The sequence below is a fragment of the Ostrinia nubilalis genome, chromosome 16 (assembly GCF_963855985.1).
Source record: "Ostrinia nubilalis chromosome 16, ilOstNubi1.1, whole genome shotgun sequence".
Lineage (NCBI taxonomy): Eukaryota > Metazoa > Arthropoda > Insecta > Lepidoptera > Crambidae > Ostrinia > Ostrinia nubilalis.
The window spans coordinates 3,978,138-4,028,658 of NC_087103.1; the positions used below are offsets into that span (position 1 = coordinate 3,978,138).

At 38.2% G+C, this 50,521-nt stretch overlaps 4 protein-coding genes across 5 annotated transcripts; 2 read left to right on the forward strand and 2 right to left on the reverse strand.

Annotated features, from left to right (window-relative positions):
- Positions 1-18,889: 18,889 nt before the first annotated feature.
- On the reverse strand, positions 18,890-20,304 carry LOC135079249 (beta-ureidopropionase-like). Its single transcript, XM_063973844.1, has one exon. The coding sequence runs from the start codon at positions 20,243-20,245 to the stop codon at positions 19,064-19,066; it is 1,182 nt and encodes a 393-aa protein (XP_063829914.1). The 5' UTR covers positions 20,246-20,304; the 3' UTR covers positions 18,890-19,063.
- Positions 20,305-22,302: 1,998 nt separating this feature from the next.
- On the forward strand, positions 22,303-23,579 carry LOC135079251 (beta-ureidopropionase-like). The gene has a single exon (XM_063973845.1). It carries the CDS (start codon positions 22,390-22,392, stop codon positions 23,533-23,535), a length of 1,146 nt encoding a protein of 381 aa, XP_063829915.1. The 5' UTR covers positions 22,303-22,389; the 3' UTR covers positions 23,536-23,579.
- Positions 23,580-24,670: 1,091 nt separating this feature from the next.
- On the forward strand, positions 24,671-27,000 carry LOC135079102 (proteasome subunit beta type-3). The gene is made up of 5 exons (XM_063973699.1): positions 24,671-24,786; positions 25,050-25,255; positions 25,526-25,694; positions 26,123-26,251; positions 26,825-27,000. The coding sequence occupies exons 1-5, from the start codon at positions 24,784-24,786 to the stop codon at positions 26,933-26,935; spliced, it is 618 nt and encodes a 205-aa protein (XP_063829769.1). The 5' UTR covers positions 24,671-24,783; the 3' UTR covers positions 26,936-27,000.
- Positions 27,001-28,443: 1,443 nt separating this feature from the next.
- On the reverse strand, positions 28,444-50,126 carry LOC135079267 (phosphatidylinositol 5-phosphate 4-kinase type-2 alpha). 2 transcript variants are annotated; one of them, XM_063973881.1, is made up of 10 exons: positions 49,773-50,124; positions 48,684-48,781; positions 43,770-43,880; positions 41,215-41,353; positions 39,087-39,217; positions 38,269-38,437; positions 37,370-37,521; positions 34,282-34,394; positions 33,370-33,440; positions 28,444-33,150 (listed from the first exon to the last, which is right to left on the reverse strand). In XM_063973881.1, exons 1-10 carry the CDS (start codon positions 49,899-49,901, stop codon positions 33,028-33,030), a joined length of 1,236 nt encoding a protein of 411 aa, XP_063829951.1. In that variant the 5' UTR covers positions 49,902-50,124; the 3' UTR covers positions 28,444-33,027. The 2 variants fall into 2 exon arrangements, with proteins under 2 accessions (XP_063829951.1, XP_063829950.1); XM_063973880.1 differs by lacking the exons at positions 28,444-33,150; positions 33,370-33,440; positions 34,282-34,394 and adding an exon at positions 43,423-43,602 and having other exon boundaries at positions 37,326-37,521; positions 49,773-50,126.
- Positions 50,127-50,521: the final 395 nt, after the last annotated feature.

Sequence of the window (50,521 nt, forward strand, 5' to 3'; positions counted from 1 at the left end):
TCCTAATTGAGGCAGGTAGTGGTAATTAAAGGAGTAATGAGGTCCCTGGGGAAGCCGAAGATACGCAGATGGCGGGTGAGGAATAGCCCATGAGATAACGACGGTAACCGTCGAGTTTCTAATCATTTGACGGTGTTTATGCGATTGTGTTGCCAGGAATAACCTTTTGGGACGATTGCGAGTATTGTTAATGTTACATTGCTATTTAAATTAACTTCAGGAGCTTTATAATAAATAAATTACTAGAAAATAAATGCATCTTACGTCATATCTTCAATGAAGCAAGTTGTAATCTCATAACGTACCTAGGTAATAAAAATGTAACATGCTATGCACATCCATTGCATATCAAATAAAGCGCACAAAATAAAGCATAAACTAAGTCATAACAACAACCACATGCATGAAAAAAGGGGACATAATAAAAAGACAGAGCCAATAGAATCCATCAAGTCCAAATCCCAGTCAAGTTAACCTTCATAATCTACAAATAATTCACCAAAAAAAAAACTAATAAACAGTTGATAAAATTACTAAGATGGTCTTTCGCATGAAATGGGGATGTAGAGGCGAACCGTCTTTCCACAACATCCACATCACATTGATAAACATTACACTTGAATCTGGTAACCGACGATAATCAGGCAAGACGCAAACAAATTACGAACCCGCAGCGCAAACATCTCATGTTCCAGCCATTCAATTCATAGAGATCCCGATGTCAACTAACCAAATAACGATGGAATTTTAGGTATCACTCCACCAGCAACACTTGAACTCTCACACCTCTCAAACTCCCGCATTTTAGTCGTATCTTCAACTAAAATGCGGGGAGGGGAAGGTCAAGGTATGCTGGCCGTTGGAAATACACGTTAGGGGCCTTAAACAAATTAATCACGGAGTCCAATTTCGCGGAAAACAATGGGGGTGAGCGGAATGGTCGGATTCCAAGCAACCACGGCAAGGGATGTGGTGACAAATTAACTTTGTGTTTCGCAATGAAAAATACAAGTTTGTGAGTAGTTGTGCCATGGTTAGTTAGATTGACAGAGATAAATTTAATGGTGATAGAAATAAATAAACGCTCAAATTGTATTAACCATTATGAAACTGAAAACTTAGGTCATTGTATGTCATTATCAAAGTAGCATCCTGGATGTGCCATCCTGAAAAAGATTTAAGCAGCTTAGGCTGGCTTCTTAAACATACCAGAAACCAAATTCCAAAGAACGTCCAAAATGTCTCATATTTTAAGTGTTTTTCCTTGGAAAAGGAAAAGGCACATCAGTCATTTGTTAGTAACATAAACATCACACACAATACTTAAGCGCAGGACACACTATCAGATCCAAGGAGGCGCGATGGTCAAACGGCGCATCCGGCGTTTACTGGGAACAATGTTTGGACACGTCCTTTAATTTGTGTTTCCTGTGTACGAAGCTGTTGCCTACAATAAGATAAGTGACCGGCAAGATGCGAGTCTATTTTAGTTAAATGACGCACGCAAAAGTGTAATTTACTAGAATATACTTGGAAATAATATGACGAATCTTAGTCTCTATTTAAAAAATTTAAACCAACGGTCAATATTATTAAGACCTTTGATCAATGATCCTATTTGTCGAATAGAGTCGTAGTAGATAGGTATTTAGGATTAGTATCATTACAAAATTGATTTTCCCAACTGAAATGCATAATATCTATCATGTTTGCAACAAAAATCAATTCATTAAGAAATTCCCACCCTCCTTCTGTCATTATTTTATCATCAAAGATTATAATGTAGTGTTGTTGAGTTTGATGAAGTCTTACTCTCGTATTACATTTCTCTTGTGCTTTTCATTTTTTTTTTTCACAAATAAAACAATGATACAATCATAGAAGTCCACCCTTCAACCAATAGCGCACCTGGCCAAACACCCGCGCCACGCAATTAAAAAAATATAACAACCGGATGCAGCAGCGCCCTACTTCCGCGGCGCCATTGGTCGGCTCACCTTTGACCCCACCTGTGTGGACACCCCCTTACATAAAGATACGTATGTACTAACTTTTGCGAGGGCGGTGAGTGGACACTTTTGTATGTAATATGAGTAACAAATGAAACATGATTCTCAGACAGAATTAGAAAGAAAGAATTGCGTTTATTTCGTCCAAATATCACAATAAAGCATACATCAAAAATATCTTTACACAGGCTTTAAAAAGCATAATCTCTAAGGCTGAGTTGCACCATCTTACTTTAACCGTAACTATATTAGAACTAGTTACAATAACCGGTATTTTCTTTTGACATTTGTTAAAGTTAAAGTAAGATGGTACATCCCATCAAAAGTTACATAAAATCATACAAATCCTTGCCATATATGTATAAAACTTAAAGCAGCATTCCAAAGCTCTTAATATTTGTTAGTTTTAAAACATCTCAAATTTTTATGCGTTTCCATAAAACTGAACTTAATCCCAAAATAGCCGAGTGCAGCAGAAACTGCATCGTAATGATAACACAAATATGCTGATAAGACTTCAAAGATGCCAACAATCGGCTAAGAGGCAATAAATCAAGGATCGAAGCTTTGGAATAGATAACGAAAAAAGCAGAGAAAGAGCTCTAGATACATTTAATCCGTCAAAAAAATTATCAAGCCGAATAACATATTGCGTGTACCTACTCTAAAAAAGTGTATTGGTTGATCACGACAAATAAGCGACAAATGTATTGGTTTGTCGTCTAAATTCTAAGATAGTAAATCTTATCTTATCTCTTAACTGTCATCATAGCGTTCTTTTTTTTAAAGCATATAACAAGGCAGGTATTTGACCACAATCACACCTGATGTTAAGTGGGATGCAGTCTAGGATGGTACATATTTGCCCTGTAAGTGCTTAATCTTAGTCTTAAGTTCTTTACAATCCCTACACCCTAGTCAAAATAGGTGGATGGGCCATTTCAGTAAGAATGACAGAGCTCCTATAGATGGACTTATGAACTGAAAGTTACTACTAGGTGTAAATATTGTGCCAATAGGTAACGAAACTGTATCGGGCTAGTAAAGTCCATACATTCTTCTTTCGTCGTCGTTTATATTGGTTCGCTGGCTCATTTGAAAATCTTTATTTGATTTTAACTAAAATATTATTCTATGCTATTTCTGTGCTCTCACTGAATGCGGTGATAAACAAATTAGTTATGATAATAATAACTAAGCATGAGCAAAGTATGGTACTTCATATGACTGATACATTATCTCGGGAAATAAATCATCGTTTTTTGTTCCAGTTCTCAAGCACAAGCACGAGACTTAAAACCAAAATTAGGAACAAAAATAAACATTTTACTTTATGGATTAATAAATATTGCATAACTGTACTGAGATTATGTTTTGCCGGGCGATTTTAATGGAGATTATAAGTTATTCCTTCTTATGTTAGGTTTTTTTCAAGGCTTAGTAATAATTTAAATAATTTGGCATTAGTCATTAATTGGCCTCTACTTTTGGTATAAAAATCACATTGGTATTTGAAGCTTGGCACAGGTTATGAACAACTATCGTACCTATTCCTAAATTCTCTTTGCCAGCTCATGCTTGGATTTTGAAAGCAGAGCTTACTATAAGCTTTAGCTGCAGTCAGTGAACCTCATAAAACTATTCCTTCCAATCTCCGTGCATATTTCAAACAATTAGTGGCCCAGTCGCGGCCAATTTGAGCGCCGGTACTGTCATGTGGCGGTACAATAACGAAATTAGACATTTAAATGATTCCTACATTTAGAATGATATTGTATGTTTTCACCGGAGTGCCTAACTTTAATAGTCGAAGTGAGATAAGCAACACAATAAGCAATCTCACTTTTTTTTTATCCACAACGAGGAAGCTCTTGGCCTATATCTCACCTGATGGTAAGTGATGATCAGGCCGAAGGTGGAAGCGAGCTTCACTCGGAATCCTCAACCACGGAGGAACTGGCATCTTACCTCTAACTGCAGGAACACAACAATGCTGTTAACATTGTTGTTATGGCGACAGACTTAGGTAAGATGGTGGTTTGGTGGTAGCTAGCCAGGCGAACTTAGATCAATTCCTACCACCAACCAAATCTTACTAATCACTAATCTTTTATTTCATCAGACAATAATCAGTGCCATCCCAAAAGACAAGATTGCAATTAACTTACTAAGTTTTCTGTCGTTTTGTTCTTATTTGCAGATCTACCTTAATCCCCAGTAAAGTCCTAAGTAAAGTATGTGAATATTCTTGTAAGCGACACACGTAACTGACTGGACTGTGCCCCGATTCCACTAATTTTTAACGTCTCCAATTCATTGGCGCTTCTTCACCAGTTGCGCTCCGTTTTTCATTCCAGCTAAGGTGCAAATTCGGTATCGCGGTAAAGTTCACACTTCACGCGCAAACAAAGACGAAACAACGGATTTAATCACTTTGGAATAAAAGTCCGAACACCTTATTAAAAAATGTTCATGAAGGCGATTGACTTGATTTTGAGAAAAGTAGCTTTCTTTCAGCTTTTACACAAAGAAGCAGTTGCGTTTTGTTTTCGTTAGAAGTAGCTGTCAAACAGACACCGCGATACGAATTTGTAATTTTCGTTCGTCGTCTAGTCGCGTTGTAGTTGAAAATATTTAGCGCAATCAGGGCTCTGTTTTAATTTTTATCCTTATTCAAAGTTTAATGGTTCCTTGAATTTCACCATAAACCGAAATTCCCAGTCCACCCGCGACTAGGTCTGTGCCAATAGTGCGGACTAGTGCGGTCATAACTCAGCGCACAATAGAGCTGCCCTGCCCCGGCCGGACTGTAATGAAATTCCCGGGATTCGAGAGGGATGCCCGGATCGATTCTGGACTCTAGTGTCCAGGTATCGAGATACAAGTAAATGAACGGGAATAAGGACTTGAATTCAGAAGTTGATGCTCTGATAACTCTACCAGAGGTTGTAGGTTGTGCCCTCACAAAAGTACAGTTACTTTTGTGAGCATGAACGTACCTATTATGTATAATTTTTTTCTTTTATAAGTATTTACCACCCAGATAATATGAATTTCATGGAATAAACCACGTTGAAAACTATGATATACTTCAATATAAATAAAAAAACGAAATGAGACGGAATAATAATATTCCGTCTCATTTCGTAAAACCCTTAACAAATAGTAACAGCAAATTTTTAGTCGAAGGAATACATGCAAGTTCTTTCATAAGGCAAACTCACTTTATCTCGCCAAGTTCAGTCGGCATGGCGCCTAGTTCTAGGGTTCGAATCTCGCTCGGAGCAATTAATTGAAATTGAAATTGAAAAAAAAATATTGTGAGACCGGGGTCCATAATCATGTACTCAATATCTAGTCTAAAAAGTTTGCGGCTAGATAATTGGTGCCAAGAAAATAATGTCTCAAAATATGGCCACCTTGGTGCTAAGAAAACATCTTCCACGAATGACGTACCTGCCTCGAATACTCAACAGCATTGAAATACAAATACTATAATTTCTGTTACCTCATAAATTTTGAAGACCAATTGTCGCGTCTGACTGTCGCTAATCTTCGCAGCATCTGTCCCTGTCGTGCTTGAGCTAATTTGGGTGGAGTGACAAGGACGGAGATGATTGCAATTTTGTCTGGATCGTTCACGGGAGATTTATGCGCTCATTTGTAAATAATGAAGGCGCCACTCATTGTGATGAGAGTCCTATTGAAGGCGACCTAACCGCACCCCAGACTATAGGGCTGGCGAGGAAAACTTAACAGAACTAAAAACATTACTTTTACAGAAAATAAAGATATCCATGCTCTAATAAGTAGGCCTTTTTCTAACTGAAACAACTTTCCGGAAACCTATCTTTCTGAAAACCTAACTTCCGAGAACGTAAATCTTCAAAAACCTAACTCTACCAAACATAACTGACAAAACCTAACTCACAAAAATTAAATTACAAAACCTAACTCACAAAACCTAACTCACAAAACCTAACTCACAAAACCTAACTCACAAAACCTAACCCACAAAACCTAGCTCACAGAACTTAACTCACAAAACCTAACTCGCCGAAAACCTAATCTGTCAAAACCTAAATTTATTTTCAAAGCTTACAAGACTCTTTCCTTCTCAGGTCCTAGACCAGTAGAAACAGTTCACACAGACCAACGATGTATTACATAAGATCGAGTGTACGACGCGACCTTTCTCAGTTTGCGGCAGCCCTACTATAAGGCCAATTACTTAATGCGGGTATGCAGATGGCGCTCGCGTCTCCACCTGCCATTGTCCGAGCGTGGCGCCCTCTGCGGCGACTTGTGGTACTATTCACTGAGTGAGCACTTCTCTCTATTAGCAAGCAATTTGGCCTGAAAGCAAATATTGTGAAAGAGTACTCAAACATAAGCTGCCTCACAATTTTGCATAAACATAGGCAGCACAATACATTTGTGTGCAAAATTTGTAATTTTCATCATGTAGTACCAGCATTTAGTAGAATATTCTTATGGCCACTAGATGGCGCTGAGCGCATTTGAATCGCGGTTTAATTTGATTTAAACTTTTGCTGAGATAATTAAAATTAGCATGGGCATGACCGTATCGGATAAACGTAGCTCTGAGATAAAATATTATCGTTATGACATGATTTTAGAGTAGGTACAAAAGCTACACGCAACTACAAGCGCCTGTAATAAAAGTTGTGAAAGATATTATTCTTCAATTATAATCAGTCAAATCAAATTGAAACTTAACACTCAACGGGCACTCAAAATGCCAGATCGCGCCAACTCCCCGAAGTGTCATCAAAACAAAACGTCACTGTTACAACAAAAAAAAATCTACAAAAATCACCACAAACTTAGCAAGTCAACAACGTCTTAAAACGATTACCGAGGTGCGAGGGGAGGCGACACGTAAACCGCATTAGGCATGTTAAATCCGGCCCTCGGAGGGCTGAGGAGGTTTTTGGCGGTATTTTTATGCGTATCGCTTACTTTCGTGATTATTGTTCGGGCGCCATTTGCATTGCTCGCGGGGAGCTAGTGGGAGTGAGGTGAGTTGAGACTTGATGGCCAAAATATGCTTTACAATCGAGTTAGTACAAAATTATATTCGTCAGCACAATTTTGTCGATTTATGGTCGACTTGAGCGACGTGAGCTTACTACAGCTGAAAATTAAAAATAGTCCGTTTCGCGCTTATCTAGGTTTATTATTAAGGACTATGATGAAAGCATGTAAGTATTAGGGCGTTTCTTCTCAATATCAACGTGATAATTGTCTCAAAGCGCGAGTAAAAAAGCTAAGTTGGCCTTTTATGGTCAACACTTTATTTTCTGGTGAATCACAGAGTAGAACTGGTAAATACAATAGTCCCCTTAAAGAAATAAATATTTGAACTAGATTCATAAAAATAAAATTTTCAAGTATCAAAACAATTTAGTCGCAGTATACAGGTGACATTTCGTTGGTTTTTTTCACGGGAGGGAAAGTGTTCCACGACGCGAGTCACCGAATCGGAGTGTCAGAGTGACTTAGTTTATTCCGCTGCTACTTATACAATCCGTGTCACTCTTCATTGCCGCCTCTTTTACTTTTGCCAATTTACTTTGCGGTGTTCTTTCTTTCTGCGCTTCTTGAAGTTGAAGTTGGGAAGATTATGATGTGTTTAGTAGAACGAACACCTTTTTTCTGTTCTGTTTGTTTTCCTTCTACAAATTATAATAATTTCTATACCTATAACGTAATAGTCGGCCGTTTGATGTGGTGGTTCAGAACGGACTACTATGCCGAGAGGTCCCGGGTTCGATTCTCGGCCGGGCAGAAATTGAAATGATGAATTTTAATTTCTGTGACGGTTCTGGGTGATTTCTATGTATAATATTTATGTATTTACAAAAAAAAAGTATTTAAGTATGTTTATATCCGTTGTCTGGTACCCATAGTACAAGCTTTGCTTAGTTTGGGACTAGCGGCGCAGTGTAAAATGTCCAAGGATATTTATTTATTTAATCATTTCTTAAATAGAATTTTTATTAATAGGGAATAATTTACCGGTCTTCTGATACGGTGGTTTTGGTTTAGATTCTAAAAAGGAAGAAATCTTAAAAATAATATTTTGAAGTTATCGTATGATTTCCTGTGCACATTTTTTACCTCACACAGCAGGCTTTTAGACCTATCCAGATGTGTGCTTTACGAACAATACCGTGCAACATGAACAGCCTTTCTTATCTGAAAGTTATTCCGTTTCTGAAGCACCCCGCTGTTCACAGTCGGCTTGAACATTCTAACCCTTTATAGGATAAGAATATGAATCCATAAGATGTACTGTCGCGATGAGTCGCATTGTGACTTGTGCCTCTAGTTTGATTCCCGGGCTAGTTATTAACGACAGAATATCTTATCGTATCTGAAAGAAAGAAAGAAAGAAAGAAAAAATATTTATTTGGTACTAAGGGCTGATTTTTCAATCGTCAGATATCTTTTAACTATAGAATAAACTTGTCATTTTGACATAATTCCCATACTAAAACTGTCAATGTGCCAAAGTTATTCTTCAGTTTAAAGTTATCCGACGATTGAAAAATCGGCCCTAAATGATACACATTGACATTTGTGTTTTTTTTTGTTCTGAAATAAAATAATCGACCCATAGTTTGATAGGCTTCTAATTTGCTTCATACAGTAAGTACCTACTATAATGTGCGTGCTCTCATACCTGTATGAACAGAATCAGTATGAACTGATTAACATTCCGATTAAACTATCGGCCGCCAAAAGGCCAGGTATCTTGTGGTCGGCGATCCATCGAACGTAATGGCACATGATTTCATTGCGATCATGATGTTCACCTATACAGTCCTACTCGTTTAATTTCAATAAATTAAGACCTCAATTCTTCATCGCCCTACGCTGTTTTAACGGTTTTAATCTGCAACCCGGAGGGTGGAGGGCATCCCCACTTAATTAATTAACCAGAGACAAGAGAAAGCTTGTTTGCTTAGATTGTTAAAGTTAACGCGAGTTTTGCCAATGACAATTCGGTTTGGAAATGAAATTAATGAGTTTTGATGCAATCCGTTACAAATCTTGTGAATTCGTTAACTTAAAACTAACTTCGACCTATGGTAAGGTTTTTATGTTAAGTTTATTTAATACATGCTGAGTTATGAATGCCGAGGCCTGCGGATTGGAATAAGTACAGTACTGTTTTAGTTCGTTGTACAAAATTCCAAATAAGTGTGAAAAAATCTTGAAATACATACTTGAACTCCTGCAGGTAAGATGTAACTAACCCAAGAGCTCAGCTTTCTCAATGTAGGTACTTTTTTAAATGTTGAATTGAAAATAATTGACTCTTACATTAATAACGATATCTTTGTAAGTTAGATAATACTTTCCTCATTTGCATCCCGCGACATAAGTAGGCAATCAAATATCTTAAGTGCCCTCAAAATGGCGGTCGTGATGGCGAATTTATCCTTCTTACAAGAAATTAGTCTTCGACGTCGCGCGTTGACTCCGCGCAGGTGCGAATTATGGCCGGAGAAGGGTTAGGGCGGCTCAAAAAGATTTTAAAGCGGCCATTATTGTAAGTACAGTCGACAGCATGACCTTACTAAATGACAAGCTTCCTCAATTGATTTGGATTTTTTTTTTATGCATAACAAGGCAGGTATTTGAGCACGCATTGGTATCGCGATGTAATGCGACATATTATTATTACTAACGACAACTGTACACTGTAGTACTGAGGTACTAAAAATTAATAGCTACGAGCATTTGACGAGCTCAGATAAGTTTTAATTTTTCATCTGGCCTTGAACTTGTGAAACTTACTCGTAGCGTTCGTAGTCACTACGACTACGACAGACTACGACTGACTACTGCTACAACACGCTACGGCTAAGACAGACTACGGCTACGACAGACTACGGCTACGACAGACTACGACTACGAGGCGTACCTTTCTTACATAATATTCAGTTTCTCGACAGACAATCAAAAACGCCATTGACTCTACTTAATTTCTATTTCAAGTTACAAATATTATCAGATTAAAATTTTTATTAAATTTAATTAAATTGATAATTAGGTACGATGTCACAATCCTTTCAGTATATTCAAGTAAAGAAGCAATACGATTGTGTTTGAAATGTCTATAATAATGTGCTACTGTGTAATCCGTGAAACCAAGTTAATTACTCAAAAGTACGGTGCAATTTAACGAGCGAGTTTATTTGACGATCCGAGTACAGTGGATAACAGACAAACGCGTGTTTTATTGTCCTTAACTCACTCCTTTACTGACTAAATGAAGTACAGACTCAACGAAAACTTCAATTGATTTGATTTTCATTGATATGAAATACTTCTAAGTAGTAAATACCACTATTATAGAGAATCTGACAAGAAAAGCTGTTTCATAGCGCGAGCGTGCACCGATTACCAATTCCAATTATTTATTCCAATCATGTAAACAAAATGCGCACGTAATTAATTACCTAAGTACCTACACACAATATGCGTGTTAAGTAGGTATATTTGCTTTGTCTTAGTTGGCGTCTGGAAGTGTCTTCTACTCCTCTGAGTCGATGCGTTGAGAATTTCTAATAGCAATCACATCCTTCAGTGAGATTTTTAGTTGAGGAGAGCTAGCGTTCTAATGGTAGGTAGGTAAGTAAAATACATTCAGAAGTCTAGGCCCAATCCCTTAGACATACTGAAAATAGAGTCCATCACGAATGTTACTTTGTTCCTAGAGGACTCGGTACTTCTTCATCCAGGTATGTGGTCCTTGCTTGAACACACCATTCCCAACCTATTATGCGACAATATTGTCTAAAAACTATACCAATCAAGTATAGCCATACTCTTCAAGTAATTAGCGAAAATGTCACAGTGACAACCACACGTTTTTATAGAGGGCGCAACCTTTGCTTCGAAAGGGCACGACCCGCCAAATGTCGCGACCTTTCAGCTGATGGGTCGTGTCTGGGGAATACTGAAGCACTAGGCACTGAAAAAGTCGCTAAATACTAATGCAATTGAGTTGTGATTTACGAGTAGGTACTATACTTGGTGATATTAGGGAGTTAAGGTGCTACAGTTGATCAAGCGGGGTTTACCTGTTTAAAATACCTTTAAGAACTAAAATCCTGAAGTTGTCAAGAGAAGGTTTAGAGTGAAAAGAGCTCGAAGTTAGGAGAAAGAGTTTTGATGAAAGAGTTTCTTTATTTTCTGACCTATTAAGTGGTCAGGTTCGGCTTCGGTGACAAAATTGCAAGTCTTATCTATTTTGTACAATAGCAATAAGTTGTTAGTGTTGTTACCCACTCCCAAACAGTATACCTTCTCGAAGTTTGAGTCCCTTATTCTTTCCAATTTGGAAAATGGATCGTGCGGTGGGTAATTCCAAATTTTAAACTGTCTGCTTTGCCCCCGTCCGATGACGTATGGGACCCCAGAGGGTGATCAACACCACTACTGGGGCAGAGACAAAATGAAACTTTTTTGCAACGGAATAGAACGCAAAGGAATGAAGCTGCGTACGGCTTTGTGTGCTCCTGGACATGACGAATAATAATTAGTGTTGTCAAGATACTGCAATTATTCATGTTGCGTAAGCCATAACCAATAATAATTGAGTGTGTTGTTGTAGTTTGTTGGGTCTTACAATCAATAAATAGTCTTCGAGAGGACTCTACAATTTGGTAAAATTAAAAATACCTAAGCGGCGGCAACAACGTATACACTTGAAAATTTCGATTGGTTCATCCAGTGTCAAAGAAGCTCAGGTGAAAGAGCATTCGCCCGGAAAGCGAAAGGTCGTGGGTTCGATTCCCGCCTTAGGCAGTTTGATTTTTTCAAGTTATTTATAACCTAACCTAAGCATCAATTTTAAAATTTAAATAAAAATTCATTGAAATCATGATTGAAAGCTAGATTTTTATGTTAGATACTCTACTAACTAGGTACTAGACCTGTCATGTAGGCGTAAAGCTACAAGAACTAGTATGGTACTAAACAACCATATTTTGACCTCACCTATCCCACCATAACTAGATGTTGACGCATCGCCCACGCGCGGGAAAGTGCAATAATTGTAATTAGTACAGCAATAATTGTTGGGGACGAGGGGCATAATTCAATAACCCATGATAGATGGCGCCCGCACCGCAGGTCGCTGACTGCATGATGTGGTTTACACTCTAATATTTATGGCAAGAGCACATTGGACTGTACAGTTTTGTTGTGAAACAGTACCTATTAACACCGCATAAGATGTCCCAGTGTTTAGCTTTATATGCTTTCGTCTCTGCAATTGAATAACGCGTTGTACGTATTTGTTAATAATTATAAGACGCAATGATATAAAGCGACCTCTGAAACATGGAATGATTCTTGATTTTCAAAGCATTATATTTGCATAGTACATACAATAGAGCATAATTATCATAAAAGCACATTATGACTCTATATTTTTATAGCAATATCGCTTACACTATTACAGTGTGCGTAGCTTCGTGCTTAGTTTAGAGCCCTAACTCCCACCAACCTTAGGTATACGGAAAGCAATCATAACGTTTTTACTCCCACCGATCTTAGGTATTAACGAAGACATTCATAACGTTTTTCCAGACTTATAATCCTCCAGCTGACTGCATATTTCCTGACCTCTACTAGATGCGAAATAACAAACCTAACTTCTACAAAATTCTTGAAAGTAGGTTTACTTTATACGAGTCCATAGATCCATTCAATTATTTATGCATAGTATACATAGGTACATCATTTACTAGGATTGTTGACTGAATTATGCAACTATTAACATAGGCTAGTCACTGAGCTATGTACTCGCTAATGAATGCCTAAACAACTATGAAATACTGGTTTATCTAGATTCTAAATTTAGTCTAGACATGTAGGTAGATGTAACGTTCCTAAGAGGTGAAATATGCTGGTGATTTGTCAGAACTTTATTACCAATTAATTATTTATGTCCATACCTATTACCAATTAATTATGTACCTATGTGTATACCTCGTTTGAGAATAAAATAAAGTACTAGATACTCGTACTTACCTAATTTAGGGCCGATTTTTCAATCGTCAGATATCTTTTAACTGAAGAATAACCTTGTCATTTTGACACATTTCCCATACTAAAACTGTCAATGTGCCAAACTTATTCTTCAGTTAAAAAATATCCGACGAATGAAAAATCAGCCCTTATTTGTACAGACTGTTTTTGTTTGTTAATACTTACCTACATACGAGTACATACCTCGTCTGACAATGAAATAAATTAAGATTAAATTTTTACTACACAGGCATAAATAAAATAAATAAAGCTTTAAGTACCTAGTTGAAATTTACGAAGAAGGTTTATGTACAGTCAGTGTCTAATAGTTCGTGACACCCAATGTGGCCAAAAAGTTCATAACAAAACCTTATTCAAAACATGTTAGTCCAGTCAATGAATGCTTTAACGACGGTGTAGAGAGAGTTCCTGGTGGGAACATGTAAGACAAAAATAAAATTTCCAATATTACAGACCTTCTAGAGCAGATGCCGCGAAAACTATACACGATATAGAAAAACTTGACTATCTCACCTGTAGCAAATTGAATAAACTTGTTTTGGTTCTTAGTAGTCATGTCACTAGGACGCATAGTTTCCGAGAATTAAGCGAAAAACCGAAAATTAGTACCTTTAAACCCCCCTCTCTCCGCCGGCTCAAGGGCTAAGGGCGGGGACTTTTGCTATGTTCACCACCTAACTAGTCTAAATAAAGTCCCGAAGTCAGAAATTGTGTTCCACGGATTTCCATCTATAATGCTTTATTGACTGGACCATGTTGCGAACTTTTCAGTTACTTTGGGTGTCACTAACTATTTGACGCTGACTGTACGTAAGGTACAGATCCCATGCATACAGTGGACTCTCATTGAATATCTATTTTTGGCACACAGGTTGCTAAAAAGTTAAAAACATTCGAATGAACTCCCGTGGATCATTTTTACTAACTTCTGTAGTAACTGTCAACTTTGATCGGAACCGCGATACGCGCGTACACCGCCATTGTACGCCAACATGTCGCACTAAAGGGTTTTTTGGAGTGTGGCTTTTCAATTTGCCGCCGATATGGGAACATGGAGGGATGGAGTCGACAAATAGTTGAAATATTTCTTTAAAGTCTGATTAATGGAAAATTAAGTATAAGATGGACTGGCCTAAATAATTAGCGACTTCACTCAAGTAGGAAAAGAACCCATGACCGCTTTTATGACAAAGTTTTACACTGTGCCCCATAGTCTATTATTGTAAAAAAATTAAGTTAAACGAAACTAAAGTCAGGATAATCACGAAGAGCCTACTCTCCGATTTCTGAGCTGATGTTTTTAAAATCTGTACTAAAACAGTGTCGTGTTCAATACTGGATGTAAAAGACTTTAGCCATTTTGACTTTTAAACTCTCTTCTCTCCTCTCCAATTATTTTAAACTCTCAATAAAAGTCCCGCACCCTCGGCTCTACAGATTACCTTGTTCTCGCCCAAATCAAGTTCGTGTAATAGTTAAACTTTTTTTCACTGGTCCGTTGAAAAACCCACGCGGACAGGGTGCAGGAAATGAAACGGAGCACGTGTGCAGATGGAATCGCGCGAACTATTGTCGGAAACCCTACGCGAAACGGAACGTTACGACACTTGTCAAACGTGGCGGGAATTTAGAGAAATGGCGGCGATTGGAACGACGCACCTGCGTAGCTCAAAATTAAATTTCGAATAGGGCATAGAACGTAAACTTTGTTTTGTAATCGCAAAGTTTTTTTACTGTATTTTTGTGGTTATTTCCTTCGAACCTTCGAACCACAGTTTTTAATTTTAAAAAATTATTAACTGTGTTTTATTCCCACACTGCTATGCTAAAAGACACTGTATAATTTTACAAATAAGTAGGCTATATTTTTGGTCTTCTTATCTTAAAGTCGACACCATCATCCCTTGAATATGTTACGTAAGCAGCGCTTTTTCTACCGCCTATTGTTTTTCATGACGCTTCACAGCGTTATTGAATCCTTTACGTAGAAGGTAACAGGAAAATCCTTTTACCAATTTCGGTTTTGCATCTTACGTGACCGTTTTAAGCAAGCACATACACCCTCACTTGGAATATCTTACTTATTTTCCAGACATAGGTACAATATTTATTTTTTATGATAAGTTATAGCAGTTGTCAAGTTAAATAATAACTTTTTACAGCGAAGCAATAAATAAACGAGCGCACATAAATAAAAAAGCAAACATAAATTACACTGTTAATTGCTCGCGACATTGTTTTGCTAATTTACATTAAAAAATAGTCCCCAGGCCAAAACGTGCAGCTAAGTTTAATGAGAAATTAGAGGAAAAATTGAAACCGCTCGCCCGTAAATGAAAAATTAAAAACTCCCGGAAACGGAACCGCGGCCATGTTTCTTGAGGAACCGTAATGATATCTTAATTACCAACCGTAAAAACAAATGCAACGAATATTTATGAGTTATAATTCGATTATGTAGAGTAAATTGGAAAATATAGTTAATAGCATATTTTCTATGCAGAGTTATTTTTTGTTAGCGTTTGGATTTCTGAATTATGCAGCCTCATATATTAATACAAACGATACCATAACATCATAAGATATAAATCGCGGTGCATGGAGATGGAGCGAGTGCTCCCGTGACTTCCGGCGCATCGCAGTGACACTACACGCAACCCAGTTACGTCCCAGGGCTGTCGTTAATTAACAACTTTTCTTTTTTTTTTAATTTTGCGGTTTTTCACTTAAGGTGATGCCTTGCGAATATTGGGCGTTTTAAAGAAGCGCATAATTAGTTTTAATCGTACTTTTCTTATTACTTAAGTTCTTATTTTAAAATATGTCATAGTTGACTAATAAATCTAGTATCTGGTCGAAGCCGAAACATGAATGGAAACAATTTTCTCGATAGAAAAAAAATCCAAAGATGACCCTTCTATTACTCGGTTTTTCGTTTTATAAGCAGATAGGTTAATATTTCAATATCAAATTTTGTATATTGGTAAGGTAATAACATATTCTAAGTACTGGTCGAGTTATTTTCTTTAAATAGTGTTTGGTTTTTCAATAAATACATGATTTCCGATTTTTGTCGCTTACGTTATTTTATTCCGCGCCGCGCGCGCTATTGCTGTCCCTTTCCTCGCACTGAGAAATCATATTTCTATCCCTCTGTGTGCGAGGCATTCAGTCGGCCGAAAACTTTTACGAGGTAGCGCCTTAACCACAAGCAGTGAATAAAAAGTTTGGTAAACGGTTCACTTTACCGATTTGAAGGTTAGAGGTTTAATTGCAGTATACACCATGCCTTGACGTTGTTTATTAACTAACATTGATTTAATTAAATATTTATGTACTAATTTAAATATTAAAAGAAGTGAAGAAGGCGTGAAGCAGAGGAATAAAAATTATAAGTCGTGGGTTAAAGTAGTTTATAAAGTAGTAGGACATGGTGATAAAAGCCTATTTAAAAAAAAATATAACACATGACTTTTTTACTTTTGTTGCATCAAAATAATATCTAGCGAAAGAAAAATTATAAATATTCGTAAACATTTGTACTGATGATTTTGCATTATACTTGTTTTGTCACCCCTGCTCAAAGACATCATTATTGTAATGGATGTCACGGGCTGCAACTCTACAAGTGCTTTCAAAAGTGGAATGGCAGCAACTCTTTGCTTACAAGGACACGCAAAATTGCACCTTATGGCACGTATATTGTAAGTCCTTTTGAACTACACCAATAAGTTTGCAGTTTTGGATGCTAGATGGAACTGTAGTCGACCAACACATTAGGGACATCTCTTGACGAGAGTGAGAAAATTGCACAGAAATTATGACATTTTGAGTGTCGCGACTCGCGCTTTTAAAAAGGTTTCAATTCTTGACACCAACAAATAAACCAGCGTTCATTGAATTTAAATAAATAATGAATAATAGTTGGGAGAGATGTGTTTCTTGATCTTGACAGAAAAAGAGGGCCCTTACACATTTAATCACGAGAGGGATCGGCGAAGTTAGAACCGCCAAATAGTCAATTAATGTGTGACATGAGAAATTGCAGTAAACGGTGAAGTTAACGAAGTTTTCATACGAAATTCCTAACTTTTTTGAAAATATTCTATCGTCTAGGTATATTTATAATGGGATTCTAAATCGAAAATCTAAAAATCTTTTAAATCGTTCCAATTATTTCGCAACCAATTCCGTGTAAACAAACAATCAAATCTTTCCTCTTTATAATATTAGTGCAGACAATACAATTAAATACTTTAATTTACTAACTTAAATTAAAGATTAGGCATTAAAAACCAACCTCACATTTTAATTGCACTTAAAAGTTCAGTCTTCTAATAATTAAAACCGATAACCCAGTACCCAATTATCTCTAAAAACATTGCTTAAGCGTTCATTTATCTTGTTTTTGTTTATATTTCAAAATAATACCTAAGGTTTTTATGATAACAATTAACAACGATGTTCCGCCGCCCGATGATACAGTGCAGTGACAAGTGAAAAGTCTAAGATTCGATTTCCAATCTCTTGATTTACTAAAGACTCCAAAATTAGCTTAACAATAACAGGTATAAGAAAACAATCGGTCAAAATATTTAATCGCCCCGAGGGATAAGACTGAAGAATTTTCCGTTAATTAAATATTATATTCTAGAATCTAGAGCGATACCTACTCATGCTTTAGTAACAGAGGTAAATAATATAGTATAGGTTATTTACCAGGCAAATATCTGTTGTTTTAAATAAGTAGGTAGGTACTACGTTTGTTTAGGTATCTGTTAATTATTATAAATCAGTCTTTAAACTTGCTGATAGAAGATATCCATTAGATATTTATGAGGACTGGAAGTCATTAATTATTTATGTATCTAGGTACCTAGCTAGTATGTAATAAGTATCTACACTCGGCATCAAATAAATCGATCCTCCCGCGACAAGCACTTATCAAACGTATGCATCCCCACTTCCCACCAACGTTGGTACCATTTGAAAGCCTAGTTCTAAACTTCATTTCATTAAAGGAAAGCTTTTATTTTTACCCCAAAAATGTGTCTTTACAAGGATCCAGAGTCACTTCTTCAAAAAATAGGTAGTTACGCTATAGCCATTTTTTATGACTATAAAACTGTTAAGTTGGGATTAATCGCTATCCATCTGTTAAAGAGGACACGTGAGATCTTTATTTGGTTTTATAACCATAAAAATTGGTCTAATTGATCCCACAGGTGAGCCCAAAGTGAGGCCTATTTTCAAGTCACATTTATGGTATACTAGCTTTCCGCCCGCGGCTTCGCCCGCGTGGAATTTTGTCTGTCACAGAAAAACTTTATCGCGCGCGTCCCTGTTTCAAAAACCGGGATAAAAACTATCCTATGTTCTTTCCCGGGACTCAAACTATCTCTATGCCAAATTTCATCAAAATCGGTTGCGAGGTTTAAGCGGGAAAGCGTAACAGACAGACAGACAGACAGAGTTACTTTCGCATTTATAATATTAGTTGGGATGTTAATCATTTAGATAAGAAATGAAATGTATTTTTCTTTAAGGATATTTATTGGGCTTTCAAATAACACCAATATTGTTGGGGTACCATGATTGTGTCAGAAGAAAATCTTTAAAGTTCGCGTCGCGGAAGGTGCGGTTTATTTGATGTTGAGTGTATTTGTGTCATAATTATTTTATCTTAACTAATTCTATACATGTACTCCTACTTACCTGATTCAAGGGTGTTTTTATTGCTTGCATCTTATGGCGTCTATTGCGAAGTTTTAAATTAACTGAATTCATTTTAAATTTTAAAAATGTTTATTTTTCATAAATTGTTAGAAGTGAAATTAACAAAATAAGGCACCACTAACAAAATTATTGTGAGTTTTTCTTAATTTTACAGTCTTTAAACTAACTTAAGATTTAAAGCGTACAAATCAATGTTTTCCATCAGTCGTATTTAATGTTAATCTTTAAAATTTATCTTTCTTGTCGGTTTCGTGGACCACCTGAGGCTTGAAGTCCAGATCCAGGACCTTCTTGAGGCTGTCTACATACATGTCCAAGCGCTGCGTCATGTAGTAGCAGCGGCGGTCCTTAATCTGCCTATTGGCGTTCAAATCCAGCACTCCGATGAGTAGACCATCTCTTGTCCTCGAGAGACCAGGGCACCTCACGCCATCAGGACCGGTGAAGTAGCTCGAGCCATAAAACAGACCCAGGTCCTTATGCGCCGGCTTTCCGTCAGCAGAAGTAAATTCATTCGGGAACTCCTCGTACCCCACCCGGTTGATCGCAGCAGTGAAGTAGCAGTTAGTGATAGCAGCATTCCTAGCCTCAATATTCCACATATACTCACTGCCAGCCTCAGCAGCGATAGTCGCCGACGGATTGAACACGATCTCAGCTCCGTTCTGGCCAAACATCATCCAGTTCAAGACGTGGTGACGCCCGAAGCAAATATTTACAGCAATCTTTCCGTAACGAGTTGCAAAGACTGGGTGACCAGTGTTCCCCTCCATGTAGTAGTTAGATTCATTGAAATCTCCCACCCTAGGGATGTGGTTCTTGCGGTGCTTGCCAATCACGTTGCCAGTGTCGCTAATTACCACCGCTGTGTTCCACAGAATCTCAGCGTGATTCTCGTCCCTTTCCAAAATTGAAGATACGATTACCATGGCGTACTTCACCGCTAATTCTTTCAGGAATCTGGTCGTGGGGCCTTCTTCTGCTGATTCAGCGAATTCGCACCACGGCTGCTTCTCCCTGGTGCAGAAGGCGAACGGCATGTTCCATAGCTCTTGGAAGCAGATGATGTTGACGCCTTCCTGGCCGGCGACATCGATGATCTTCTTCACTTTCTCGAAGATAGCTTTCTTCTGTTCATTGATTGGGCGGTCGGTGGGCACGGCGATGGAGTGCTGAATAATTCCTACTTTGACAATCCTAGGTGGCCTGGTTTGCTCCTTCTTGGCGGGGAAAGCGTAAGCAGCGATTTCGAAGTCTCCATCCTTAGCAGCGGCAATGGAGGAGTCCTTGAATTTAATTTCGTAGTTGTCCTTTCTGCCGTAGTAGATTCTGTTGAACTCTTCGAGGTCCCGGCCGCTTAGGTTGTTGTTGATGATGGCTTCGAGGCTCTGCGTTTCGTTGTCCATGGTGGAGGCGTGTGTCCGTGGGGTGTGCCGGCGACGACTGATCACTCTCGAACGGTGGCCGCTATAAATAGGTGCTTTAAAGAAAGAAAGAAAGAAAGAAAGAAACATTTATTGCTATGGACATCACAAAAGACAAAAGAGGTAAAATGAAAAAAAAAGCAAATAAGACAGAGGTGACATAAAACATACAATAAATGAATGAATAAACTAAGCAGTGCCACCCTGTCGCACAGCGATGCCCATCGCAATGGGACCCCACTCAGCATATGCCGTGGCCCCCGGTGAGGGAAGCCACGACGCTGGTTTTCAGTGTGCCCCATGCCGAGTGAGAGTCACGGACACTAACCTATACTGCATAAAATATACATACATAAATAATAATAATAGTGCGCGTATAAATTTTAAATGTATATACAGACGTAGTAGAAAATAATAATATACGATATAGACGAAGTAGAAAAGATGTGATAAGATATTTATAAATAAAAAGATAATATTTAAAAAACAAAACTGTGTGTGTGTACATAATAATAATAATAAATTGTAATGTATTAAAGTGCGTTTGTGTATACTGTGATTGTGTGTGTCTCGACGTCCGCAAAACAGTCTCGATCGATCGAATCATTCTGCGTGGTTGTGGCTATTCATAGCATCAGTTAAATCAGTTTGGCCCATAATCTTGAGCGCTTTAGTCGCATACCCACAATACAAAAATAATAAATAAACAAAATAAAATACATCAGTGTCAGATCAAATTAATTATATAAAATTCATTTACGCATATTTAAAAATATAATCATGTCAGATAGTTGTTATTACGATGTCAATTAATTGTATACAATCATAGTGGTGCTTAAATGCTATGTCGAGAGGAGAGAGTCAGTTCTATGAGAAGTCAAATCAAGTCAAGCTACTACAGTCCTAAATACGATGATCGGTGACCTACCTACCCCCGTGATCGTTTGTCTGGAAACTTGAGGTATGGATACAAGTTACCTACGTTAATAATTGTGTACTAAAAACGTGTTCTCTGTACTTTTTTTTAAAAGTGCTTATTGTTATTGCTTTAATGGAATTCGTTGAGCTCGGAGCTTGTTTACTTATCTGTGTGGTCCGATCCTGATGGCCTTCGACCTGGTGCGATAAGTTAGAGACAATATCCGAATGAAAAATATTTAACTTAAGTATACTTATCAGCTTGACTACGTGACCTGAGAGATGCGTGTAAGGCCTGGTGCACAATAGCGGTCGGTAGGAAATAAAACCTGTAAACAACCGGCTATCAATTTGTGGTAAATGAAGTAATTATTGTTTGATAACCATTTCCCAGTTACTAAGAGGCTTAGAGCACTTAAAACATTTTCTAATTATACTTTATGTCGCGAAACAAATAAGCGATAGGTATTACGAGTACCTATAAAAATTTAATGCCTAGCCTGTAGCATGTGCCACTTTTTTAGATTGGTAATGGCGATACTTTACCAAAAAATATTTGATAAGTAAATATGACCTTTTAAAAACATACGGGTCGAATTGAGAACCTCCTCCTTTTTTTGAAGTCGGTTGAAAATACTTTTATTCTTGTGTAACGCCCTTTAGTACTTTCTATTACTAAAACAATTAAGTAGGTAACATTCGATAAATCACTGGTAATAAAATCACTAATAAGTAGACCACCTACAAATCAAAACGCGTGTAGATAATTAGTATGATTAGTTAAGTAAATGTTTATATTATCGTTAAAGGAAGATGAATGATGATGAGTATTGATACTATTTTTTTTAACTTCCTACCTATTATTTAATTAGCCAACCATGGTGATCGACTAATCAATAGCATATAAAGTTCCAATTAATTTAACTATCTTGTGTCTAAACCTCTCCTATAAGAGGATTATACATATACGAGCAGTATTCCGTTTCTTCTTGGAAGTGCAACTAAACTGCAGGCGAACGAAGCTTCGGGAAAAAATAATATCTAAGAAGGAATAAGTAAATTAATCAAAACTGAACAGAGCGTAAACACCACCACGCGCTCTCAATCGCATTTATAAACATGAAGTTAGTATCTATATGTGAGTTGCCAAGCTATGTGCTCAGTAAACAATCTTACGTAACGTCGCCTCCACGACTGATTAAATATTAATGGACATATCAAACCAGTTGAACAGAATGGATACACAAACGAAAATAACACTTGACGACATCATCAAGAAAAAACTGAGCCCTCAACAACTGAGAGAGTACAACAGGATTCACTATGGCCAAGAAACCCTGAACGAACTCTACATTGATGAAGATATAACCTTAAAGTGCAAAGAAAAGGGTATTGACATCGCGGGATACAATTTCCCAGCCGCAAAAGAAGAATCAAGGCCGCCAAGAAGAGTAAAAGTCGGTTTAATTCAACATTCCATTGTTTTACCCACTGATAAACTTGTAAATGAACAGAGGAAAGCTATATTCAGCAAGGTCAGTGAACTAATAGATATCGCGGCCTCGGCAGGAGTGCAAATACTTTGTTTACAAGAAGCATGGTCAATGCCATTCTTTCTTTGCACGGGAGAAAGGAAAAGATGGTCAGACTTTGCGGAATCAGCAACTGACGGCCCTAGTACAAAATTCCTGCAAAAAATAGCACAGAAGAATAAGATGGTGATCATATCGCCCATTTTAGAAAACGATCATGGAGTATGGTGGAACACAGCAGTGGTAATTGACGAGAATGGCAAGTATATGGGGAAACATCGGAAGAACCATCTGCCTAGTGTAGGGAGCTTCAGCGAGATTGGTTATTACGAACCAGGTAACATGGGACACGCTGTATTTGACACTACGTATGGAAAAATTGCCGTCAACATCTGCTATGGACGCCATCACGCACTCAACTGGTTGATGTTTGGACTCAATGGAGCCGAGATTGTGTTCAACCCAGCGGCAACCATCTCAGAGTTTGGCGAATCATTCTGGGGCATAGAAGCTCGGAACGCAGCAATCGCAAACAACTATTTCACTTGCAGCATCAACAGAGTTGGCACCGAAGTTTTTAACGTAAAGAAGGATGAAATAAGAGAACATAATACTATGACTGTTTCAAGAACTTATTATGGGTCGAGCTACATAACAGCTCCTAACGGATGCCGAACCCCATCTTTGTCCAGGGTGAAAGACGGTTTATTACTAGGAGAACTCGATTTAAACTTGTGCAGACAGGTGAAAGACCGGTGGGGATTTAATATGACTTCTCGCCTGGACTTGTACGCAAAAGAATTAGCTCATATTGTTCAATGAATTTTAAATATCATTGTTTAAGTAATAAAATGGAATAACCTTAAGCATTTTTTCAAATAATATCCCTATTAAGTAAAAGTAAATGAATGTAAAGTTTAATATCTACCTGTAGCTTGATTGCTGGATGAGAATGAAACACTTGAGAAATGTTTGAAATAAAACGTTATAGTCCAGTAGAATTAGCTTTTAAATCGGAAATAATTCCTACAAAAGATTTTATTGTTTTAATGGCTTCATTGGTTGCCCATTAAGACTCTCCTAAGTTTTCGACTTCGACGGAGTTGTGCTTAAGTGGTGGGGGCCCCCGAAAGGGGCATTTTTTCGGTTTTCCGGTTATACCGCGTAAAGGACTTACCCTATCAAAAAGTGGTCTTCATGACGGTTGAAGGGCACTAAATCCCGATTTTGTGGCGTCGAACCTTGGACCAGGCATATGGCTAAGCAATGAAATCGTACAGGAGGGTACAAGGAAGAGGGGCAGCCACATTAGGTAACACAGAGTCGTTCAGGAGAGTGCCAGGAAGAGGTGCAGCAACCGCAGTTAAGGAACGGCTGGGACGAACAAGGATAAGCGAATCAAACTCGTGAGCCTTGTTAGGGTTACACTGGTTAAGGCGACCCTTTAGAAGGCTTGGAAGCATGTGGGTAACAAGCCATTGGACGTGGAGAGGGTCATTAATTATACGTATATTTTCTACTTTGCCGAACTTTAGCGCGAGAACGGTTTGTCCAAAACATATGAATTTGGTCTTATTCAATGCAGGATTAAGTGCCCTTTAACCGTCATGAAGACCACTTTTCGATAGGGTAAGTCCTTTACGCGGTATAACCGGAAAACCGAAAAACCACTTAAGCACAACTCCGTCGAAGTCGAAAACTTAGGAGAGTCTTAATGGGCAACCAATGAAGCCATTAAAGCAAAAAAATCTTTTGTAGGAATTATTTCCGATTTAATCAATTTTTGTGTTTAATTCTACTGGCCTATTATGAGTTTTTGAACTTGGTGTTTTTTTCCAAAAATGAAATCTTGATATTAAATGTATTGAATGATTTTAATCGATCAATTGGTTAATCAATAGTGTACAACACTATTCAGATGTCATCTGTGGTTGCCCAAGTGCTTTTTTTTTCTTTATAATCTGTGGCAGATATTGTCGCCGAATGATATGTCATTTTTGAGTCGGTTTTGATAAATTCATTCAGCAAATAAATTACATTAAAACAAGGAATTAACAACAATATTCGAAAATGGTAAGTTCCTATTAAACTATTTATAATGTCCACTAGTATTTAAGATAGTTTTTAATGTAGATAGGTTATGTTAGCGTCTGAACCATTACAATGCATTTTTCCGAGTTTGTATTAGAAATAATTTATTGTTTTCAAGATATAACTAGTTCAATAGCGCTTCACGGCTTCACATGCTTACTTATTAAGTAATATTTTACTCAATAATAAGTTTATGAAACGTATGTTGAATAATTTAAAACAGTAAAGACCAACTATGATTTCAGTCGATCTTAGCGTACAATGGTGGTGCTGTGGTTGCCATGAAAGGGCAGGACTGCGTGGCAATCGCTACAGACAAGCGTTACGGTATCCAGGCCCAGACTGTGTCGACAAACTTCCCTAAAGTCTACAAGATGGGCCCCACACTGTATGTAGGTCTACCAGGTCTTGCAACTGATACACAGACTGTGTTCCAGAGACTGAAGTTCAGGTAAAGAAATTTTCATGTTCTTAAAATTATTTCAACCAGCATTTATGAGTACTGTGAAAAAATACTTGTAGGTAGGTAGTCATTTTAGCTCCATTCATACCCATCACTGAGAAAACATATTTTAAATGTGATGATGCAGTTAATAAAATGTTATAAGCTGCAGAGCAAGTAGAGCAAAAGTTAGTCAATATTCCTTTAAAATTTAAAGTTTTCTTTGTACAAAACATTTTGAACTCGATAATCATCTTTCTTTCATTTATATTTTTCCAGAATGAACCTTTATGAGCTTAAAGAGAACAGAATAATGAGGCCCAAGACATTCTCAGCGATGCTCTCAAACCTTCTCTACGAGAGGCGCTTTGGGCCTTACTTCATTGAGCCCGTGATCGCCGGGCTGGACCCCTACGATAACCAGCCTTATGTGTGCAATATGGATCTGGTAAGTTTGAAATCAAATCATTTTTATTTACGAACATGGGTTTACAAACTTTAGTACCAAGATGGTAATGTAATTCACAAAGCGGTGAGAGTGGAAATCATGAGAAACTTGTTTTATGATTGAATTTCACTATTTTTGATTCATTAACTTCTAGGAATGTAATTTTATTTTTAGTTACTGCCAGGCTTCTGTTAAATTTTGTTGTATAAGTCACCCATGAAATAAAGTACAATCATCATTCAGCCCAGCAGCTGCAATCAGATTGGACATTGTGCTTTTAGACTTTTGGAGAGTGCACATTACTTCTGTTCTTTCTTGCTTTTTAAAATTAGTAATCAATAATAAACTCTGGATGGATTTATGACACTAGTAAACTGCATTGCTCTTGCAGTATGAAAATCAATAAGAAACATACAATTCAATTTCAGATTGGCTGCCCCAATGAGCCAGAAGACTTTGTGGTGTCGGGTACATGCTCAGAGCAACTGTACGGAATGTGTGAAGCGCTCTGGGAACCCAACCTCAAGCCGGATGAGCTCTTTGAAACTATCTCTCAGGTACATTTTTCTTAAGTACATAAGTAAATAACCCTCCTTCTAGCACAGTCGGGTAATAATGATGACAAACTTTATCATAGGATCTAATTGGTCACATTAGCATTTGACAAATATTTATTTGACTTACATTACCTGCATACAGTTTTCATAACTCTTGAAAACGAGTGCTTACAAGTTCTCCATACTACTTTATTGACAGACTTATACAATCTACATTCTCAAGTTTACGATTTAAATCTCCTAGTGACAGTAGTAATGACAAAAGCTTCTAGTGTGACGCGTAGGTATTTAAACATTTTTAAGACCCAATGAAAACGGCTTGTGTTGTACAACCTGAATAAGTTAACTGCGCACCTGGCAGCCGTGACGTCACACGCGAGCGACGCGAACACGCGGAGATGCGAGGGAGAAGTCGCATAACAGCGTGGTGCGCAGTTAACTCTATCGGGTTTTGTTTAGCGTGCGTCTGTATTGAAGTTCCAATAGACTAAGAATTTGTACAGTAGGTGTTCCAAGTTTTTTAGTATCTCCATCTTCCACGCATGCAAAATTATAAATTATTTTATTTTACAGGCACTCGTGAACGCGGCCGATCGTGACGCAATCTCCGGTTGGGGCGCTGTCGTGTACATCATCGAGAAAGACAAGATCACCGAGAAACACGTCAAGACGAGGATGGACTAGTGTGTTTGTGTATGGGATGCTGGTATTATCTTAACGTTTTATTAATAAAGCTATCTAAAATCCGATTGCGGTGTTTTTTATTTGTGTACAAGACCGTCTTTTTAACGTTTAGATTCATTCAAATTCAAATATTTTATTAAATCAGACTACAATTTGGCCCATGTGTAACAAATATGAAATATAACTTAGACTAGATTAGATAGCTCTACTACCATAATAATTATGGCTAATGCCTAATAATACACACACAAATTATACGGGAATCGAAACCGTGAGCTCAGTAGTCAGTAACTAACCTCTACTAGCACGAAAAACTTTCGTCTTCGAATCGTTTGCGTATTTGACAAAAATCGATACCCAGCCATTGAATTCAACGATAACGTGAACGTGACGATGATTGTCAAAATTCTCGTATAGTTCCAAAATACTGAACTGTCCTATGCATGACATTGACAGTGGGGCGCCACCGTCAATACCGGAACGCTGATTCCGATTTTTGCCACCTCTGTACAATTTTGCAGTTTGACGGAATTTACTGAAAATAAAATATTACCTAAAAGGGCTTATGTACATGTTACGGTAAATGTACAAGTAAAGCGCTTCCGCAATGATACCAAACACGGCATATTTATCTTAACTTTATTTTTTTACTCTGTATGGTTTGTCCGCTAGAGGGCGCCACATTAGATTTTGTGAAACCCCATAATGAAATGAAGGCCTATAACCAGCGGACAATTAAGACGCTTCTAATGATATGTCATTTGTCGAATTCTGATAAGTAGTTAAGAAGTTACGAGGGAACAGATCATAGTGGAATGAATCTTCAATAGTTCAGCCGATCTATTCCTCTATGGAACAGATGAACATACATACATACATAGCCTGTCAAAATCATAACCCTCCTTTTGCTTTGCCGTAGTCGGGTAAAAATAAATTAATTTTTGTTTTTCTTTCACGCAAAGTTATATAGGTATAAGCCCTTTTAGGTAATATTTTATTTTCAGTAAATTCCGTCAACTGCAAATTTGCACAGAGGTTAGGGTTGCATATAAACATAATTTATTGCAAAACAATCCAAAATTTTACAAATTTTACATTTAGTTATGGTAGTAGTGTCGATGGGAATGAAAATATATGTTACCCACGACACTACTGGCTTGGTAGTGTAGAAGGGAAAAAATATTCCCCACGACACTACTGGTAGTGTGGTTTGGTAGTGCGGTGGGTCATAAGGGTAGTTGAACGATGGTAGCGCCCCCCTGTCATTGAGTTTGGTGGGACAGTTCAGCGTGGGTCATCTATACTAAATTCACTTTAAGTCACGTTCACACAGGGTCGCTATTTAAGTTTTCATACTAAATATTGATGGCGATTCGAATACTCAAACGATTTTTCGTGCTAGAGGTACTGGTATAGTGAACTTCGTGTCACACTGTAAAGGTACTGACGGAAATACCTTTCCTAGTTTATTTCTGGAAATAGGAAATGAGAAATAAAACACTCAAAAGTTATATTGCAGAAACTTTATAAACCGAATATGTATTTAAAAAATTAAGTTTAAATTTTTCATACACATTTTTGTCTTTACAAGAGTAGGAGACTAGAGAATTAACATTTCAATCGTGTTGCTTACATGCCGAATACCTTATGTTCGTAGCGAAGCTATCGTATTTATAATAAATATCGTACGCCTTACATTGAGGCATGTGGCTTCTACCGTCACCGTATAACAAGAAAATAAAACCTATAGTAACACAACTAAAATAAAATAATATTACCGACCTAAACAATGGCAACACATTATGACATATTTTAATCATTACCATGACTAACACATTGTTCAGGAATCTACGTTGTTACGTTGGTGTGAGGGGGAAAGATAACGGACTTATCATTGAGACCGAACCTGTAGACAATGTAAGAGCGCTTTCACATTTAGGCGACTTTAGCAGCGCGACGCCGATAATTTCATACTATGTGACAGCGGATGCATGCCTTCTCATTATAAAAACGCCGCTGCCGCGCTGCTGTCGCGCTTCTAACGCCCTAATGTGAAAGCGCTCTAATTCAACTTTCTCTACAATCAACCAAGTCATGTTATGGAGAATTAAGGCTCGTATTTTGACATTTCACTGTCCGAATAATCAGCTTTAGAGCGATTTCACATTAAGGCGACTTTAGCAGATAATTTCATACAATATGACAGCGGATGCCTGCCTTCACATTATAAAAACGCTGCTGTCAGACTTCTCACGCCCTAATGTGAAAGCGGCCTTATATTGTCTGTCAGGCCCCTAAACGACGCGTCTTACAAAACTGACCACTCTGTGATTATTTTAGAGATTTGTATTAAAACGAGTTTACAATTGGATTTATTATTTTACATTAACACCTACAACTCATTGATTGATTAGATCAGAGTGACCAACTTTATATCTAAAATAAAAGTAAAATTATATTCTAAAAGTAAACAATATCTATCACAAAATCTATCCTTTCATAACACATTTTAATCCAATTTCAAGTTTAGGAGTGGGATCTGAAATACTGTTCAATTACTTTGTTTAAAAAGAGGTAAATTTAATACCTCAACATTTTTTTAAAGAATTTAATATTTAAATCGAGACTGGCGATGACTATTAAAGTATAAAATTCCCTTCTCAAGCCATGAGGCTTAACATCTATAGAATAAATCACAAAGACTCCAATAACAATCCAAGTCTTAATCCGAAATAGAATAATAAATAACAAAATCTTACTTCATACTATTTTCTACACTAGACAGAAACTAAGCGACACTAGGTAAAGGTATATTGGCAATATGACGTATGGATTAATAGGGTAAAACGTGGGTTTTACCTTTAACTCATTGAAGTTCTGCATGGTGTATTCAATTTTTATACAATTTTTATCAACAAAAATGCTTTAACATCACTACATAATAAGATAAATAATGTCTAATGTCAATAACTTTAGAATTATACGTATTGTTCACAAATTCATTCGTTTCTTTCTCGCGCGTATGATTATTTTGTGTGCGAGCAAGACAGCTATTTTGCCGAAAAATTCCATTCAAACTTTTCACGCATACCTATATTTAACTCGTCAAAATTTTAAGGCAGTTAAGTTAATAAGTTTTTTAATAATACCCCAACGAGGGAATTTGTCAAATTAAAAACCAAGCAGAACTTCTTCTATACATTGACCGTCATTAACGCGAACTCAGCCAACATAAAGGTATTTGAATGAGACAAAGGGACAATATTATGGTCGTAAGCAGCATTATGCAAGTGAACATAATAATATCTTAAATTGACGAGTCCATCCCGAGGACTGTCGCGTTTATGACGGTCAACTTATAATTACACTTCCATAAACTTTACATTCTGTATTGCAATGTACTATCATTTGTATGGACTCCAGTCACATATCAGTCAAACAACGCGTCATACTCGACTACACAGGTTAAGATAACCCACAAACAGGGTAGTATACAACAGCCGTAAACCTATACTGTTTACTAATTTGAGAATAACATTATTTATTACTTGTCCAATTTTAACACGCGAACATCTTAAATTTAATGATATCCAACATTTTTAATTTGTTCATCACTAAAACTACGCGATAGCGGAACATTATAAAAGCTAATAACAGTTATGAATTATTGCGAAATGTGCTCAAAGTTCAGTTCAAACGTGAATGCTTCATGTAGCGGCGCCGGCGCAGCCAGTGCTTTCAACTTGCCAAATGACACTAGACGTCAAGTTTAGTACAGTCGACATTTTTGTTGCAAAATAGCCCGTATTACAACGAGTTAAGACGCCACTGTGATTATCTTGATGTGTTGTCATTTGTATAGTTCTTGCAACTCACGAAGGCGAGTGAGCTTTACTTGTGTGTGTACTACATGCACATAACGATAATGTAATGTCTATCAAAACTTTTGAAAAACGACATTAGTGAACCACCACACATTAAAGCTCACTCGCCATCGTGAATTGCAACAACTATTAAACAATATACATACCTACATTTCTGTTAATTACACCCGATTAAGATGTATAGATGTTTTCTACCAAGAAAAAAGGTACTGACGCGTACATTTCAAGCCTTGCCCTTTGCCATCGTGTTTTGTCAACAAACGATAAACCGCATTTTTCCATGATAAACACGTCTACCATGTTAATGTGGTTACCACTCACATCGATTAATATTTAAAATCGATGCATACCTACTACTTTCTTGACGATGATCATGCTAGATTCCATTACATTTACTATGTTTTGAAATCGGGATACATCTAGCTAAAAGAGTTGTACGTTGAACATTTAATTGACTTTTTATAATTAAAAATAAGCTTTGCAGATAAAATTTCCATTCAGATTTCATATAGGCCTATTACAACCGCACGCCACACTATGGTATTGTCTTTAAACGCACAAATATTATTTTTAACCTTTTGGCAATTGAAAGCACACTGACAGCTACAATCACGAGTGTTACAATTCGCACGCGAAGCGAATAAATACGAGAAAAATTTGAAAACGACAAACATCCGACATCTGTTTATATCTTTAGCATTATAAATATCAAACTTTAAGAAACCTCCACAGAACGTTTCAACTCGAATCGTATTAAGTTGAAATCGACGTTACACTTAGTGCTGCGTTCGTCGCGCGATACATGCGGTGCCTCCTCTAGCAAGCGACATGAGCTACAGAAACTACTATAAAACTACAACACCCTGTAAATTCCATTTTGACTACGAATCACTAGTCACTGGCGAACAATCAACGCATATTCACCCGCAGTACCATCACAATAAGGCTGAATATTACAGTGTTGTATCACCAGTGATTCAGTGCGGTCAAGTCTAACGGAGTATCAATTTTGAAACTGAACATGTCTAGTGAGACTAGCGGAAACTAAAAATGACTTCGATATCTGGTACAGTCTTGAACAGACGCCATCTTTTTTGATATTGCCACAGATAAAATAGATTTAGGGTAGCCAACATTATTTTCGAGTTTTAATTTTACCTAAAAACATGAAAATTCTAATAATTGACCAGATCATAAATAACACTGTAATCTGGTTATTTGAGTCCCATTTTTATTGCTACGGCTCCCAAAGTCCATTTTAAACTGTTGACATGATTTTAAATTCCATTGAATAATCTGTAAACGCATTTCACTTTCATTTGTTGACATTTATTTCTTACGCAATCGGTTCTTTGTGTACCATATCCTGATATAGAAATTAAACATCTATTGCGTAAGAAATAAATACGAAAATCACTTCACCCACCAGTGTTCTTTAGTCGTTGCTAGTCGAAGCACTGCTTAGCGATTTTTCACTTGTACAAGTATGATTCAGTGAACAGAGGCCAAAAAACGCCCGGTAGTTGCATTTTTATGTTATTTGCAAATTTTCTTTAAGATGGCGGAGATAATGAAAACTTGCAGACTATTTCGTTTTTAAATGACCTGTAAAACAATATAAAATCAGAACTACCATTTCTTTTTAGGGTAAGTGTACTCTATTCACTGAATCAAGGACTTTTTGTGACTCGGTAAAGACAAAAAAGTCCAAAACCTACCACTGAGGTAGGGTATTTGAATACAGCCGAATGTCGAATAAATAATATTAAAAAAAAATCACATTGCAAAATGAAAATAAACTTTGAACCATCCTTAAAGTTAACCTATGCTTCACATAGAGTTGTATGCAAAAATATCTGAGTCTTTAATAAAGATATCACTGTGAATAGGTACCACAATAAACGTTTTTGTCATTGTTCTCTCATTTTCGGATATATCCTGAGTAATTCATAAAAAGACAACGGTTTCATTGTTATGTCTGACAAGACGCTTTAATTTACAATTTAAAACGGATCTCACTTTATTTTGCTTTAAAATTTCCGCGAATTCGAATTCTACCGATAGAAAGTGTCAATATCAACGATTACCTAAGAACGATTAGAACTGCATATTCGTGATTCACGCGAAAATAATTCGTATACGATTTAAAAGTGAAGAAATAATTGCTGGCATGTATTCGACATTCGGTGGTATTCCGAAGGTGATGGCCTAGTTGCCCTCTATGGCTTTAGCTACAAACTCTATAAACCGCCTTCCATATTGCTCCGGGTCGCAAGTAGAAATGCCGTCTACATTGCTACCATACTTTACAGTCTTCGCTGCTTTCGCCGCCTGAAAGAAGAAAAAAGTTTAAATTAACTGTTCTCGAGTAGTTACAACCCGGTCAAGTGAACTGCACACCTGGCTGCCGTGACGTCACATCAACAAAAGGGGGCAAACGCGGAGAGGTGTGCGGGTGAGTGCGAGAGAGACGCATTCTAGTCAGGTGCGCAGTTAAATTGTCCAGTATGTACCGCACTAAAGTGGATAGACATCGTATGTTTGTCTCACCTGTTTCTTAACTCCATAGTGCGTTAGCACATCAATCAAAGCGACGAAGTATATTTCCTTCTTAGGTGCACCTGTAATATAAAAGAATCCACTTATGATATAGGTTTTTTAGAGATAATGGCTAATTCAGGTAGATCTTCATATTATATCTAATATTTTTTTATGAATTAAATTCAATAAGTATTTACTTCTTACTTAGGAGGACCATGGAGAAGGAAATAAGAAAACCAATGTAACCGATATAGCCCATATAAATGTGAAATTTAAACGAAATGAAGTGTGAAGTAGGCGGGGCGCATAAAAATACAGGGCGTTCCAAAAATAGTGTCAAGTCGAAGCCCAGAGGTAGAGCATCACTAGAGCTACCCGAATCACCATGATTTTGATTTGTGATAGTTTTAGATATTTTTATCGCGCCATGTTATCGATTTTACACAATAAGCCCATACATTTGTCGTTTAAATTCCTATCCTAGCCCGGGTGTATTGATCAGGGATGTTATGGATATCCATAACCGTAACCGAAACTTTCGGATATCCGAAATAAGAAATATCCGTAACCGTAACCGAAAACGGTATAATATTATTCCTATATTTTATTCGTCGGTCGTTTGGTGTAGTGGTTCGAAACGGACTACTATTCCGGAGGTAGCGGGTTCGATTCCCGCACAGTACAAACATTTGTGTGCATGAACATATTTGTTTGTATTGGACTGGATGTTTTCTATGTATAATAAGTATGTATTTACAAAAAAAAGTATCAAGTATCCGTTGTCTAGTACCCATAGTACAAGCTTAGTTTGGGACTAGAAGCGCAGTGCAAAATGTCCAAGGATATTTATTATTATATCCGTAACTGTATACATAACCGAAACTACATATCCAAAACATCCCTATTGATGTGTTTTCTTACCGTCCTGACTGGGGATGGCGTAGATGTCGAGCTCGGGAATGATGCCCTGGTAGCGCAGCGACGACTGCCGCGCGAACCCGCGCGGGCTGTCCGGCGGCGTGTTGTAGCCCCACCTACAATAATACCATCATCATGGTCATTTATGGTTGCTAAAGTCCGGTCGCCCAACAGATACAATTTCGCCCAATGACCCCAAGCTAACCATCCTTATCATCATCATCATCATCATCATTTCAGCCATAGGACGTCTGCTGCTGACGCACTGCTGAACATAGGCCTCCCCTAATGCTTTCCACGATGATCGATTGGTAGCAGCCTGCATCCAGCGCTTCCCTGCTACCTTTACGATGTCGTCAGTCCACCTTGTAGGTGGACGTCCCACGCTGCGTTTTCCATCCTTATCGCTCGCGCGTAATTATATTGTTGTCGCGCTCACTGCGGCCGCGACGAGCGGGTGGGTGGGTAGCTTGGGGTCATTGGACGAAATACTATCTGTTCAGCGGCCGAACTTTACATATGCGGACCGTTCGAATCAGTCAAATTAAGAAAATAATTAAGAAGGCTCAAGGAGAGCGATGGAGCGTGCTATGCTCGGATTTTCAGAAATCAGAAATGAGATCTGCAGAAGAACCAAAGTGAACGACATAGCCCGCGGAATTGTTAAAGTCAAGTGGCAGTGGGCGGGGCATATAGCTCGCAGAACTGATGGCCGCTGGGGCAGAAAACTTCTCCAATGGCGACCACGGGCCAAAAGACGCAGTGTAGGCAGGCTAGACTAGACCAGCGGTTCCCAAATGGTGGTCCGCGGAACCCTGGGGTTCCGTGGAAAGGCCGCAAGGGTTCCGTAAAAAATATTAATCCACGTTTCGTGACCGACGTTGTTCGCGCGCACCGACTTGTTTACGCACAAGGGAGGGGCAGGGCGTGCGGGCGGAGTAGTACGGGGGTTCCGCTAGGAGAAGTATAATCAATTAGGGTTCCTTGCCAAAGAAAAATTGGGAAACTCAGTGGAAGTTCAGTGGTATTTTTTTTTTGATATGGTAAATGTCACGCGCATGTAAAGGCGGCGGTTCGCGTCACACCAGAAACTCGCTTTTCGCCATGTTGCCGGTAGTCGATGTTGGCCTCGTCGCTCGCTTGTAAAGGATTGATGTACTCACGGTGCATCAAACGAGGAAAATTTATAAGTGACTTCGCGATCTGCTTTGCAAAAACTCTCTCTCTCTCTCTCTCTCTGTCTACAGCTGTAATAAACTCACTTGTCGCCGTGGTGCCGGTTGTCGGTGTCGGTGTCGTTGTCGCTGTCGTTGTCGGCCTCGCGCGCGCGCGCCGCCTCCGCCACTAGTGTACACCTCACTACAGACACTCACTTGTCGCCGTGGTGCCGGTTGTCGGTGTCCGTGTCGTTGTCGCTGTCGTTGTCAGCCTCGCGCGCGCCGCCTCCGCTTCGCATGTCCGTGGTCGCTAAAACTGTATGTAGATCCTGGATTTACAGGAGTTGCAGTGGTGGAAAAGTGTCATCAGTCAATCAGCCACTCACTTGTCGCCGTGGTGCCGGTTGTCGGTGTCCGTGTCGGTGTCGGTGTCGTTGTCGCTGTCGTTGTCGGCCTCCCGCGCTTGTAACACAGCACAGCCACTCACTTGTTGCAGTGGTGCCTGTAGTGTACCTAAATGTGCACACTGGCTCACCGTCACACCAAGCGTCTCACTACAGCACGTCCGTACTTTATTGATGTAGGTACTCACGTAGTATCAGCGACTTCGCGATAATAATATGCTTTGCAAAAATACTTACTCTCTCTCTACAGCTATAAAGACACTCACTTGTCGCCGTGGTGCCGGTTGTCGGTGTCCGTGTCGGTGTCGGTGTCGTTGTCGCTGTCGTTGTCGGCCTCGCGCGCTTGTAACACAGAACAGACACTCACTTGTCGCCGTGGTGCCGGTTGTCGGTGTCCGTGTCGGTGTCGTTGTCGTTGTCGCTGTCGTTGTCGGCCTCGCGCGCTTGTAACACAGAACAGACACTCACTTGTCGCCGTGGTGCCGGTTGTCGGTGTCCGTGTCGGTGTCGTTGTCGTTGTCGCTGTCGTTGTCAGCCTCGCGCGCGCCGCCTCCGCCTCGCATGTCCGTGGTGGCTAAAGCTGTATGTAGATCCTGGATTTACAGGAGTTGCAGTGGTGGAAAAGTGTCATCAGTCAATCAGACACTCACTTGTCGCCGTGGTGCCGGTTGTCGGTGTCCGTGTCGGTGTCGGTGTCGTTGTCGCTGTCGTTGTCGGCCTCGCGCGCGCCGCCTCCGCCACTAGTGTACACCTCACTACAGCCACACACTTGTCGCCGTGGTGCCGGTTGTCGGTGTCCGTGTCGGTGTCGGCGTCGTTGTCGCTGTCGTTGTCGGCCTCGCGCGTGCGCCGCCTCCGCCACTAGTGTACACCTCACTACAGCCACTCACTTGTCGCCGTGGTGCCGGCTGTCGGTGTCGGTGTCGTTGCTACAATAATTCATTCCTATGTCCGTTTGCACTGTTCTTTGTCATGAGCAGGGTGGAGTCCAGTGACTCAGTTGCCCTCAGTGATCATGGTTTCTCAACTGTCCTGGCATCTACTAAAGAGACCGCTGTCACTAGCTTGATGATTTTGGATGATTTGAAAGTCTATCCTTGTAGCGGAGTGTGTGGCTTTTTATTTCCTCTCTGGCTGTGGCGATCTGCTTTGCAAAAAACTTTTCTCTCTCTCTACAGCTATAAAGACACTCACTTGTCGCCGTGGTGCCGGTTGTCGGTGTCCGTGTCGGTGTCGGTGTCGTTGTCGCTGTCGTTGTCGGCCTCGCGCGCGCGCGCCGCCTCCGCCTCGCATGGCCGTGGTGGCTAAAACTGTATGTAGATCCTGGATTTACAGGAGTTGCAGTGGTGGAAAAGTGTCATCAGTCAATCAGCCACTCACTTGTCGCCGTGGTGCCGGTTGTCGGTGTCTATGTCGGTGTCTGTGTCGGTGTCGGTGTCGTTGTCGCTGTCGTTGTCGGCCTCGCGCGCGCGCGCCGCCACCGCCTCTAGTGTACACCTCACTACAGCCACTCACTTGTCGCCGTGGTGCCGGTTGTCGGTGTCCGTGTCGGTGTCGGTGTCGTTGTCGCTGTCGTTGTCGGCCTCGCGCGCGCGCGCCGCCTCGGCCTCGGCCTCGCCGCGCCCGCATTCGTGCACGCCCAGTAGTAACGAGTAGTCCATTAGGTGGAGCTTAGTTAGAAACTGGAACAACACAGTGCTATTAGAACTTGTTCAAACACGCGCGGTATAGTTGAACGATTTTGAAACGTCAAATGGAAAAAATCGGAACTATTAATCCAGTACTGCTGATAGCAGCGCCCTCCTGTCAATGTCATAGCTGGGACGGTTCAGTATAATGACACATCTACAGTGTGTTTGGGATAGGGCTAGCGATAAATTAAGGCGATGTTGTGATGTCAATTTTATCGACAAAAATGCCCCCATATGTGGGCCACCCCCCTCCTCTTGGAATGGGGGAGGTTAATTTTTTAAATTTATTTTTTATGTGACTACATAAAAATTGTTTTTATTTCTTATGTGCCCGTCTGGATTCCGCCGTGTCTGAACTAGGCCTAGGACTGATATAATATTTGTAATTTTATGGAAGCAATTGATCGTGGCGTCACATAATGAGCGTGTAGCCCATATAAACACAGTATGGAACGTATCATTTTAATTTTACGTGACATGTAACAAGACAAAAAATATTTTATTAGTAAACAATATGGCATAATGGAAATATTGAGGCTACGAAACTAAAAATTTGTATAGTCTTTGATCAAAAATACCAACTTGATATCGGGTCAGCGCAAAAATTACGACTCGGGAAATAAGAACGCACAAGAAGTATTCAATTTATTGAATACTTGTGGTTTCTCATTATTTTTTATTAGGATGGCAATCTCTGATTCCACAATTTATTTTGAAACATGGAATTTTTATTCGTACCTCGACATCAGCCGTCAGCGTCTCGAGCAGTTTGTCCTTGGCGGCGTCGCCGATGTCAATGCGGACGCCCTGCTTGATGAAGTCGTTGTCTTTTAACGTGGGTAGTTCCTTTTCCAACTCTTTTTCCGACGCCTCCCGGTCTACCGTCGACCCTTTCAGATCATACTTCCTGGAAAGAAATATTTATTGCATACATAATTACATACACATTTGCGCTCTGGGGACGTAGTGTAAGTTTACATCAAACGCATTCGATATCTATAAAATTATAGCAACCTCACAATAAGTATGAGGTTAGTAGCTACAGCTCTAACCTGGAGCACTCAGATATGCGATTTCCCACTGCGGATTTTATCTGGTCAGTTCAACGTATAACAATATTAAAGCACACTCACTTGTGAATGTTGAGGTGGTTTATTGATTGAAACGATGTTCTCTCGCAGTATAGTTGTTGCAATTCACGAAGGCGAGAGTGAGCTTTACATATTATTATGCGGTGGCTCGCTACTTTTCGTTTTTCAAAAGTTTTGAGAAACATTACACTATCGTTATGTACACACGACAGCACATCAGGCTACCCATTTTTGTTGCAAACTCGCCCCTATTACAACTGCACAAGAACCCAGTGTTTACCTTGACGTGCCGTCGTCTGTACATGTACACGTATACACACAAGTAAAGCTCATTCGCCTTAGGCTTCGTGGGTTGCAAGAACTATACCTTACAATACTAAAGTTTGCGCACTCGCTATCACTAGTGTATGTTGAAGTAGTTTTCAAATGACGTCATCAGTCCCAATATAAAGTTTGCGCACTCACTTGTGAATGTTGAGGTGGTTTGAGAAGACGTTCCTGGTGGCCACGAGGTAGTGCTCGATGCCGTCCACCGTCAGCCGGTACATGCCGAGGTACTGCGGCAGCAGCGTCTTGCCGTGCCGCTCCACTATGTACTGTGGACAACAGATTGCTTGTTGCAGAGGGGTGTTCAGAAAGTAATGAGAATAGGATATTTCTAGCCATCACAAAAATCTGAAAAAAAAAATTTCTTCACTAGAAACTGGTAAAAAATTCATTTAAGTTCACCATTGCTCAAAAACCCATCATATTCTCTAGATCTGTCTTTCAGTTACGTTAACAGCTCTTTTTCCGATTTATAAAGTAGTCAGGGACCTGATATTTGAGGAATTGTCGAGGCAGTGTCCTTTTTAGGCCTTTTTGGAGTCAAGAAACTTATCCGACTGGTCGTGGTCAGGTGAACTTAAACGAATTTTTTATTAGTTTCTAGTGAAGAAGTAATCACTAACTAATATAAAAATACAAAATACCTGTCCAATTTTTTTCAGATTTTTGTGATGGCTAGAAATATCCCATCTCATTACTTTCTGAACACCCCTCGTATAAAAGCGAAATGTCACTGACTCACTCACTCATCACGAAATCTCAGAAACTACAATGTTAGGAGTCTCAAATTTTACATGGCGGTTCCTTTTAGACCGTAAGGTGCTCACTTAGACGGGATTTTGGAAAAATTCAACCCCTAAGCTGCTAAAATGGGATTATGGGATCCACGCGTACGAAGTCGGGGGCGGCCGCTAGTACTTGTAGATAGATAGTAAATTGTTACGAGGTTGTTAGAATATATATATCTACATACCATGATTTATATTAATATTCCATGGTAAATATGTATTGGTACACTATTTAACTTGTTAAACACTACACACACAAAACATTGCACAGCCGCCATATTAACTGACAGATTGAAATTCAGATTTATATAATTCGTAAATTAGAATTTACGAATTATATAAATCTGAATTTCAATCTGTCAGTTAATATTAAATAGTGTACCAATTATACATATTTACCATGGAATATTAATATAAATCATGGTATGTAGATATATATATTCTAACAAGGTCATATGCGACTTTTTGGGGATACCTAGATAGGTTAAGCGACAATAACCCAACAGCGTCAATAACGGATTCAAGGATCGGTAGTTTGAACCCCGTCGTCCGCTGGATTATTGTGGTGAAATCACTCCTAACGCAAGCATATTGTTTTATACAGGGTGGAATTTTGTAATGCCACCTAGAGGGGAAGTACTTTTGATACTGTAGATAAAATATTTTACTAAAACATTCCCCTTATTTTTTAAAAGAAATAGAATCTTTGAATGTATCTACATAATACAGATTCTGTGCAATTGTTTATCTACATATATGAAAAGATAAGCCTTTCACCTTTACTAAGAACAAAATGATAGAATACAATTTCTCCTTACTAGAGATTAGATAGTAAATTATCAAAAGCTTGGCTTTATCATGACATTTTATATCTACAAGATATTATTTTGATTCTCAAATACAATTATCTATCGCTACATGAGTTAATAAAAGCATGATTCGTGAAATAGGCGTAATTATGAATCACCTTTTTAACAAGATTAATTACTTCTTTGTGTGGGAGTATGAAGGAACTAGCGTGTTTTATAATAGACATAATAATATGACGGATTGTGCTACTATAATAATAGCCTTCCTAAGATTGGAGACTGTCATTGGCTACATGTATCTTACATGTGTTCCTATAATTAATTTGCCTTGCCAATAATTCCAAAGACCGGAACTTATAATAACGATTATAATAAGTTCCGTAGAAAAGATAGATAAATAAGCTAGATTTACAAACTCAATTTTGAATTTGTAAAAGATTGTTAGTAGCTTCGAAATAGATAAGTTTTGTGAAATAGGCATGTATTGTCATACAATACCTCAACAGTTTTTGTTCGTCCTTTGCTTTCTAGCACCGCCAAATGCTTTTTTTCTGTTTAGCCTGAAGGTAAACTGGCAGAGAATGCCTTCATGGCATTAAGTTCGCCTTATGTACCAATTATATGGCATTAAAGCTTAAATAAAATGCTTTTTGAAAACTAGATCCTCACCGGGTGATAATGCTTGAGGAAGGAGTGCATCCGTTCCACCTCCTCAGAAGTCAGAGTCTTCAAGATGAACAGCCGATCGTAGCTCTGGTAGAACTTGGCGCCCGACTTGCCCGACGAGTCGTCCGGGGTTGGCTGCGATCTGGGACAAGCAACCATATTTATATTGCCCTAAAGTCTAAAATAGTGTAAGGATTCCACTCCCCAGTATGTGTCGCAAGTGCTGTGCCGAACTTGCTTGGAACCATCCAGCTTATAGTAACCCTGTAAGGCATCCAAACATACAGATAGTGACGTAACAATACCGTATACAAATTGACGTAACAAACTTGCTTTTTACATGAATAAAACAAACACAAATCCTTTGCTTTATGATATTGATGTTTAGAACCGTATCACGAAATTATAGTACTCAAAACTCAATCTTAATCCTATGATTGATTAAAGTTCAATATTTACTTCAGAATGGGGACCTAAAGTCATCGAAATCTGCTTTTGTACAATCATATTTTATGCGTTTGTTTATGTAGTACCTAAATTGATTTTAGAAACATAGAAAACCAGAAACCATCATACCTATATCAAGTTTACAAAATACATTTACAATAAAACAATAGCGAGCGAATGTCGGTCGTATAACATTCTATTTTCACACACATCAAAGCCACATTTCCTGTAGCAAAAATAAAAACAAACATACGTATGCCAACCAGTATGACGACATTGGACGGACACTTACTGACGAAACATTAAGTACGTTTTAAGTTCATCCTCCTAACGAATCAATATCATGTTATCGCATTTACCTAGAAGCTGTATTAGTTGTTATCGATATTAAATTTTATCGTACATAATTTTTAACGTTAACCGAAAACTAAAGCCTATATTAAATTCGCAACTTTTTGTATGAATCTCTCCTTTTTCAGTTCCGTCTGATTATCTACCTTCAGCTTTGCTTTGCACTCGGTAGTAGCAACCTTCAAACTTTATTTAAATATCTTTTCCTAAGCTATTAATTTGTCCTGTAGTGTGACCGGCGTTTGTCCTATAGATCCAGGCACCACAGGAATTTCAGTGAAGAGCATGCTCCCAAAGGCTGTGATCCAAATAATTGACGATCCGGGCTAGGATGCGCCCCACGATAAAATCTTAACGATGTTTTTAGACGACAAATGTATGGGCTTATCGTCTAATGCTTCGGCAAGATTTTATCGTGGCATGCATCATAGCCTTACAGGCTATTATTGTGCTTAATTTGACAAAACGAATAGTTAAATACTTACCATTGCCAACGCATCTGTGCATGTGGAAATATGCACTATTTACGTGTGTAATTTGCGCGTGTAAATTTTATTGCGTGTATCGATGTGATTTTTGGCGTGTGCCTTAATACTGATGGTTTCCAATCCCGTAACCCCATAAGATATGCCTAGCTACTCCATGTAGAATTATTGTCCGCCTTTTCGAATCAGTTTCAGGAGCAGGAGCGACAGGTAAAGCCAAAAATACGAATTCTCTAATCTTGAATTTCTACCAAACTTTAGTAATCGTATGTAAATGCATTCGACAGGATGCTTCATGACAGCATAGATAATCATTATCTGAACACTAAATTACTTGCTATCTTATCATTTTTAGGCTCCTGGAAATACCGGAATCATACCAGTTTCGTATTAAATAACCATTTTATCGATCCAAGAATACCCATTATTTGTCTAATCAGCGACCTACAACCTGCCTCTGCACAAGATTGGAAACCATCATAAAATCGTGTTTTGATGAATGATAAAAAAGTAAAACGGGAGCAAATAGGCAAAACAATGAGAAAAATAATGAGGGGCAGATGCAGGGTTAGGGAACACAATAGGTCACGATCATGGAATAATCAATAGGAAACGGCGAGACGTTTCATATGAGAGATACACTTGTCATTTAGGATCTTTACAAACCATAGTAAGATTATGTACCACATGGTAAAATTGTTTAGGCATGATATGAACTCAAACTCCAAGACAGGACATAAACATTTCTCACGCGGAAAATCAACACTTATTCCCTCCGAGTCACTCTGTTTTAAGCAGTTATCGGGACGTGATACAGTGGTCTATTCTAATGATTGCCGTGTCAGTTGAAAAGGCACACTACATACTGTTAATTGAAAAAAAATAAAACTTAAAAATCGTACAGCTTCGTAGTAAAACGTCCGCTGACCTCAGGCGTTTAATCGTCAGGCCTCTTTTGACGAATTCGCTCGCGTCATGGAATAGGCCTTCTTGGTGGGTTTCGTTTTTCATGTTGGCAACGTCAGTGGGTGCGGTGGCCGACCGGCGCAGCTTGCTGATCGACCGCTTCTGAATCCTCGCGCAGAGGTAGTTATCTGGCTTTCTAAACCTAGGGACAGGACGGGGGTGGGAACGGGAATACCAGTCCAAGTTATGTGGGAATTAAAAATAAATATAAATAAATGCGTACATAAACGTATAAAGATGTCTTGTCAGCGTTATCGCGTGCCGATTCAGAATCAATTGGTTGTTTTTCGTATGGATAAAGTTTATTACCTTGTGAGCGACTCTTTGTAATCGAGGTCGTCAATTCCGAACCTCTCGCGGAGGTTTCTGAACACCAACGGGCAATATTCCTTCACTTTAAAATGAGATGGCATGTTTTCCCTGGAAAGAAAAGGATACTTTACAACTTTGAATGTGTAATGTACAGCTGCACATACTACATATTTTTGTTGCAATATCAAACTTATTACAACCACAAGGAGCTGCAGTGTTTACCTAAAAAGATAAATACATATTGTAACATCTTAGGTGTTTTAATAAGTGCTATTCTGCAATAATTTTAAGTCTGATGTGAAAATACTTTTAGTTCAATATAATAATAAATGTTTAGACTAGTTCAAGTTTAGTAAATTATTGTCACTCCTATAAACCCCCCAAAAAATGGCCCCGATCACTGAGTGAGTCAGTGAGTGGTAATCAAGCTTTATTTCAATCAGAAAAAGGACTATCATCAAATCAATCACAGAAATCAGACATTCAAAATACACCACTGTCATTAACAGCTTATCTTTGTTTAAACCCAACATATTATTATCAGTTAATACCTAAGTAAATCTACAAAAATATTTTTGTTATTGAAACAAAAGTCAAAATAATCAAGACAACCAAGTTGTCATTAATTTTTTAACTCATAATATGTATAAAAAAAGTGTGTTAAAAATCTTCACCATCCTTTAGAATTTCTTTCAATGCACTGTTGAAAGAGTTCAAAATAATACTGCAATCATTTTTTTACAACTATGTATAAGAATTACATAGTTTCCCCAATAGAATAACCATAACTTATTCTAAAGCCTCCACAACTAAATTCTCCAAAAAACTAATAATTGCACCGGTAAATCGGAAAAAAATAATACATACTTCAACTAGACTTAATAACCAAAACCAAACAACAGAAAATCTCCCAGTCCGGCTGGTCCCCGCGGGAGTTACAGACCACCACCCTCTTTCGAAAAGAAGAAACAAAACTCTCAACATCGCAACCTTAAATACGAGAACCCTTCGAACTGAAGAAAGCCTACAAGAACTAGAAAAAGCCCTTGAAGAAATAAAATGGGACATCCTGGGTATTAGTGAGATGCGAAGACTAGGGGAAGGGATTGAGGAACGCACGGCTGAACCATTTAAGAACCTAGTAAGTGCAGCGGAGCAAATTTTACAGGAGAGCGAAAAAATGCATTTTCATTTGCCCTGCTAAGATGCTTAAAGATTTGGATAACTTCCGATGTTTATATTAAAGATTAGTTACTAAAGTATACTTTATGGAATAAAAGAATATATTTAGTTAAAAATTGCAAGTTTTATGCTCTTTACTAACACTAAAAATTATTTTTTTGACAAAAGTGCCTCGTAAAAATCAAAATCAAAATCGAATATGAATCAGTACTCATGTAGTCCCCAGATTTTGATATGGTTATCGAGTGTCAGCCAACAGAACTTGAAATAATATTTAAATTACAGTAGCATTTTACCTCTAGTAAGTCACATTGACCATTTTGAAACCTAGTAAGTCCATGCACTTACTAGGTTTTAAATGGTCATTGTAACTTGCTAGGTTTTGATAATGGTTTTTGCAGATTTGAATTGGACTTACTAGGTTTTTAGCAACGCGTTTCTCCGGTGTTAAGTGTAATAGAGCGATTTCTGTCTTCACATCCTGTGGAGACCTTAATTCTAAGGTGATTTATGACAAAAAACGAAAATCTGAAAAAGTGTCCCTTACTAGGTTCTTAAATGGTTCAGCCGCGCACTGACTATATACTATTCCACAAAGGTGAAACAGCCGGCCATAGAGGAGTAGGATTCATAATCAAACGGTCAATGAAACAGCACATACAAGAACTGATTGGAATCTCCGATAGAATAGCCATTCTTAACATCGTCATACCGGGACACCAAAAACTATGGTCAATTGTACAAATCTATGCCCCAACAGAACAAGCAACTAAAACAGAAATCAAACTTTTCTACAAAGAACTAACACAGGCGATGGAAAGGTGTACAAACAACCATATTATTCTGATGGGCGATTTCAATGCTCAAGTCGGAGCAAAACAATGCAAAGAAGAATATGTCCTGGGAAATTTTGGGCAAGGTAGAAGAAGTTCACATGGTGAATTGCTAGTCGAATTCCTTCTACAACACAATCTAACGCTCTTGAACAGTCTGTATATGAAAAACAATAAGAACAAGTGGACGTGGATCTCCCCTGATGGTAGCACTAAAAACGAAATTGACTACATAACAACAAATTATCCAAAAGCCTTTACGGATACAACGGTGCTAACCAAATTTAACTTCAATACAAATCATCGCATGGTAAGAAGCAATTTAAAAATAGAACCACCAAAAAAATCTAGGAAATATTTTACACCACACAATGCAAAGGACCACAGTAAAGAAACCTTAAAGAAAATAACCAAATCCCTAATCGATTCAGCTGATGAACCAACCGCGAACAACATTGATACTCATACAAAATATGGAAAGCTAGAAAATCTACTAACTGGAGTGAAAACTGAGAACGACAAGAAAAACAAGTACAAATTAAGTGATAAAACGCTGGAACTCATAGCAAAAAGAAAAACACTACTTTCAAAACATCTAAAAAAGGAAAACATTAATAATATCACAAAATTAAGCAAGGAAATAAGAGAAAACATTATAAATAAATTATAACATTATAAATAAGGAAAGACAGGAAAAACAAAAGACTGCAAACATTAGAAGAACATATACTAAAAACAGGAGGAGTGAAAAAAGCGCTTAAAGAACTGAGAGAATCAAATAAAGAATGGATACCAAAACTAAATAAAAAGGATACTACTTCTTCAAACAGAAAAATGATAAACGAAATAGCTACAAAATTTTATCAGGATCTATATTCAAACCCAGATAAAAAACCAAGAGCTGATACTAAAACAGACGTCATTGAAGAGCAAGAAATAGTGACATCCGAACCAAAAATACTTCCCAGAGAAATAGAAAAGCAATATACAGTCAGAAGATGGAAAAAGCTCCAGGCCCAGACAAAGTGACAAACGAACTTCTTAAAGGCACTCTCGAAGAACTACTACCAATACTCACATCAATATTCAATGAAATATTAAACTCGGGTCTTATTCCTATACAGTGGAAAACATCGAACATTATTCTTATATTTAAAAAAGGACAAAAGGAAGACATAGGAAACTACAGGCCTATAAGTTTAATGTCAAATATCTACAAAGTATTTTCGAAAGTTATCCTGGGAAGGATAAGCAAGAAACTAGACGAAAATCAACCACGGGAGCAAGCTGGCTTTAGACAAAAATACTCAACCCTGGACCATATACATACAGTGAAACAAATAGTAGAAAAATACAATGAATACAATAAGAAACTGTACATGGCATTCATCGACTACACCAAGGCTTTTGACAGCATAAAACACACAGCTCTATGGGATAGCCTAGAACAGCAGGGAATCCCCATAAATTACATTAACATTATAAAGAACATCTACTCGAACTGTGAAGCAAGAATCCAACTAGAAACCTTGGGAAATAAATTCAAAATCGAGAAAGGAGTAAGACAGGGAGACCCTCTATCACCAAAATTGTTTTCGGCTGCCTTGGAAAGTATCTTCCGCAAACTAGACTGGAAAGATTACGGTCTCAACATTCAAGGTGTAAAACTGAACCACCTAAGATTTGCAGACGACATAGTCCTATTTGAAGAAAACCCGACGGACCTAAACAAAATGATTGTATCACTGCACGTTGAAAGTACGAAAGTGGGCCTATACATGAACATGTCTAAAACAAATCTACTAACAAATTCCGACCCAGTAGAAATAAAAATCGACAACCAACCGCTTGCATATGTGTCAGACTACATCTACTTAGGACAGTTAATATCGCACAAAAATCAAACCACTAAGGAAATTGAACGAAGAATAGCAAACGGATGGAAGAAATTTTGGTCTCTGAAGGAAGTCCTGAAATCCAAAGAGCTAAGCATGCAAATAAAAAGGAAAGTCTTCAACACATGCATACTTCCTGTCATCACATATGGCTGCGAAACCTGGGCCCTCACCAAACACCACAGAGAAAAGTTGGAACGATGCCAGAGAGCCATGGAGAGAAGCCTAATAGGAATTAAGAAGCAGGACAGAGTGAGAAGTAGCACAATAAGAGAAAAAACCAAAGTTGTCGACATAATTACCCGAATAGACCAACAAAAATGGAGATGGGCAGGTCACATGATCCGGGACCCAGAAGAAAAATGGTGTAAAAGCGTCACTGACTGGTATCCCAGGGATGGAAAGAGAAGTAGAGGTCGGCAACAAACAAGATGGGAAGACGACCTAAAACTCACAGTTGGACACTATTGGAGAAGGGTAGCATGTGACAGGTCCCAATGGAAATCGTTGGAGGAGGCCTATGCCAAGAGGCAAACTGAGCTTCGGGATATCTTATAACACAGATCTTATTATTTAACATGCTTTGTAACTATTATGTAACCAAGTTCAGAATAAAAAGGCTTATTATTATTATTATTATTATTATTTATTCTAAAGCCTGGTCCGTGAGCACGTAGAATCCCGTCCAATGACCCCAAGCTACCCATCCCTATCGCTCGCGCGTAGTTATGCTGCTGTCGCGCTCGCACACTCACTGCGGGCGCCCGTCGCACAGTCGCGACAGCAACATAATTACGCGCGAGCGATAGGGATGGGTACCTTGGGGTCATTGGACGGGATTCTACGTGCTCACGGACCAGGCTTTAGCAGCATCGTTAACTATTGCAGTGTCAAGAACAGAATGATAACGATTATTGCATTCTGTAAGATTATGGTCACTTCAACGTTATTGCAACTTTTTGTATAACGACTAAACTTAGGTAGGCGCTTAAAATACTTACTTATTAAATAAATGGTTGTCGACTTTGAGTTTGGAGTATGCCCTGAAGTCATCGGGAAGTAGCATGACTGGTATTGTGACATGACTCAACTCGTTTATCTGAAAGACAAATCCCTACATAAGTTTTATTGTCCGTGAACAAATAACCATAAATTAGTGTTTTTGTATGAAATGATAAGCTAAATACTATGCAACTAGTGACTAACTGATGAACTTAATGTTACCGATTATGATTGTGTTTAGATCAGTTTCTAATCATACTTATTTTATAAATAATATCTTTAGCATCAATAATAGCATCTTTCACCAATAGTTAGCTACAGTATCTCTGTGTAACACAGGCTATAGCGGATTGATATAAAATATGCAGGCGAAGTAATGGTTAACCTTTTCAGCCAAAAGCCATCACTCTGACGCCACGCTTGATAAATTATGATATCAATATAATCATTGTATTTTTTTTTCCGTTCAAGTTAGTTTCCAAAATATTGTTTTTTTTTAATTCAAATGTGCCTCTTTCTTTCTATACCAATGTTTATGAAATAATAATTAGGGCAGTGGGCTTTAGGAATTTAGGCCTTTTAGAATTAGTTGTTTCATAACAATATATCATTACATTTTATTTACACATATTTATTAATAATCAAATTAACAATTAATGAATGAGGTTAGATAATTAACCTAATCAAATTCTATAATTATGGTATTTGATCATTAATTTTTAATTGTTATTCAGATTAACTTTGGGCCAACACCGCATTTGGCCAATGCTTCTGGTACACAAAATGGCGAATTACTACTTTAAAATTTATTTATTCTTGCAATTAAGACGCAATTTGCATGAAGCTTGAAGTTGACTATTTATGTTCATAGCAAGGACATTGATAAAACAATAAGCATTGATCAAGTGCCAGAAAGGTAAATGGTAACAGAGCGGACGATAATACTTTCGAATGGTACCTCGCATGTAAATATTGTAAAACCACAACAATCCGGTAACGAAGGAAATGACATAATGTAATTGCAACGAAATCCCATTAGGTTCCTGACATGGTTATGGTAATTAACATAATATAAATAATATAATTACCGTGTGATTTACACCCCACATAAAAACAGACAGTAACGGTTCATTGGCACGGAATAATTTCACTTTTTGATGCTTTACGCGAATGTGTTTCTTCTTCAACTTGCTCAAACCCGTACTCGGAACGGACATTTTGGATTTGTTTACAACTTACAGCATACACTTATAACCACCACTCGACACAATTTGTTAGACTAAAACGTAATTAAACCATTTTATAACGACAGGAATATTATCAAGCCGCAAATCTTATAGTCAAATTGGATTTTTACAGAAACTCGACACCCATCAACAGTGCAAACGGTTTTTTGACAGACAATCAACCACAGAGTAAATATCAACTCAAGTCTGTGACTCAAGTCATCGTCAGTCAACTTATCAACTAGCTGCAGACTAGGGATGTGATTCTAAAATCGATATAATTATATCGATTACATTAGAAAATAATGCTACACAACGAAGGTGAGCTATACTAAAAAAAATCTTTCAAAATTTTACCACTTAGTTGGCATGATTAATATACCTACATACCTCCACAAAATTACAGATCTCTAGTGCCCACAGTGTCCAAGAAAAACCTCGGACGGACATGACAGACAGACAGAAATGACAAAACTTTAAGGGTTCCTTTGGGTCTAGTCAAAACGCACTTTAAAATCGTAAACCAGTCGCAAACAATTAAACAAATCGCAAAAGAGGTCGATCACAAAAAAGGCTTAGTCAAACGGCAAAAAATCGAATTGCAAAGCCTT

Excerpts from the sequence above, each read along its gene's own strand:
- LOC135079249 (XM_063973844.1), bottom strand. The coding sequence starts at position 20,245 with ATGGACAACGAAACGCAGAGCCTCGAAGCCATCATCAACAACAACCTA.
- LOC135079102 (XM_063973699.1), top strand. Across the intron at positions 25,695-26,122 it reads ATGTGTGCAATATGGATCTG|ATTGGCTGCCCCAATGAGCC; the intron begins GTAAGTTTGAAA and ends ATTCAATTTCAG. Across the intron at positions 26,252-26,824 it reads TCTTTGAAACTATCTCTCAG|GCACTCGTGAACGCGGCCGA; the intron begins GTACATTTTTCT and ends TTTATTTTACAG.
- LOC135079267 (XM_063973881.1), bottom strand. The coding sequence starts at position 49,901 with ATGTCCGTTCCGAGTACGGGTTTGAGCAAGTTGAAGAAGAAACACATT. Across the intron at positions 38,438-39,086 it reads AACCACCTCAACATTCACAA|GAAGTATGATCTGAAAGGGT; the intron begins GTGAGTGCGCAA and ends ATTTCTTTCCAG. Across the intron at positions 33,151-33,369 it reads ACTATGGAGTTAAGAAACAG|GCGGCGAAAGCAGCGAAGAC; the intron begins GTGAGACAAACA and ends TTCTTCTTTCAG.
- LOC135079251 (XM_063973845.1), top strand. The coding sequence starts at position 22,390 with ATGGACATATCAAACCAGTTGAACAGAATGGATACACAAACGAAAATA.